The sequence below is a fragment of the Heterodontus francisci genome, chromosome 17 (assembly GCF_036365525.1).
Source record: "Heterodontus francisci isolate sHetFra1 chromosome 17, sHetFra1.hap1, whole genome shotgun sequence".
Classification (NCBI taxonomy): Eukaryota; Metazoa; Chordata; class Chondrichthyes; order Heterodontiformes; family Heterodontidae; genus Heterodontus; species Heterodontus francisci.
Genome location: NC_090387.1, coordinates 89,362,153 through 89,434,241, shown reverse-complemented (window position 1 = coordinate 89,434,241; position 72,089 = coordinate 89,362,153). Strand labels below are relative to the sequence as shown.

General features: G+C 44.7%; 2 protein-coding genes across 3 annotated transcripts in view; one reads left to right on the top strand and one right to left on the bottom strand.

The window, feature by feature from the left end:
• Nucleotides 1–17,985, top strand: part of LOC137379261 (tyrosine-protein phosphatase non-receptor type substrate 1-like) — an 18,027-nt gene extending 42 nt beyond the window's left edge. Inside the window, exons 1-7 of one of the 2 annotated variants that reach the window (XM_068049978.1) lie at nt 1–49; nt 211–531; nt 1,562–1,873; nt 3,574–3,684; nt 5,291–5,334; nt 12,118–12,225; nt 13,064–17,985. The exon at nt 1–49 is cut by the window's left edge and continues 42 nt beyond it. In XM_068049978.1, coding sequence (XP_067906079.1) covers nt 1–49; nt 211–531; nt 1,562–1,873; nt 3,574–3,684; nt 5,291–5,334; nt 12,118–12,225; nt 13,064–13,231 — 1,113 coding nt within the window. In that variant the 3' untranslated portion in view covers nt 13,232–17,985. Of the gene's footprint in view, nt 50–210; nt 532–1,561; nt 1,874–3,573; nt 3,685–5,290; nt 5,335–12,117; nt 12,232–13,063 lie in introns of both variants that reach the window. The other variant, XM_068049977.1, reaches the window with a different exon arrangement.
• An 18,193-nt stretch (nt 17,986–36,178) lies between these two features.
• LOC137379260 (tyrosine-protein phosphatase non-receptor type substrate 1-like) lies at nt 36,179–53,036 on the bottom strand. Its single transcript, XM_068049976.1, has 7 exons — nt 52,982–53,036; nt 52,174–52,494; nt 50,124–50,435; nt 47,979–48,089; nt 46,685–46,728; nt 40,889–41,002; nt 36,179–40,209 (listed from the first exon to the last, which is right to left on the bottom strand). The coding sequence occupies exons 1-7, from the start codon at nt 53,034–53,036 to the stop codon at nt 40,042–40,044; spliced, it is 1,125 nt and encodes a 374-aa protein (XP_067906077.1). The 3' UTR covers nt 36,179–40,041.
• Nucleotides 53,037–72,089: the final 19,053 nt, after the last annotated feature.

The following is a 72,089-nucleotide window of genomic DNA, read 5'->3' as shown; positions in this document are numbered from 1 at the left end:
GCGAGTGTTGTACTTCAGTGCCTCTCTGTTTTGGGGATCATATTTACAGGTAACAGTTCCCTCTATACCTTAATTTCTCGTTAAATCTGGCATTTATTTAGCCTTCCTTTGATATAAAATGTTTCATTTTCCTTTGTACATATTCCCTGATTCCCTTATTCTCGCGCTTTTCCTTCTGTAATACTATCTTATTATCATCTTTTCCGATAGCTTGCGGCGAAACTTCAGTCAAAGTGAATCAGTACCCTGAGAGTACGAGCACAAACCCGGGAAGAAATGTTTCCTTTCGCTGCACGCTTCCCATGTTTCAAGACGGCCCAGCTGTGAATGTCTACTGGTGGAAGGAGGGTGATAATCAATATCTAAGCACAGGACAGGATGACAGAAAATTAATTAGCGTTAAGACTGGATTCAAAGCCGTTCTTTGGATAATCAATGTGAGTGTACAAGACGCAGGAGCATACTATTGCACTGTCACTCATCGAGGCAAAATAGTTGGAAACGGAACGGGATCCAATTTAGTTGTAACGGGTAAGTATAAAAACAACGAATGAGATCCCTGTAACTGTAATATTTCACAATTCGGAACATTTATTGATTGTGCTTCGAAGGATTCACATCGCAAATTAAATTCCATTGTTTTAGCATGCATACATTCAAATTGCACCTGTGACGGCTGCAATTATTTTTTGATGTGCTTCAGAATATTTCAGCAATATTGATCAAGCCAAGCATTATCTCTTAGTTGCTTGATTCCCAAAATACACAGTAAACGGCATACAGAAAACTATTGAAGTTAAAATTGCAGTATCATTTACGGAGGTGTATATCTCTACAGTGTTAGATACAAGCGCGGATCTGCCGCTGTGAGCACAGATATTGCCCTATTTGAGATTTATTTTGTCTCCGTTACGCGAGACTGACTTTCTATCTGGATTCAGATTTCCCTAGCTCTAATTTAATAATCTATATGTCAGGATCTTTGAAAGGGCATATTACTAACAGTTAAATTTTACATTCTGTAGCTTCAGCCTCCCGTCCCATTTGTCTTCATGATTTTCACCTCCTGTAAATAAGGTATCATACTGGACCTTGGCACCAGTGTCCCTCTAGTTTGGTAAATTATATTTTCTCATCAGTTCTTATGTTCAACAGAGTTCGCAGCTGTACCGCGAAACAGGGCGAGCAACGCAAAATACATCCCGCTCAATTTTCTTTCCCATTAGAATAGAAAAATGGGAGAGCTGTAAAACGGGCGACCCACTCGCTATCATCCTTTTTTTGCCGGGCGGTAACATTGCAATTACCGCCGAAATAATGGTGACACTTGTGAAAATCCGTTTACGATGCAACTACTGACAGCGCAAAGTGAACATCCATGCAGTGTCACAAAGACTCATCCCCTCACCACACCCTCCACCCCCAGCCCCGACCCCCCTCCACCCACCGACCCACCCGAGACCTCCTCCAGTGTTAACTTTGAAATGGGCTGAAACAAAATGTCCGGTTGTTAACCCTGATTGATGTCCCATTTACGTTATTTTCCTTCATTTTTTTTTAGCTCCGCCAACTCCACTGAAAATTAAATCTCAGCAACCTGAGAAGGATTCATCTGTTTCTCTGACTGTTGTGTGCGTGACATCTCCCTTTTATCCAGAGAGTATCAGCTTCACTTGGTATAAGGATGGCAACAAAACTACAACAGGGATAAGTAACGTTGTTGAACCTAACACCGACGGACTATATGAAGCTTCCAGCCAGTTGCAAGAGACGCAGTTTGTCCTGTCCGGAACTGTTTATTCCTGCCTGGTCTCTCACAGTACCCTCCAAATATCAGCCATGGCCACTTACACTGTCACCTATCACAGCACAGGTGAGATTTCAGATAAAATCGTAGAATCGTACAATATCGAAAGAGGTCATTTGGCCTGGCGTGTCTGTGCGGCCTCTTTGAAAGAGCTGTCCAGTTTAATCCCCATAACTCTGCAGATTAAACCCCTTCAAGTAACATGTCCAATTGCCTTTTGAAAATCCATGTATAAATTGCTTCCAACAACCTTTCAGCTCGTGTATTCGACATCTCAACAACCCCCGTGAGAAACGAATTTCCCTCAAAACCCCTCTAGTCTTTTTGCCAGTAGTTTTAAACCTATGACTGCCGGCTATCGACCCATTTCTTCAGAGGAATGTTTCTTCCTACTTGATTCATTAAAACCCTTCATAATTTTGAATACTGCTCTTAGATATCCCCTTAATTTTCTGTGTTCTAATGAGAGCAATCCGAACTTCGCCAATCTCTAAACGTAGCTGAAGGCTCTCCTCCCTGTTAAAGCCGGTAAATCGCGCCTGTATTCTGTCCAAGACCTTGACATTCTTTTAAAATGCGGTGCCCAGCATTGTGCACAATAATCTAACTGAGAACTAACCAGAGATGTGTAAACTTTCGCATGGCTTCCATGTTTTTGTATCCAATACCTCTATTCACAAAACTAATTATCGCACAAGCTTTCCTTAACCCTACTTATTAACTTGCTCTGCCACCTTCAAACATGTGTAGATATGCACCCCTAGCTTCTCCTGATTTAGTATGCCTCTCAAAATCGCACCATTTCCATTATACTACCTCTCCATGTTGTTTCACCCAAAGTGCACACTTCAGACTTATCCACATTGAATTGCACTTACCATTCGTCTGCCCATTTCCTCACTGTATTTTCCCCTAATGTCTGCTCCTACCCTTCTCACCATTTACTACGTTACCAATTTTGCCTAATTAACAATTTTCAAATTGTACTCCCGATATCAAGTCCAGATCATTTATGCATATCAGGTAAATTATTAGTCCTGATACTGATCCCTGAGGGAATCCCACTGCATATTTCTCTCCTGTGAAAAAATCCACTCTCTGCCACCTATCACTTAGCAAATTGCATACCCAAGGTACCTCGGTGCATTAAATCCAATATGTCATAGCTCAACATTCTTTTGTTTAATGATATCGCACCTTAATACTAAATGATTAAAATAAATGCATTTATATAACGATTTTCACCACCACAGGATATCTCAAAGTGCTTTACAGCCAATGAAGTACTTCTGAAGTATTTTCACTGTTGTAATGTAGAATATGCGATAGCCAATTTGCACACAGCAAGTTCCTACAAACAGCAATGTGATAATGACCAGATAAGTTGTTTTGTGATTTTGATTGAGGGATAAATATTGGTTGGCACACCAAGGATAACTCCCCTGCTCTTCTTTGAAATAGTACCATGGGCGTTTTTATATCCACTTGAGAAGGCAATATCACGTCTGTAAATCAACACCTCCAATAGTGCAGCATTCCCTCAGTACTACATTGGAGTGTCAGCCTTAATTTGTGTGCTCAAGCCCTAAAGTAGAACTTGAACCCAGAACCTTATGACTCAGAGGCAAGAGTGAACTAAGCCATGGTTGATATCAACTGCGATAACTGACTGAAAATATTTCGAATTCTCTTTCTTTCAGGGTATTGTCATATTGAATTGAACAGCATACAGGTTCGGATTTATATATTTAATTTACATCTTTTAGGTGGAGAAAACAACCATTACTTGCTGATTTCTGCATCTGCAGGGGGCGTGGTGGTATTATTGGTGATCGGTCTCATTATTGCCAAGCGATGTGTGGCAAAGAAAAACAATGGTATGAAATAATTCAGTTTTATTTTACGAACGTTAGCACAAGTTTCAAAGCGACATTAGTTAGCCTGTCCCCACAGGAGCACAGGTGATTGCTGAACACAAACGTTTTCATGGTGTTTAAAATATATGGGACCCTACACGGGCACTCCAGGGTTCCAGTGTAGGGGTACATTCAAATTTCTGAAATGGAGTAGAGTTTTCGAAGGTCTTCAGTCACTGACAAGAGATTCGGGGTGGATTTCTAGGTGCCCCCTGGTGACTGGAACGGAGGCGGTGGCCATAAAATATCGAAGGAAGGCAGCGGGTGGACTGCCCTGCACCTTCCCGTTGCCGTGCGTTTTTTCTGGGACGCGAAAGGCCATCCTACCCAAAGGCTAATTGAGGCCATTAAGTGGCCAATTAATAGTCACTTAAGGGCCTCTTCCCATTGCCGCTGGTATTCGACTACAGGTCGGGTGTCTCGACGTGGGAAGATTCCAGTTAAACAAAGTGACTCCCTGCAGTCTTGGGACGGGAGAGGGGGGGGGCGGGGTCTCATTTGTGGGCGATCTGTGGCCCACAGAGGGCACCCGGTGGCAAAGGCCACCATGAACAACCCCATGAACAACCCCTCTCGTCCTCAATAACCGACATCCTCCCTCCCCCTCGGCAGGGCCTGCCGGACTATTCCTGGTGACTCCGCCACTTTTACGGGGGTGTGGGACTCCAGTGAACGTCCACTTGTCGTACAGCAATGGCCACCGCTCCCACTGAGCTGCTGGCCGTTTGATTGGCTGATAGTTCTTTGGGCTGGGATCCTCGTTCTGAAAAGGACCGGAACCACAGCCCAGGCAGTTACTTGCCCGACTGTCATTGACTGGAATCGGGAGGGGGTGGGGGGGGGGGGGGGGGTGGGGGTTGGTGACGGGGAGGGAAAGAGGTCCCCAAAGGTCTCAGGTAAGGTTCCCCTCCTGACCAGCATCAGGACCCCCGCCGTTTCCACGAAATTCAGGCCTCAGACTTATTTATTTAGAGATACAGCACTGAAACAGGCCCCACGGAATCTGTCCCGACCAACAACCACCCATTTATATTTCTTTCTTTTTCTTTCTTAGAACAACCACCTATTTATACTAACCCTACAGTAATCCCATATTCACTACCACCTACCTACACTAGGGTCAATTTACAATGGCTGCAAGTCTTTGGCTGTGGGAGGAAACCGGAGCACCCGGTCACAGGGAGAACATGCAAACTCCGCACAGGCAGTACCCAGAATTGAACCCGGGTTGTTGGAGCTGTGAGGCTGCGGTGCTAACCACTGCGCCACTGTGCCGCCCTTAATGGGTAGTCTATTGAAAAATCTCCTTTCATTGCCTGTGACTTAACGCCAGTGCGGTAATGAACATAAACATTTGTGTTGTGCCCATGCGATTTTTCAACCAGACTCACTACTTCACTGGCATTTGAATAATCTTGGTCCGATTGTCAAATGTGATCTGAAACCAAGCAATTCTGAACAACAAATGTGATATCTAGGTCATATAATTTACATTGAATCTATCAGAAGTGTCTTTCTAAGCCGAGTAAATATTAAAGATAAAGTCTTAAGCTTCATTCATTACCAGGAGTGAAGAACGATGGTGAAAGAGCCAACTCTCCTGAACAGCAGGTAGGTGTTCATAATTCGTACTAATGTATTTCAAATGTAAATATAAATGTAACAATGTTGTACTCTATTTAATGTAATAATCTGCGCGTTTAATTCCCTACTGCACAAATTCAGACAAAATGGCACAGGCTGAATTCAGTGCTGATGCAACAGACAAACTTCTGTAAGCACATAACCAGTAAAGGACTGGTAAAAAGGACGAGCGGGGCCGATCAGGGTCCTAAAAGGGAATTTACGCGTGGAAGCAGAGGTCATCCCTGAGGTACAAAATGTGTACTTTGCATAGGTCTTTAAGGTGGAAGAAGATGCTGCCAAAGTCATAGTGAAAGGGAGGTAGTTGAGACACTGGATGGGCTAAAATGGACAAAGAGGAAGTAATAGATCGATTGGCTGTACTTAAAGTTGATAAGTCATCAGGTCGGGATGAGATGCATCCAATGATATGTAAGGGTCGAAATTGCGGATGCATTGGCGATAATCTTCTAATCCTCCTTCGATATAGTTGTGGTGCCAGGGGACTGGAGAATAGGAAATGTTACACTATTGTTCAAAATGCATGTCAGGATAAGTCCAGCAACTGCAGGCCAGTTAGTTTAACTTCGGCAGCAGGAATGCTTTTAGAAACAATGATTCAAGGCAAAATTAATAGTGATTTGGTCAAATGTTGTGTAAGTAAGGAAAGGCAGCACGGATTTGTTAAGGAAAAATCGTGTATAACTAACTTGGCTGAGGTTTTGTTTTTGATAAGGTAACAGACAGGGTTGATGAGGGTAATGCCACTGACGTGTTGTACATGGACTTCCAAAAGATCATTGATATAGTGCCACATAACAGACTTGTCAACAAAGTTAGATCCATGGAATAAATGAGACAGTAGCAACATGGATATGAAATTAGCTGAGTGACAGACATCAGAGAATAGCGGTGAACAGTTTCTTTTGGACTGGAGAAAGACTGGATTCCCAGGGGTTGGTGTTGGGACCTCTGCTTTTCTTGACACATTTTACAGAGTTAGACCTGGTTGTACAAGGCACAATTTCAAAATTTTCGGTGACACAAAACATGGAAGCATTGTGAACTGTGAGGAGGATAGTGATAAACATCAAGAGGACACAGGCAAACTGATGGAATGGGAGGACAAATGGCAGATAAAATTTAATGCAGAAAGTGTGAAGTGATTTATTTTGGTAGGAAGAACGAGGGCAGACAATATAAATTAAATGTTACAATTCTAAAATGGGTGAAGGCTCGGAGGAACCTGGGGGTGCAAACACAAATCATGGAAGTTACAGGGCAGGTTGAGAAATAGGTTAATAAATCATATGAGATCCTGGGCTTCATAAATAGGGGCATAGAGTACAAACACAAGGAAGTTATGAAAAACCTGTCTAAAACACTGGTGCGGCATCAACTGAAGTATTGTGTCAAGTTCTGGGCATGACACATTCGGAAGGATATGAAGGCATTGGAGATGGTGCAGAAAAATCACGAGAATGGTTCCGGGGTGAGGAATTTCGGTTACGTAGATCAGATAGAGAAACTGGGACTGTTCTCTGGCAGAAGAGAAGACTAAGAGGAAATTTGATAGAGGAGTATAAAATCATGAGGCGTCTGGACAGAGTAGGTAAGGCGAAACTGTTCCCGTTGGCTGAGGATCGAGAACCAGAGGACACCGATTTAAGGCGATTGGCACAAAAAAAGCCGCAGTGACAGCGAGTGGTTCGGAGTTGGAATGTACTGCCCGGGGGTGTGGTGGTGGGAGATTCAGTTGAGGCCTTCAGAAGAAAGCTGCATAATTATCTGAAGAGAAACAAAGAAGTGCAGGGTTACATGGAAAAGGCAGGGAAGCAGGGCTAGGTGAGCTGCCCTTGCAGTGATGCGTCACAGACATGATGGGCCGAATGACCTACTCTGTGCTGTAGCCATTCTATGATTCCATGATTCTATGTGGAAACAATCTTTCTCAATAAATCCGAGGCACGTGAATTATAACTGTCTTTTGCTGACTGATCATCCACTGTAATGAATAGTAAAAAAAAACTGCTTTAACCTCCTGGAGACAACAAGATACAGGGGTGGCACCAGAGGATTCGATAGTGGCAAATGTGACAAGAAAGGGTGTAAGGACAGTCCCAGCAACTACAGGCCAGTTAATTTAACATCAGTGCTGGGTAAGGTTTGAAAAAGAATAATCAGGATAAATATCAACGGACACTTAGAGAGGTTCGAGTTACTGAAGGATAACTAGCATGGGAGATCATGCTTGACTAATCTAATTGTATTTTTTTATGAAATAACAGAGAAGGTTGATGAAGGGAACGTGATGGAAGTTATTTGTATGGATTTTAAGAAAGTACTTGATAAAGTCCACCATAAAAGGCTGGTTGAGGAGAGATTTAATAAAAGTGTACAAGATTATGACAGGCCTAAGATTAGTTATAGATAAGCACTTGAAACGCCATAGCATACAAAGCTACGGGGAAAATGGGATTAGAATGGTTAGGTGCTTGATGGCCGGCACGGACACCATGAGCCGAAGGGCATGTTTCTGTGCTGGATAACTCAGTGACTCTATGACTCTCTCAGTTAGACAAAATTGTTCCCATTACAAATGGTACAAGGACTAGGCGACACAGAGGGAATTTTATTTATTTAGAGATACAGCAATGAAACAGGCCCTTCGGCCCACCAAGTCTGTGCTGACCAACAACCACCCATTTATGCTAATCCTACATTAACCCCATATCCTCTACCACATCCGCACCATTCTCCTACCACCTACCGACACTAGAGGCAATTTACAATGGCCAATTTATCTATCAACCTGCAAGTTTTTGGAGGTGGGAGGAAACCAGAGCACGCGGTGGAAACCCACAGACACAGGGACAACTTGTAAACTCCGCACAGGCAGTACCGAGAATTGAACATAGGTCGCAGGAACTGTAAGGCTGTGGTGCTAACAACTGTGCCGCCCCGGGATATGAGGAAACAACTTATTTTTCTGCAGCGGGTGCTAAGGACTTGGAACTCGCTGCCCACAAGTGTGGTGGAAGTGGAGACAATCAATGACTTCAAGGGGAAGTTGGATGGCCACTTGAAGGAAATGGACTTGTAGGGTACTGAGATAGAGCCGGGGAGTAGGAGTGATGCATAGCTCCGTGGAGCGCCGGCATGGACTCTATGGACTGAATGGCCTCCTTTCGTGCCGTAAATGATTCAATGACTATGGCTGTCTAATGTCCATTTGCCAAATCCGGTAATTTGACATTTTCAATTCAGTTTTCAAAAATCTGTAAGCAAAATATGGTAATAGCCAAAGTGACCATGAATTTGTCGTGTTCCCCTGAAACCCCAACTGGTTTAATAATGTTCGTCATAGAAGGGCATCTGTCATCCTCAACCGCTCTGTCCGTGAATCCAGTCCACATCAACGTGGTTGGCTCTTAACTTTCATCTGAAATCTCCTGACAAGCCCACCATCACCTTTTAAGGGCAACCAGGGATAAACAATAAGTACCGGCCTTGCCAGCGATGCCCACAGCTGCAGAATTAATACAAACTCCTGCAGAATGTCACGAGCTGAAGATGCAAGTTTTACTATTTATTGTTCACGCGTGTGCACAGACCACGGAAGCGGAACTTCGGATGCATTTGCTGTAATGTGAAAAAAAAACACGAGGAGACAGGTGACAAGAAATCGGCATTCTTTTCAGTCGCCTCATTGGCATATCAGATTATCTTTGGGTGGAATTTGTTTCTTTGCTGCACAGGCTGCGAGGCCGAGCAAGCACTGAGAACCTTATCGGAACATAAGAACATAAGAAGTAGGAGCAGGAGTAGGCCGTCCGGCCCCTCGAGCCCGCTCCGCCATTCAATAAGATCATGGCTGATCTTTTCGTGGACTCAGATCCACTTACCCGCTCTCTCACCGTATCCCTTAATTCCTTTATTGTTCAAAAAGATATCTACCTTAGCTTTAAAAACGTTTACTGAAGTAGCGTCAACTACTTCACTCGGCAAGGAATTCCATAGATTAACAACCCTCTGGGTGAAGAAGTTCCTTCTTAATTCAGTCCTAAATCTGCTCCCTCTAATCTTGAGTCTATGCATTCTTGTCCTAGCTTCACCTGCCAGTGGAAACATCCTCTCTACTTGCATCTTATCTATTCCCTTCATAATTTTATATGTTTCTGTAAGATCCCCCCTCATTCTTCTGAATTCCAATGAATATAATCCCAATCTACTCAGTCTCTCCTCATAAGCCAACCCCCTCAACTCCGGAATCAACCTAGTGAACCTCCTCTGCACCCCCTCCAGTGCCAGGACATCCTTTCTCAAGTAAGGAGACCAAAACTCCACACAGTACTCCAGGTGCAGCCTCACCAGTACCTTGTACAGCTGCAACATAACCTCTCTGCTTTTAAACTCAATCCCTTTAGCAATGAAGGACAAAATTCCATTTGCCTTCCTAATTACTTGCTGTACCTGCAGACCAACCTTCTGCGATTCATGCACAAGGACACCCAGGTCCCTCTGCATAGCAGCATGCTGCAACTTTTTACCATTCAAGTAATAATCCTTTTTACTGTTACTCCTACCGAAATGAATGACTTCACATTTATTAACATTGTATTCCATGTGCCAGACCTTTGCCCACTCACTCAATGTATCTATGTTCCCCTGCAAAGTTTCACAGTCATCTGCACACTTTGCTCTGCCACTCATCTTAGTGTCATCTGCAAACTTTGACACCCTACACGTGGTCCCCAACTCCAAATCATCTATATTAAATTGTAAATAATTGCGGTCCCAACACCGATCCCTGAGGCACATCACTAGTGACTGATTGCCACCCAGAATAGCACTCATTTATCCCCACTCTCTGCTTCCTGTTAGTCAACCAATCCTCTATCCATGCTAATACTTTACCCCTAACGCCATGCATCCTTATCTTATGCAGCAGCCTCTTGTGCGGCACCTTGTCGAAGGCCTTTTGGAAATCTAGGTACACCACATCCACTGGGGCCCCATTGTCCACCTTGCTCGTAATGTCTTCATAGAATACCAAAAGATTTGTCAAGCATGACCTGCCCTTCATGAACCCATGCTGCGTCTGCCCAACGGGACAATTTCTATCGAGATGCCCTGCTATTTCTTCCTTGATAATAGACTCAAGCATCTTCCCCACTACAGAGGTTGAGCTAACCGGTCTATAATTCCCCATCTTTTGTCTACCTCCCTTTTTAAACAGTGGCATCACATCTGCTGTTTTCCAATCTGCTGGGACTACCCCAGAGTCCAGCGAATTTTGGAAAATTACCGCCAGTTCACCTGCTATTTCTCCCGCCATCTCTTTTAGTACCCTGGGATGCATTCCATCAGGGCCAGGAGACTTGGGTGCGTTATTGTCCTCCATTTCACATAGATTGAAATCAATGGACAGAAATGTGTTGGCATTAACTCGAGGTTTTCCTACATATACCGTCTGCTGCATGAAATTATGGATGCCGAGAAGCGAACAAAAACTCCAGCACATCAAGAGAGGCATTCCAACCATAGCTGAATCTTTCAGCAAATCTTTTCCCTTAGATATGTTTGACATTTGTTTTCTATTTGTATCCCGGGTTCTAATTCTTCTCCACATTTAAGTCGTCAAAGTCTACCTTACAGTGAAAGAAAGAGGTGGATATAGATATAGATGGAAAATATATAGAAAGATAATTGCATACATATTGTATAGATGTAGATATATATTTTATGGATGAATTAAAGACTGAACGTAGTATTCTAAGTGTAGCGCAGAGGTGACTGCCAACTTCAAGTAATCTCTTGTGTTCCACGTTCTAATAATTGTTTGCAGAATTCTATTCTCTATTTACTTGTTTGAACAATGAAAGTGACCTGACTACAGTTGTCCCAGACTCTCCTCTGTCACCCTGTGCTAATTCAATTCCATCCATTCTATAATTGCAACGCAGATTTTCCAATTCCGCTCAATTTCATAACAGGATCTAAATGGTTTTTCCTATTTTTGCTGCAACAAATGTGTAGCTTCCAGTATATAAACCTTGACAGCTGCAGGTTTTTTCAAGTAGTGAGTCAGGTCAATGGACTGCAGGGATGAACTTTGATCTTTCGTTTTTCTTAATATACTTCACCTGGAAATTTAACGGGATTTCCATAACCTCAGTGGAATATTCGCGAAACTTGCAGAGAACCGACTGAAAGAGCGTTTTCAGCCATTTCCCCCATTTCTCCGGGGTTTCTCGTAATCATGAAGTTAAGTAAGATCAGGAGACGGGTTGCAGCTCTGTCGAGTTTTGAAGACAGATTTTCGCAAAATACCGCTTGACGTGAAACAACAAATGCATGTGGGGAGCACACAAACATACATCTGGTTGGTAGAATCACACTTCCCAAGGAATTTTCTTTACATTCATTTCAATGGAGGGAAAAGACATCGGGTCCTGTTGCCAGCAGCGCCTTCCCCGGAGTTTCCATTCTGCGCTCAGCGCTAACGTTGCTTAAAGCCGAGTCGGTAAAGACCAGACCCCCTTTTCACTGTCCCACAAACTGCTTATTTTTGTAAATAAGACTCATTCCGCCTGCTGGGCACTGATGGCGCAGGCAGACACAGGGCAACAGTGACTGATATCGCATCCATTCAGTTAATGGATTGACTATGGAGTTGCAGTTTCCGTCCCTGCTCGCGTCGTTCTGCACACGGAGAGCCCAACCGAATTTATCTGACAACATAACAAGATATATATGTTTGTCCTTCAGACCATGCAGGGCACAGCCGATGTGATGGCGCCTTATGCTGAACTCGAGATAATGAATCCCTTGAAAACTCCAAGACCAAAGCATCAAGAAAGGACAGCGCATGTCCAGGTAGGGGTGAGTAGCCGAACAAAGAGACACGGAATGCCTGTAATTAACAAGTAAAACGGTGAAGTGTAAGAAATGCCTTAATAGTGCTTTTATAGTGCTGTTGTACTTAACATTAATTCTGCCAAGCTTTGGCAATGGTCGTTATGTCAGCTGTAGCTCAGTTGGTAGCAACCTGTCATCGAACTCACAAGGTTGTGGGTTCATCGTCGCACTCCAGAGAGTTGAGCACAAAATATACATTCCAGTGCAGTCCTGAGGGAAATCTGCTCTGTTGGGGGTGCCGTCTTTCGAATGAGACCTTGGACTGTGGCCTCGGTTTCTTTCTAAGGTGAATCCCGTGACATTATTACGAAGAAAAGCAGGGAGTTATCCCTAAAATAAAAGCAAAATACTGCGGATGCTGGAAATCTGAAATAAAAACAAGAAATGCTGGAACCACTCAGCAGGTCTGGCAGCATCTGTGAAAAGAGAAGCAGAGTTAACGTTTCGGGTCAGTGACCCTTCTTCGGATATTATTATTAGGGAGTTATCCCTAGTGTCCGAGTCAATCTTTATCCTTCAATCAACATCACGAAAACAGATTATCTGCTGACTAACATACTGTCCGCGGGAGCTTGCTGTGAGAAAATCGGCAGGCACGTTTCCTACAGTACAACAGTTACTGCACTTCAAAAACTATTTCTTTGGCTGTTAAAATGCTTTGGGATGTATTGAGGTCGCGAAAGGCGTTATATAAATGCAAGCTTTTTCATTGTTTTTCTATTTCAATTACAGCGCCTAACTTTACATTGCCGTTAACATATCGAACTAATTATATTCCCAAATATTGATTTCACAGACCAAGCAAAGGACACCTGATAATAAGCTGACTTACGCTGCTGTATCTATGGCAGGGTCAAAGAAAACATCAAAGCCTAATTATAAGGATAAGAGCACGGAGTATGCTCAGCTACGGATTGAAAAACAAAGAGCAGACGTGATTTCCACCGAACCGAAAGCCACGTGATATTTGTGTCCAATGCGGAACCCGTTTTTTATGTGTGTAGATCTAACTGCAGCAACATTATCCTAACAACAACATGAGAAATTAATAACAACGATTTGAGGGGAAGGGTGGAGATTGCCAGTTTAATAGCAGTCGATAATTAATAAGTATTTAGAAGCAGTGGCTCCTGTATGATTGTCTCCTTCACTTTAATTAAGACGTTGCGAATGACATAGATTGTAGAAATTCACTGACACGATGGTCAAATTCTGCTCCAACAGGTCCCAAACGTCCAAGGCCAGTGAACTGATTCGGCTTCACAGTTGTATTTAGTATTTACTGTCAATGGTGTTTCAATTTTACGCATCTTTTGAAAGGGTTGGGTTGACAGTTGTTTCCCGATTGACCAATACATCCTAAATCAGAGCACTGTGATCGGTCACGTACCAATAACCGAGTTATTTGAAAATTAATAGAAACGGGGATATAATTTTCCGGGGTATAAATTCGACTTGGACGGTAGTGCAAAACGGACGGTAGGGGATTGGCCACAGGTTCTGATTTCCGTTTGATTTTCTTTTATATTGAATCTTGGCTTTAGCGATTGCATTGGGGTGAAACAAAATTAGTAGCAATGAACAATGAATAAGCTATAAAGAAACAAATAATGAAACAACATTTATATTACAATTTCTGCGAATTCAGCTCCTCCGAAACCATTTCATAGTCACTGAAGGGCTTTTCAAGGGTAGTCACCATTATCAGGGAGGATAATTGGGACAGGCAGCAACAACACAGCATGTTCCCACAAACAATAATTAAAATGGATGATTAGATAACTGTTTTAGTGTTGATGGTTCAGGGATAACTATGGCCAGGACACCAGGAGAAATTTGCTGTTCTTCTGCAAATAGTACCATGGGTTCTTTTACCATGAGTGGCCAGACGGGAATTTGATTTAATGCCTCCTCCCTAAGACAGTGCAACATCCCACAGTGCTGCATCAACATGTCAGAGTAGATTATGAGCTCAAGTCTTCAAAGCACTAACCTTACGATTCAGAGAAGAGAGTGGTACTGCTGAGCCAAGAGGGCCACTGATGGAGAAGGTCAAGCCCAGCTACACAAGTGGAAAGTCGTTAATTTATGAACTTACTGTGATCTATAAAAGATTGTACAGTACTGATAAGATGAATACGGAATTTAAAGTAAATCCAGAAAGTAGTACTGGAGAACAAACTATTTTACTTGCTTAGTTCTGTTTTCTCCAGTCGTACTACTTCCTGGATTTGCTCTTCAAATCTGCATTCAGCTGAACAGTGCTACTTAATATTCTGCAAATAGGTGAACGCAGAATTGAAAAGTAAATCCATAAAATAGTACCAGAGGACAAAAAAATCACTATAGAAGGAAAGCTAGTTCCCTTAAAAAACAGGTATTTTAAAGTTGTTTGTTGCTACTCAGAAGTTGCAATAATTCTTCAAAAGAGACTTCAGAATCTAAACTGTTTGGTGCATTGTAAATGTGTCAGGATTCTTGAATGGGAGATTGTGGTATTGGGATGAAGAGCTTCAGTGGGCAATTGCTTTTTTTTAACCAGTCCTTGACTTTTGCAACGTTGTTATCATCCAGCTAGCTGTAACCTAATTTCAGTGTATTACTTTTATTCGAGTGTTAATGTCCAGGTTTGAAAAAAAAACAATAACACGATTGAATGTGGTTATAGACTGTTGTCTTTCTTATTTCCTTCCTTTTCCCTTTCCTTCCTTTTGGCCTCCTTGTCTCGGCAGACAATGGGTAAGCGCCTAGAGGTGGCCAGTGGTTTCTGGAGCAGCGCCTGGAGTGGCTATAATGGCCAATTCTAGAGTGACAGACTCTTCCACAGGCGCTGCAGGCAAAGTTGGTTGTCGGGGCTGTTACACAGTTGGCTCTCTCCTTACACTGATGTCTCTTTTCCTGCCAACTGCTGAGTCTCTTTGACCCGCCTCTTTTTAGCCCCGCCTTGATAGCTGTCCGCCAGCTCTGGCGATTGCTGGCAACTGGCTCCCACGACTTGTGGTCAATGTCACAAGAAATAATGGATGGCCAGTGGGACTGATACCAGTGACGAGCTCGCTGTACAATACGTCCTTGGGGATCCTGTCATCTTCCATGTGGCTCAGATGGCCAAGCCATCTCAAAGCGCCATTGGTTCAGTAGGGCATACATGCTGGGGAAGTTGGCTGCCTCGAGGAATTCTGCGTTGGAGATACAGCCCTGCCACCAAGTTCCAAGGATTCTTCGGAGACAGTGAAGATGGAATGCGTTGAGACGTCGCTCTTGGCTGGCATACGTTGTCCAGGCCTTGCTGCCATAGAGCAAGGTATTGAGGACACAGGCTTGAAACACTTGGACTTTTGTGTTCTGTGTCAGTGCGCCCTTTTCCTACACCCTCTTGGCCAGTCTGGACATAGCAACAGACACGTTTCCCACACGCTTGTTGATTTCTGCATCGAGAGACAGGTTGCTGGTAATGGTTGAGCCCAGGTAGGTGAACTCCAGAACCACTTCCAGAGTGTGGTCACCGATATTGGTGGAGGGAGCATTTTTGACATCCTGTTCCATGATGTTCGTTTTCTTGAAACTGATGGTTAGGCCAAATTCATTGCGGCAGCCGCAAGCCTGTCGATGAGTCTCTGCAGACATCCTTCCATGTGAGATGATAATGCAGCATCTTCAGCAAAGAGGAGATCCCTGATGAGGACTTTCCGTACTTTGGTCTTTGCTCTAATATGGGCAACTTGGAACAACCTGATATCTGATCTTGTGTGGAGGAAAATTCCTTCTTCTGAAGACTTAAACGCAGGAGCGAGCAGCAGTGAGAAGAAGTTCCCAAACAACGTGAGTGCGAGCACACAACCCTGCTTCACGCCACTCAGGGTGGGAAAGGAGTCTGATGATGCACATTTATGCTGAATTATACCTTTCATATTGTCATGGAATGAGGTGATGATGCTTAGTAACTTTGGTGGACATCCCAAAGAGACCACGTCTGCTGACGAGGTCAAAGGTTTTGGTGAGATCTCTGAAGGCAGCATAAAGTGGCATCCGTTGATTGCAGCATTTCCCCTGTAGCTGGCGAAGGGAGAAAAGCATATCAATAGTGGATCTCTCTGCTCGAAAGCCGCACTGAGCCTCAGGGTAGACACGCTCAGCCAGCTTCTGGAGCCTGTTTAAAATGACTCAAGCGAAGGCTTTCCCCACTATGTTGAGCCGGGAGATTCCATGGTAGTTGCTGCAGTCACCGCGATCAACCTTGTTTTACAGAGGGTGATGATATTGGCATCATGCATGTCCTGTGGTACTGCTCTCTCATCCCAGCACAGGAAAAGCAGTTCATGGAGTGCTGAGAGTATAGCAGGCTTGGCACACTTGATTATCTCAGGGGTATTGCCATCCTTTTCAGGTGCTTTTATGCTGGTTGAGAATCAATGGCATTACTGACCTTCGATTTTGTGGCTGTTCGTCCAGCTCGTCCATGACTGGCAGAGACTGGGCTGCATTGAGGGTGGTATCAATGGCATCATTGTCTCTGGAGTACAATTCTAGGCAGTGCTCCACGAGTGGTCCATTTGCTTGCTTGGGTCAGTGATCGTTTTCCTTGACTTAGACTTGAGGGGGCAATCTTCTTGACGGTTGGCCCAAAGGCTCTGTTAACGCCGTCATACATTCCTCTGATGTTTCCGGTGTCGGAGGCCGGCTGAATACGACTGCATAGGTGTTGCCAGCAGTCATTTGAACAGCGCCTGGCTGTTCTTTGCGTGGTGCTTCTCCCGGCTTTAAGTGCTAAGAATGTTAACTCATTGGGGGCTTTCTTGTAGTTCAGCAGTGCAGTGCGCTTGGTGACTATGACTGGTTCCATCTCTGCAAAGTGAGATTGAAACCAGTCTGTATTCTGCTTCTCACGTTTGCCAAAGGTGGTTATTACTGAGTCATAGATGGCGTCTCTGATGTGGGCCCACTTGGTCTCTGCATCCCTTGAAGTAGTGTTTTGAAGGGCTTTTTCAAGCAAATTGAGAAACTTTTGTGACAGCTGTGGGTAAGAAATTCTGTTAGTGTTGATGCGCGGGCGGCCATTCTGCTTGGAGTGATGCAACTTCTTTGGTTTGAGTTTAACTTTGCTGCACACCAGGGAGTGGTCGGTGTTGCAGTCCACACTGTGGACGCTACGTGTGATTTGAACACTGTTTATGGAGGCTCGCCTTGTGACGATGAGGTCCAGCTGGTGCCAATGACGTGATCTTGGGTGTCTCCATGAAAGCTGGTGACAGGGTTTAGTTTGAAAGAACGAGTTGGTGATGCAGAGGTTGTGGTAGGTACACAATTCCAGCAGTCTCTGTCTATTGTCATTCATCCTTCCAATGCAATAGTGCCTGAGGCAGGAGAGGCATGAGTTGAGTCAGCCCCGATTCTGCCGTTAAAGTCCCCCAGCAGGATCAAATGTTTGGTATGAGGAATGCTACTAATGATATTATGGAGTTCCTTGTAGAACTGGTCTTTAACTTCAGGGGGGGAGAAAAGTGTGGAGCATAGATGCTGCGTAGGTCTACTGGACCAGAGGCGGTGAGCAGTTGGATGGACAGTATGCATTCCGTGCCTGTTGTAGGTGACTCTATCATGCTGAGCAAAGAGTTTCTGATGGCAAAGTCCACTCCATGCTGTCTTGGTTCTTCTGGGTCCCTACCCTGTGGTTATAGACTGTTGTCTTTCGTATTTTATTCACTTGTATTATATAATAAATCCAATTGTAAGATTATGTGCTGGTAAAATAAATGCATATCAGATTCCTTCCTGTTACATCTTCATATTGCAGCTATTGTAAGCTTAAAGTTCCAGATTTTTATAAACATAAACATATACAAAGTATGTTTGGTGAGCATGAGAACGTAAGAAATATACGTAGAAATAGGTCTTTTGGTTCCTCAAACCTGCTTTCACATTCAATTAAGTCCAGGCTGATCCAATTGTGGCCTTAACTCCCTGCCTGGCCCCTATTCACTTGTAGATCAAATACCTATAAAGCTCAGCCTTGAACATATTCAATGACCCAACCTCCACTGCTCCCTGGGGGAGAGAATTCCAAAGAAAATGACCCTCTGAGAGAGGAAATTCCTCCTTATCTCTGCCTTAAATGGGAGACCCCTTATTTTGAAGCTATGTCCACCAGTTCCAAATTCCGTCATGAGGGGAAACATTCTCTCAGCATCTACCTGATCAGGCCCCCTCAGAATCCGATATGTCGCAATAATAGCCCCACTCCTTCTTCTAAATTGCAATGAGTATAAGCTCTACCTGATCAAGATTTCCTCATAAGGCAACCCCTTCATCACAGAAATCAGCCGAGTGGACCTTCTCTGAACTGCCTCCAATGCAAGCATATCCCTCCTTAAATAAGGGGACCAAAACTGTTCACAGTACTCTAGGCGCAGTCTCAAAAAATGCCCTGTACAGATGTAACAAGACCTCCCTACTTATATACTCCAGCCTTCTTGAAATTAAGGCCAACATTCCATTTATTTTCCTAATTAATGCTATACCTGCATGCTAGCTTTGTGTGATTCATGTATGAGAACAACCATTCTGACATCTCTCAATTTAAATAATATTCTGCTTTTTCTATTCTTCCTGCCAAAGCGGACACCGTCACATTATCCAAAGTTATATTCCATCTTCAATCTTTTGCCCACATATCCTATCTAAATTCCTTTGCAGCCACCCTGTGTCCTCACCACAGCTTCCTTTCCTACCTATCTTTGTACTGTCAGCAAATTTGGCTGCAATACACTCGGTACCTACATCCAAGTCATTAAAATGGATTGGAAGTTGTTGAGGCTCTCGCAAAGATCCCTGTGGCACCCTACAGGTTACAGTTTACTAGCCTAAAAATGACCCATTTGTCCCAATCTCTGTTTCCTGTTACCCAATCCTCATTCCATGCCACTGTTATCCCCAACGCCATGAGCTCTTATTTTGGTTACCTTTTATGTACTTTGTTTACGTGGTATACTTGGATTTTGAGAAGGCTTCTGATAAAGTCTCCCACAGGAGGTTGGTTAGCAATATTAATGCACATGGGATAGGAGGTAATATACTGGCATGGATTAAGGATTGGTTAAAAGGAAGAAAGCAAAAAGTAAGAATAAATGGGTCATTATCGCATTGGCAGGCTGTGACTAGTGGGGTACCGTGAAGACCCGTGCTTTGGCCCCAGCTGTTTACAATATAGATCAATGATTTGGATGTGGGGACCAAATGTAGCATTTCCCAGTACTTGGATGATACACAACTAGGTGGGAATGTGTGCTGTGAGAAAGAATAAAAGCAGCTTCAGGGGATTTGGAGCGACTCAGTGAGTGGGCAAAAACATGGCAGATGGAATATAATGTGGAAAAATGTGATGCTTTCCAATTTGGTGGGAGGTACAGATGTGCAGATAAGAGATTATAAAGTACAGATGTGCAAAGGGACCTGGGTGTCCTTGTCAATAAGTCACTGAAAGCTAACATGCAGGTGCAACAAGCAACTAATAAGGCTAATTGTATGTTAGCCTTTATCACAAGAGGATCTGAGTACAGGAGTAGTGAAGTCTTGTCTCAATTGGATAGAACCTTGGCTAGACCGCACATGGAGTACTGGGTGCAGTTTTGGTCCCATTGTCAGAGGAAGGACATTATTGCCATAGACAGAGTGCAACAAAGGTTCACCAGACTTGTCCCTGTGATGGCGGAACTGTCCTATGAAGAGAGATTGCGGAACCTGGGCCTGTATTCTCTAGACTTTGGAAGAATGAAAGGTGATCTCATTGAAACCAACAACGTACTTTAATCGATAGACAGGGTAGATGCAGCAAAGATGTTTACCCTGGTTGGGGAGTGACGAACCAGGGGACACAATTTCAAAATAAGGTGGAAACCACTTCAGACAGAGATGAGGAGAAATTTATTTACTCAGACGGTTGTGAATCTTTGGAATTCTCTACCGCAGAGGGCTTTGGAAGCTCAGTCATTGAGTATATTTAAAGCAGAGATTGACAGATTTCTAAATACAAATGACGTATGGGGATATGAGGATAGTGTGGGAAAAAGGCATTGAAGTGGATGATCAGCCATGGTCATATTGAATGGACAGCCAGGCTCGATAGGCTGAATGGCCTTCCCCTGCCCCTATGTTCCAATTATCAAATGCTTTCTGTAAATCCAAACACAGTACTGGTTCCCCTTTATTCATTAGGTAGTGCTGTTATTCGGATGTGAAATGCATTGCATGGCACAAGCTGTTGTTTGATGAGTTGCACTGTGAAAAGTGAGCAATATTATGTACATAAAAATTAGGAGCAGGAGTAGACTACTGGGCCCCTGGAGCCTGCTCCACCAATTTTCTTATTCGTTCATGGAATGTGGGCATCACTGGCTAAGCTGGCACATATTGCCCATCCCTAATTGCCCTTGACAAGTCGATGGTGAGCTGCCTTCCTGAACTCCTGCAGACAATGTGAGGAAGGTACACCCACAGTGCGGTTAGGAAGGGAGTTCCAGGATTTTGACCCAGTGACAGTGAAGGAACGGCGATATAGTTCCAAGTCAGGATGGTGTGTGGCTTGGAATGGAAATTGCAGGTGGTGATGTTCCCATGCATCTGCTGCCTTTGTCCTTCGAGGTGATAGAGGTCGCTGGTTTGGAAGGCGCTGTCTAAGAAGCCTTGGTGCGATGCTGCACTGCATCTTGTAGTACACACTGCTGCCACTGTGCGTCTGTGGTAGAGGGAGTGAATATTGATGGGGTGCCAATCAAGCAGGCTGCTTTGTCCCGGATGGTGTCGAGCTTATTGAATGTTGTTGGAGCTGCACCCAACCAGGCAACTGGAGAGTATTCCATCACACTCCTGACATGTGCCTTATGGATGGTGGACAGGCTTTGGGGAGTCAGGAGGTGAGTTATTCGCTACAGGATTCCGAGCTTCTGACCTGCTCTTGTAGCCATGATATTTATATGGCTACTCCAGTTCAGTTACGGTCAATGGTAGCTCCCAGCATGTTGAAAGTGGCTGTTTCAGCTATCATAATGCCATTGAATGTCAAGGGGTGATGGTTAGATTCTCTCTTGTTGGAGATGGTCATTGCCTGGCACTTGTGTGGCACGAATGTTACTTGCCACATATCAGCAAAAGCCTGGATATTGTCCAGGTCTTGCTGCATTTCTAAACAGATTGCTTCAATAACTGAGGAGTCATGAATGGTACTGAGCTTTGTTCAATCATCAGGTAACATCCCCACTTGTGACCGCATGATTGAAGAAAGGTCAATGATGAAGCAGCTGAAGTTGGTTGGGCCTAGGACACTACCCAGAGGAATGCCTGCAGTGATTTCCTGGAGCTGAGATGATTGACCTCCAACAACCACAACCATCTTCATTTGTGCTAGATATGACTCCAACCAGCAGAGTGATTTCCCCCTGATTCCCATTGACTCCAGTTTTGCTAGTGTTTCTTGATACCATATTCAGTCAAATGCTGCCTTCATATCAAGGACAGTTACTCTCAGCTCACCTCTTGAGTTCAGCTCTTTTGTCCATGAACCAAGGCTGTAATGAGGTCAAGGGTTGAGTGGCCCCGGCAGAACACAAACTGAACATCACTGAGCAGGTTGTTGCTAAGCAGCTGCCGCTTAATAGCACTGTTGACGACACCTTCCATCACTTTACTGATGATAAAGAGTGGACTGATGGGAAGCAATTAGCCGGGTTGTATTTGTTCTGCTTTTCATGTACAGGATATGCCTGGGCAATTTTCCACATTGTTGGGTAGATACCAATGTTGCAGCTTTACTGGCTAAGAATGCAGCAAGCTCTGGAGTTCAGTACTATTGCCAGACTATTGTCTGGCCCCATAGCCTTTGCAGTATCCACTGCCTTCAGTCATTTCTTGATATCATGTGGAGCGAATTGAATTGGCTAAAGACTGACATCTGTGATGCTGGTGTCTTCAAGAGGAGCCGAGATGCATCACCCATTCAGCACTTTTAGCTGAAGATTGTTGCAAATGCTTCAGTGGCCTTTCTATCTACTCCTCCATTTTCACTAAAATATCAGAGTGCTCGTCCGACATCCAGTACCACATGAGCAGAAATTTCCTTGAATTAAATATTTGGTGGAGCAAAGCCATTGTTTTCGGTTCCTGTTGTAAACTGCATTCTCTAGTTGGCAACTTCATCACTCTCCCTGGTAAATCTCTGAGGCTGAGCCAGATGGCTCACAAACGTGGTGTTAGATTCAACCCTGAGAGGAGCATTTGACCAGATATCTGCGGCATCACTAAGACTGCTTATTCCCATAACATTGCCATCTCTGTCCCTATCTCAGTTCAGCTGCTGCTGAAACCCTCAGAAGTGCCTTTGTTCCCTCTAGACCAGTAGTTTGCAAACTTGGTCATCCATATACCACTTATGCAGGGAAAAAGATCCTATCCCACCTGCTTTTGCTTGCCACTCAAAAAATATCATCAGAATTAAGGAAAGCATGGCCCTGCATTTGCTAATACACCAATGAGGTGACATCTGATTCCAAACTGGAGAGGTTTCAGTCTCATGTCAGGCTTCACGTTCAGCCCTTTCCTTTTCTTTGTTTGCAGCCCCACAAGTTTTGAAAATCTGCTATGACAGTTGTATGTTGCAACGGTAGCATAAATCTGGCTTATAAAACTATATTGTTGTTGCTCGCACTTGTGACAATACGTGCAGGGCACAGGAAAGCCAGTCTTGTTTGTGCAATGTCAAGCAGGTTGTGGGGATGATGGTTCTGGCCTGTTCTCGCCTATGGCCTCAGCTGTGGCATTGTACATCATTGACTTATATTATGGCCTATCCACCTGACCACCTGGAGAACCCTTGTGGACCTCTTTAGAACACTGCTCTAGATTTGACAATTACAATGTGCTTCTGGCTAGTCTACCACATTCCACTCTCTGTAAACTTGAGGTCATCCAGAACTCCTCTGCCTGTGCCATTACTCATACCACATCCAATTCATCCATCACCATTGTGCTGTCTGACCCACATTGCTTCCTGGTAAAGCAATGCCTAAGTTTTAAAATTCTCATCCTTATTTTCAAACACCGTTAAGGCCACGCCCTTCCCCATCTCTGTAATCTTCTGCAGACCCACAACCCTTCGAGATACCTACACTTTTCTAATTCTGGCCTCTTATTGATTCTCCATCATTGGTGGCCTTAAGCTGCCTAGCCCCTAAGCACGAGAATTTCCTCCCTTAACATCTCCGCCTCTCGACCTCTCTTTCCTCATTTGAGACGCTTCTTAAAATTTATCTCTTTGATTATGTTTTTTGCCACCTGCCCTAATTTCGCCTGATGTGGCTCAGTGTCAAATTTTGTTTGATACATTTCTTGTGATGTTTCTCGGAACATTTATTACGTTAAAGGTGCTATATAATTAAGGGCGAGGCGCTGGCGTATTGGTATTGTCACTGGACCAGAGACCCAGGGTCTCTCTGGAGACATGGATTCGAATCCCACCGCAGCAGAAGGTGGAATTTGAATTCAATTAATAAATCTGGAATTAAAAACTAATTTAGTGATGGTCATGAAACCATAGTCGATTGTTGTAAAAACCCGTCTGGTTCATAAATATCCTTTAGGAAAGGAAACCTGCTGTCCTTATCTGGTCGGGCTCACATGTGGCTCCAGACCCAAAACAATGTAGTTGATTCTTACATGCCCTCCGAAATGGCTGAACGAGCCACTCAGTTGTATCTAACCTCTGGTAAGACAATAAAAAAGGATGAAACCAGTTGAACAACTGGGCATCGACCCAGGCACCAGAAACAACAATGGCAAACCGAGCCCTGTCGACCCTGCAAAGTCCTCCCATACTAACATCTGGGAGCTTGTGGCAAAGTTAGGAGAGCTTTCCCACAGACTGGTCATGCAACAGTCTGACGTAGTCACACTCACGGAATCATACCTTCCAGACAATGTCCCAGACACTGCCATAATCATCCCTGGGTATCTCCTGTCCCACCAGCAGGACAGACCCAGCTGAGGTGACAGCACAGTGATATACAGTCGAAAGGGAGTTGCCGTGGTAGTCCTCAACATCGACACCAGACCCCCTGAAGTCACGTGGCATCAGGTCAAACATGGGCAAGGAAACCTCCTGCTGATTATTACCTACCAGCCTTCCTCAGCTGATGAGTCAGTACTCCTCCATGTTGAACACCAATTGGGGGAAGCATGGGCTCAGAATGTAGTCTGGGTTGGGGACTTCAAAGTCCATTACCAAGCATGGCTCGGTAGCACCACTACTGACCAAACTGGCCGATTCCTAAAGGACATCGCTGCTAGAAAGGGTATGCGGCAGGTGGTGAGGAAAGAAACAAGAGGAGAAAATATACTTGACCTCATCCTCACCAATCTGCCTGCCGCAGATGCATCTGTCCATGACAGTATTGGTAGGAGTGACCACTGCACAGTTTTTGTGGAGACGAAGTCCTCCCCTTCACTTTAAGGATACCCTCCATCGTGTTGTGTGGCACTATCACTGTGCTAAATGGGATAGATTTCGAACACATCTAGCAATGCAAAACTGGGCATCCACGAGGCGCTGTGGATCATCATCATCAGCAGAATTGTACTCAACCACAATCTGTAACCTCACGGCTCGGCATATCCCCAACTCCACCATTACCATCATGTCAGGACACCGACCCTGGTTCAATGAGGAGTGCAGGAGGACATGCCAGGCGCAGCACAAGGCATACCTCAAAATGAGGTGTCAACCTGGTGAAGCTACAAGCCAGGACTACATGAGTACAAAACTACATAAGCAGCATACGATCAACAGAGCTAAGCTATCCCATAACCAAAGATCAGATCTAAGCTCGGCAGTCCTGCCACATCCAGTCATGAATTGTGATGGACAATTAAACAACTAACTGGAGGAGCTGGCTCCATAAATATCCCCATCCTCAATGATGGGGGAGTCCAGCACATCAGTGTGAAAGATAAGGCTGAAGCATTTGCTATAATCTTTAGCCAGAAGTGTCGAGTTGATGCTCCATCTCGGCCTCCTCCTGAAGACACCAGCATCACAGATGCCAGTCATCAGCCAATTCAATTCACTCCACATGATATCAAGAAATGACTGAAGGCAGTGGATACTGCAAAGGCTATGGGGACAGACAATATTCTGGCAATAGTACTGAAATCCAGAACTTGCCGCATCCTTCGTCAAGCTGTTCCAGTAAACCGACAACATTGGCATCTACCCAGCAATGCAGAATATTGTCCAGGCATATCATGTACATGAAAAGCAGAACAAATACAACCCGGCTAATTACTTCCATTAAGTTCACTCTCTATCATCAGTAAAGTGATGGAAGGTGTCATCGACAGTGCTATTAAGTGGTAGTTGCTTAGCAAAACCTGCTCACTGATGTTCAGTTTGCATTCTGCCAGGCCACTCAGCTCCCGAACTCATTGCAGCCTTGGTTCATGGACAAAAGAGCTGAACTCAAGAGATGAGCTGAGAGTAACTGTCCTTGATATGAAGGCAGCATTTTACCGGGATTGGCATCAAGAAGCACGAGCAAAACCGGAGACAATGGGAATCAGGGGGGAAAACACTGTGCTGGTTGGAATCATACCTAGCAGAAATGAAGATGGTTGTGGTTGTTGGAGGTCAATCACCTCAGCTCCAAGAAATCACTGCAGGAGTTCCTCTGGGTAGTGTCCCAGGCCCAAGCATCTTCAGCTGCTTCATCACTGACCTTTCTTCAATCATACGGTCACAAGTGGGGATGTTACCTGATGATTGAACAAAGTTCAGCACCATTCATGACTCCTCAGATATTGAAGCAATCTGTCTAGAAATGCAGCAAGACCTGGGCAATATCAAGGCTTTTGTTTAGAAGTGGCAAGTAATAATCACGCCAACAAAAGTGCCAGGCAATGATGATCTCCAACAAGAGAGAATCTAACCATCACCCCTTGACATTCAATGACGTAATGATAGCTGAAACAGCCACTTTCAACATGCTGGGAGCTAACATTGACCAGTAACTGAACTAGAGTTTTTTTTAAATTCATTCATGGGAAGTGGGCGACGCTGGCCAGGCCAGCATTTATTGCCCATCCCTAATTGCCCTTGACAAGGTGGTGGTGAGCTGCCTTCTTGAACCGCTGCAGTCCATTTGGGGTACATATACCCACAGTGCTGTTAGGAAGGGAGTTCCAGGATTTTGACCCAGCGACAGTGAAGGAACGGCGATATAGTTCCAAGTCAGGATGGTGTGTGACTTGGAGGGGAACTAGCAGGCAGTGCTGTTCCCATGCATTTGCTGCCCTTGTCCTCCTAGTTAGTAGAGGTCACGGGTTTGGAAGGAGCTGTGTAAGGAGTCTTGGTGCATTGCTGCAGTGCATCCTGCAGATGGTACACACTGCTGCCACTGTGCGTCGGTGGTGGAGGGAGTGAATGTTTGTAGATGGGGTACCCATAAAGCGGGCTGCTTTATCCTGGATGGTGTCGAGCTTCTTGAGTGTTGTTGGAGCTGCACCCATCCAGGCAAGTGGAGAGTATTCCATCGCACTCCCGACTTGTGCCTGCAGATAGTGGACAGGCTTTGGGGAGTCAGGAGGCGAGTTACTCGCCTCAGGATTTAGAATTAGAATTAGAGCATTACAGCGCAGTACAGGCCCTTCGGCCCTCGATGTTGCGCCGACCTGTGAAACCATCTGACCTACACTATTCCATTTTCATCCATATGTCTATCCAATGACTACTTAAATGCCCTTAAAGTTGGCAAGTCTACTACTGTTGCAGGCAGGGCGTTCCACGCCCCTACTACTCGCTGAGTAAAGAAACTACCTCTGACATCTGTCCTATATCTATCACCCCTCAACTTAAAGCTATGTCCCCTCCTGTTTGCCATCACTATCCGAGGAAAAAGACTCTCACTATCCACCCTATCTAATCCTCTGATTATCTTATATGTCTCTATTAAGTCACCTCTTCTCCTCCTTCTCTCCAATGAAAACAACCTCAAGTCCCTCAGCCTTTCCTCGTAAGACCTTCCCTCCATACCAGGCAACATCCTAGTAAATTTCCTCTGCACCCTTTCCATAGCTTCCACATCCTTCCTATAATGCGGTGACCAGAACTGCACGCAATACTCCAGGTGCGGTCTCACCAGAGTTTTGTCCAGCTGCAGCATGACCTCGTGGCTCCGAAACTCGATCCCCCTACTAATAAAAGCTAACACACCCTTCTTAACAGCTCTATTAACCTGGGCAGTAACCTTCAGGGATTTATGCACCTGGACACCAAGATCTCTCTGTTCATCTACACTACCAAGAATCTTCCCATTAGCCCAGTACTCTGCATTCCTGTTACTACTTCCAAAGTGAATCACCTCCCTCTTTTCCGCATTAAACTCCATTTGCCATCTCTCAGCCCAGCTCTGCAGCCTATCTATGTCCCTCTGTACACTCTGTAAATTTACTAACCCACCCTTCTACACCCTCTTCCAGGTCATTTATAAAAATGACAAACAGCAGTGGCCCCAAAACAGATCCTTGCGGTACACCACTAGTTTCTAAACTCCAGGATGAACATTTGCCATCAACCACCACCCTCTGTCTTCTTTCAGCTAGCCAATTTCTGATCCAAAGCTCTAAATCACCTTCAACCCCATACTTCCGTATTTTCTGCAATCGCCTACCGTGGGGAACCTTATCAAATGCCTTACTGAAATCCATATACACCACATCCACTACTTTACCCTCATCCGCCTGTTTGGTCACCTTCTCGAAAAACTCAATAAGGTTTGTGAGGCACGACCTACCCGTCACAAAACCGTGCTGACTATCGCTAATGAACTTATTCTTTTCAAGATGATTATAAATCCTGTCTCTTATAACCTTTTCCAACATTTTACCCACAACCGAAGTAAGGCTCACAGGTCTATAATTACCAGGGCTGTCTCTACTCCCCTCCTTGAACAAGGGGACAACATTTGCTATCCTCCAGTCTTCCGGCACTATTCCTGTGGACAATGACGACATAAAGATCAAGGACAAAGGCTCTGCAATCTCCTCCCTGGCTTCCCAGAGAATCCTAGGATAAATCCCATCTGGTCCAGGGAACTTATCTATTTTCACACTTTCCAAAATTGATAACACCTCCTCCTTGTGAACCTCAATCCCATCTAGCCTAGTAGCCTGAATCTCAGTATTCTCCTCGACAACATTTTCTTTCTCTACTGTAAATACTGATGCAAAATATTCATTTAACACTTCCCCTACCTCCTCTGATTCCACACACAACTTCCCACTACTATCCTTGATTGGCCCTAATCTAACTCTAGTCATTCTTTTATTCCTGATATACCTATAGAAAGTCTTAGGGTTTTCCCTGATCCTATCCGCCAATGACTTCTTGTGTCCTCTCCTTGCTCTTCTTAGCTCTCCCTTTCGATCCTTCCTGGCTAGCTTGCAACTCTCAAGCGCCCGAACTGAGCCTTCACGTCTCATCCTAACATAAGCCTTCTTCTTCCTCTTGACAAGCGCTTCAACTTCTTTAGTAAACCACGGCTCCCTCGCTCGACAACTTCCTCCCTGCCTCACAGGAACATACTTATCAAGGACACGCAGTAGCTGCTCCTTGAATAAGCTCCACATTTCGATTGTTTCCATCCCCTGCAGTTTCCTTCCCCATCCTACGCATCCTAAATCTTGCCTAATCGCATCATAATTTCCTTTCCCCCAGCTATAATTTTTGCCCTGCGGTATATACCTGTCCCTGCCCATCGCTAAGGTAAACCTAACCGAATTGTGATCACTATCACCAAAGTGCTCAGCTACATCTAAATCTAACACCTGGCCGGGTTCATTACCCAGTACCAAATCCAATGTGGCATCGCCTCTGGTTGGCCTGTCTACATACTGTGTCAGAAAACCCTCCTGCACACTCTGGACAAAAACTGACCCATCTAAAGTACTCGAACTATAGTATTTCCAGTCGATATTTGGAAAGTTAAAGTCCCCCATAACAACTACCCTGTTACTCTCGCCCCTGTCGAGAATCATCTTCGCTATCCTTTCCTCTACATCTCTGGAACAATTTGAAGGTCTATAAAAGACTCCCAACAGGGTGACCTCACCTCTCCTGTTTCTAACCTCGGCCCATACTACCTCCGTAGACGAGTCCTCAAACGTCCTTTCTGTCGCTGTAATACTCTCCTTGATTAACAATGCCACCCCCCCCCCCCTCTTTTACCATCTTCTCTGTTCTTACTGAAACATCTAAATCCCGGAACCTACAACATCCATTCCTGCCCCTGCTCTACCCATGTCTCCGAAATGGCCACTACATCGAGATCCCAGGTACCAACCCATGCTGCAAGCTCACCCACCTTATTCCGTATGCTCCTGGCGTTGAAGTAGCCTCTGACCTACTTTTGTAGCCACGTTATTTATATGGCTACTCCAGTTCAGTTTCTGGTCAATGGTAGCCCCGAGGAAGTTGATAGTGGGGGAATCAGCGATGGTAATGCCGTTGAATGTCAAGGGGAGATGGTTTGATTCCCTCTTCTTGGAGATGGTCATTGCCTGGCACTTGTGTGGCACGAATGTTACTTGCCACCTCTCAGCCCAAGCTTGGATATTGTCCAGGTCTTGCTGCATTTCTACACGGACTGCTTTACTATCTGAGGAGTCACGAATAGTGCTGAATTTTGTGCAATCATCGGTGAACATCCCCACTTCTGACCTTATGATTAAGGAATGTCATTGATGAAGCAGCTGAAGACGGTTGGGCCGAGGACACTACCCTGAGGAACTCCTGCAGTGATGTCCTGGAGCTCAGATGATTAACCTCCAACAACCACAACCATCTTCCTTTGCGCTAGGTATGACTCCAGCCAGCAGAGGGTTTTTCCCCAATTCCCATTGACCTCGGTTTTGCTGGGGCTCCTTGATGCCACACTCGGTCAAATGCTGCTTTGATGTCAAGGGCAGTTACTCTCACCCCACCTCTTGAGTTCAGCTCTTTTGAACCAAGGCTGTAATGAGGCCAGGAGCTGAGTGGCTTTGGCGGAACCCAAACTGAGCGTCAATGAGCAGGTTATTGCTAAGCAAGTGCCGCTTGATGACACTGTCAATGACACCTTCCACCACTTTACTGATGATCGAGAGTAGACTGATGGAGCGATAATTGGCCTGGTTGGACTTGTCCTGCAGTTTGTGTACAGGACATTCTTGGGCAACTTTCCACATTGCCACCTAGATGTCAGTATTGTAGCTATACTGGAACAGCTTGGCGAAGGGCGTGGCAGGTTCTGGAACACAGGCCTGCAGTACTATTGCCGGAATATTGTCAGGGCCCATAGCCTTTGCAGTATCGATTGCCTTCAGTCATTTCTTGATATCGTGCGGAGTGAATTGAATTGGCTGATGTCTAGCATCTGTGATGCTGGTGTCTTCAGGAGGAGGCCGAGATGGATCATAAACTCGGCACGTCTGGCTAAAGATTGTTGCAAATGCTTCAGCCTTATCTTTCAGACTGATGTGCTGGACTCCCCCATCATTGAGGATGGGGATATTTGTGGAGCCAGCTCCTCTGGTTAGTTGTTTAATTGTCCACCACAATTCACAGCTGGATGTGGCATGACTGCCGAGCTTAGATTTGATCCATTGGTTATGGGATTGCTTAGCTATGTCTATCGCATGCTGCTTATGCAGTTTGGCAGGCAGATAGTCCTGTGTTGTAGCTTCACCAGGTTGACACCTCATTTTGAGGTATGCCTGGTACTGCTCCTGGCATGCCCTCCTGCAATCTTCATTGAAACAGGGTTGGTCTTCTGGCTTGATGGAAATGGTAGAGTGGGGGATATGCAGGCCATGAGGTTACAGATTGTGGTTGTGTACAATTCGGCTGCTCCTGATGGCCCACAGCGCCTCATGGATGCCCAGTTTTGCATTGCTAGATTTGATCGAAATCTATCCTATTTAGCACCATGGTAGTGCCACACAACACGATGGAGGGTATCCTCAAAGTGAAGGCGGGACTTCGTCTCCACAACGACTGTGCGGTGGTCACCCCTACCAATACTCTCATGGACAGATGCATCTGCGGCAGGCAGATTGGTGAGGACGAGATCAAATATGTTTTCCCCTCTTGTTGGTTCCCTCTTCACCTGCCGAGTACCCAGTCTAGCAGATATGTCCTTTCGGGCTCGGCCAGTTCGGTCAGTAGTGGTGCTACCGAGCCACTCTTGGTGATGGACATTGAAGTCCCCCACCCAGAGTACATTTTGTGCCCTCGCCACCCTCAATGCTTCCTCCAAGTGCTGTTCAACATGGAGGAGTAGTGAATCATCAGCTGAGGGAGGGCAGTAAATGGTAATCAGCAGGATGTTTCCTTGTCCATGTTTGATCTAATGCCATGAGACTTCATGGGGTCCAGAGTCGATGTTGAGGACTCCCAAGGCTACTCCCTTCCTATTGTATACCACTGTGCCACCACCTCTGGTGGGTCTGTCCTGTCGGTGGGATAGGGCATACCCAAGGATTGTGATGGCAGTTTCTGGGACATTGTCTGTAAGGTATGATTCCGTGAGTATGACTATGTCAGGCTGTTGCTTGACTAGAAGCAGCGTTAACGTTTCAGGTCAGTGACCCTTACTCAGAACCCAGAACTTCAGTTTCTCTCTCCACAGATCCTGCCAGAGCTGCTGAGCATTTCCAGCATTTCTTGTTTTTCTTACCATCCAGGACAAAGTAGCCTGCTTGATTTGCACACCATCCACAAACATTCAGTCCCTCTACCAAAGACGTACAGTGGCAGCAGTGTGTACCATCTATAAGATGCACCGCAGCAACGCACCAAGTATTCTTAGACAGCACCTTCACAACCTGCGACCTCTATCACCTCGAAGGACAAAGGCAGAAGATACATGGGAACATCACCACCTGCAAATTCCACTTCAAGTCACATACCATCCTGACTTGTACTGTATCGCCATTCCTTCCCTGTCATTGGGTCAAAATCCTGGAACTCCCTTCCTAAGAGCACTGTGGGTGTACCTACCTCACATAGACTGCAGGAGTTCAGGAAGGCAGCTCACCATCACCTTGTCAAGGGCAATTATAGATGGGCAAAATATGCTGGCCTAGCCAGTGATGCCCACATCCCATGAACGAATGAAAAAAAATAATGGTGGAGTAGGCTCGATTGGCCAAATAGTCTACTCCTGCTCTTAATTCATATGGACATAATATTGCTCACTTTTCAAAGTGCAACTCATCAAACAACAGCTTGTGCCATGCAATGCATTTCACATCCGATTAACAGCACTACCTAATGGATAAAGGGGAACCAGTACTGTGTTTGGATTTACAGAAAGCATTCGATAATAGGGACATAGGTGCAGGGGCAGGCCATTCAGCCTATCGAGCCTGCCTCCCCATTTAATATGACCATGGCTGATCATCCACTTCAATGCCTTTTTCCTACACTATCTTCATCTCCCCATATGACATTTGTGCTTAGAAATCTGTCGATCTCTGCTTTAGACATACTCAATGACTAAGCTTCAATAGCCCTCTGGGGTAGAGAATTCCAAAGATTCACAACCGTCTGAGTAAATAAATTTCTCCTCATCTCTGTCTGAAGTGGTTTCCACCTTATTTTGAAATTGTGTCCCCTGGTTCTACACCCCCCAACCAGGGGATACATCTTAGCTGCATCTACCCTGTCTATCCCTTAAAGTAATTTGTCGGTTTCAATGAGATCACCTTTCATTCTTCCAAAGTCTAGAGAATACAGGCCCAGTTTCCGCAATCTCTCTTCATAGGACAGTTCCGCCATCACAGGGACAAGTCTGGTGAACCTTTGTTGCACTCTTTCTAAGGCAATAATATCTTTCCTCTGCTAAGGGGTCCAAAACTGTACCCAGTACTCCATGTGCGGTCTAGCCAAGGTTCTATCCAATTGAGACAAGACTTCACTACTCCTGTACTCAAATCCTCTTGTGATAAAGGCTAACATACAATTAGCCTCGTTAATTGCTTGCTGCACCTGCATGTTAGCTTTCAGTGACTTATTGACAAGGACACCCAGGTCCCTTTGCACATCAGCACTTTTTAATTTCTTACCTGCACATCTGTTCCTCCCACCCAATTGGAAAGCATCGCATTTTTCCACATTATATTCCATCTGTCATGTTCTTGCCCACTCACTGAGTCTCTCCAAATCGCCTGAAGCTGCTTTTATTCTTTCTCACAACACACATTCCCTCATAGTTTTATGTCATCTGAGTACTGGGAAATGCCACATTTGGTCCCCACATCCAAATCATTGTTATATATTGGAAACAGCTGGGGCCAAAGCACTGGTCCCTGCCGTACCCCACTAGTCACAGCCTGCCAACGTGAGAATGGCCTGTTTATTCCTACTTTCTGCTTTCTTCCTTTTAACCAATCCTTAATCCAAGCCAATATATTACCTCCTGTCCGAATCCTTTAATAATTCTAACCAACCTTCTGTGGGGGACTTTATCAGAAGCCTTCTCAAAATCCAAGTATACCGCATAAACAAAGTACATAAAAGGTAACCAAAATAAGAGCTCATGGCGTTGGGACAGACCGTGGATAGAGGATTGGGTAACTAAGGATAATTTGGGATAAATGGGTCATTTTTAGGCTAGTGAACTGTAACCTGTAGGGTTCTACAGGGATCATTGCTGGAGCCTCAACAGCTTCCAATCTATTTTATTGACTTGAATGTAGGGAGCGAGTGTATTGGAGCCACATTTGGTGACAATACAAAGATAGATAGGAAAGAAAGTTGTGGTGAGGACTCGGGGTCTCTGCAAATGAATGTGGATAGGGTGTGTGGACAAAAGATTGCAGATGGAAAATAACGTTGGATAATGTGATGTTGTCCACTTTGGCAGGAAAAATAGAAAAGCAGAATATTATTTAAATTGAGAAAGACTTCAGAATGCTGCAGTACGGAGGGATCTGGTTGTTCTCATACATGAATCACAAAAAGCTACCATGCAGGTATAGCGTTAATTAGGAAAATAAATGGAATGTTGGCCTTAATTGCAAGGAGGTTGGAGTATATAAGTACGGAGGTCTTGCTACATCTGCACAGGGCATTGGTGAGATGGCACCTAGAGTACAGTGAACAGTTCTGGCCCCTTTAGTTAATGAGGGACATGCTTGCATTGTAGGCAGTTCAGAGAAGGTCCACTGGGCTGATTTCTGGGATGAAGGCGTTGCCTTATGAGGAAAGCTTGAGCAGGTAGTGCTAATACTTATTGCAGTTTTAAAGAAGGAGTGGGGATATTATTGCAACATATCGGATTCTGAGGGGGCTTGATCGGGTAGATTCAGAGAGAATGTTTCCCCTCATGGCGGAATTTGGAATTGGTGGACATAGCTTCAAAATAAGGGGTCTCCCATTTAAGACAGAGATGAGGAGGAATTTCCTCTCTCAGAGGATCATTCTCTTTGGCATTCTCTCCCCCAGGGATCAGTGGAGGTTGGGTCATTGAATATGTTCAAGGCTGAGCTTTATAGATATTTAATTTACAAGTGAATAGGGGCCAGATAGGGAGTTAAGGCCACAATTGGATCAGCCTGGATTTAATTGAATGTGAACGCAGGTTTGAGGGACCAAAAGACCTATTTCTACGTATATTCCCTACGGCTTATGCTCAACAAGCGTACTTTGTATCTGTTTATGCTCATAAAAATCTGGAACTTTAAGCTTACAACAGCTGCAACATGAAGAGGTAACAGGAAGGAATCTGATATGCATTTATTTTACCAGCACATAATCTTACAATTGGATTTATTATATAATACAAATGAATAAAATATGAAAGACAACAGTCTATAACCACAGGGTAGGGACCCAGAAGAACCAAGACAGCATGGAGTGGGATTTTCCATCAGAAACTCTTTGTTCAGCATGATAGAGTCACCTACAAAAGGCTCGGAATGCATCCTGTCCACTGGACTGCTCACCGACTTTGGCCCAGTACTCAGCATCTATGCTCCAACACTTTGCTCCCCACCTGATGTTAAAGGCCAGTTCTACAAGGACCTCCAAAATGTCATTAGTAGCATCCATAATAACTAACATTTGATCCTGCTGGGGGACTTTAATGCCAGAATTGGGGCCGACTCAACTCATGCCCCTCCTGCCTCGGGCGCTATGGTATTGGAAGGATGAATGAGAATGGACAGAGACTGCTGGAACTGTGTACTGACAACAACCGCTGCATCACCAACTCGTTCTGTCACCAGCTTTCATGGCACATCCAAGGTCATGTCGTTGGCACCAGCTGGATCTCATCGTCACAAGGCGAGCCTCCATAAACAGTGTTCAAATCACACGCAGCTTCCACAGTGTGGACTGCAACACCGACCACTCCCTGGTGTGCAGCAAAGTTAAACTCAAACCAAAGAAGTTACATCACTCCAAGCAGAATGGCCGCCCGCGCATCAATACTAACAGAATTTCTTACCCACAGCTGTCACAAAAGTTTCTCAATTTGCTTGAAAAAGCCCTTCAAAACACTACTTCAGGGGATGCAGACACCAAGTGGGCCCACATCAGAGACGCCATCTATGACTCAGCAATGGGCACTTTTGACAAGCGTGAGAAGCAGAATACAGACTGGTTTCAATCTCACTTTGCAGAGATGTAACCAGTCATAGCCACCAAGAGCACTGCACTGCTGAACCACAAGAAAGGCCCCAATGAGTTAACTTTCTTTGTACTTAAAGCCGGGAGAAACACCACGCAAAGAACAGCCAGGCGCTGTGCAAATGACTACTGGCAACACCTATGCAGTCATATTCAGCTGGCCTTTGACACCGGAAACATTGGAGGAATGTATGACGGCATTAAGAGAGCTTTGGGCCAACCATAAAGAAGATCGCCCCCCCCCCCCCTCAAGTCTAAGTCAAGTGAAACGATCACTGACCCAAGCAAGCAAATGGACCACTCGGGGAGCACTACCTAGAACTGAACTCCATGGAAAATGATGTCACTGATATCGCCCTCAATGCAGCCCAGTCTCTGCCAGTCATGGACGAGCTGGACGAACAGCCACAAAATCAAAGCTCAGCAATGCCATCGATTCTCTAGCCAGCGGAAAAGCCCCTGAAAAGGACAGCATTACCCCTGAAATAATCAAGTGTGCCAAGCCTGCTATACTCTCAGCACTCCATGAACTGCTTTTTCTGTGCTTGGATGAGGGAGCAGTACCACAGGACATGCACAATGCCAATATCGTCACCCTCTATAAGAACATGGGTGATCGTGGTGAATGCAACAACTACCGTGGAATCTTCCTGTTCAGCACAATGGTGAAAGCCTTCGCTCGAGTCAATTTAAACAGACTCCAGAAGCTGGCTGAGCGTGTCGACTCTGAGGCTCAGTGTGGCTTTCGACCAGAGAGATCCACTATTGCTATGCTTTTCTCCCTTCGCTAGCTACAGGAGAAATGTTGTGAACAATGGATGCCCCTCGATGTTGCCTTCATAGATCTCTCCAAAACCTTTGATCTTGTCAGCAGACGTTGTCTCTTCAGACTACTAGGATGTCCACCAAAGCTATGAAGCATCATCAACTCGTTCCATGACAATATGAAAGGCATAATTCAGCATAACAGTGCACGATCAGACTCCTTTCCCACCCTGAGTGGTGTGAAGCAGGGCTGTGCTCGCACACCCAAATTGTTTGGGAACTTCTTCTCATTGCTGCCCACTCATGTGTTTAAGTCTTCAGAGGAAGGAATTTTCCTCCACACAAGATCAGATGGCGGGTTGTTCAACCTTGCCCATGTTAGGGCGAAGACCAAAGTATGGAATGTCATCATCAGGGAACTCCTCTTTGCTGACGATGCTGCATTAACATACCACATGGAAGAGTGTCTGCAGAGATTCATCGACGTGCTTGCGGTTGCCTGCAGCGAATTTGGCCTAATCATCAGTTTCAAGAAAACGAACATCATGGGACAGGACGTCAGAAATGCTCCATCCATCAGTATCGGTGACCACGCTCTGGAAGTGGTTCAGGATTTCACCTACCTAGGCTCAACCATTAGCAGCAGTCTGTCTCTCAATGCAGAAATCAACAAGCGTGTGGAAAACATGTCTGTTGCTATGTCTAGACTGGCCAAGAGGGTGTAGGAAAAGGGCGCACTAACACGGAACAGAAAAGACCGAATGTTTCAAGCCTGTGTCCTCAATACCTTGCTCTATGGCAGCGAGGCCTGGACAATGTATCTCAGCGACGTCTCAACGCATTCCATATTCACCGACTCCGCAGAATCCTTGACATCATGTGGCAGGACCGTATCTCCAACGTAGAAGTCCTCGAGGCAGCCAACTTCCCCAACATGTATGCACTACTGAGCCAGTGGTGCTTGAGATGGCTTGGCCATGTGAGCCGCATGGAGGATGGCAGGATCCCCAAGGATGCAATGTACAGCGAGCTCGTCACTGCTATCAGACCCACCAGCCATCCATGTCTCTGCTTTAAAGATCTTTGGAAACACTTCATGAAGTCTTGTGTCATTGACCACAAGTCGTCGGAGCCAGTTGCCAGTGGTCGCCAGAGCTGGCGGACAGCTGTAAAGGCAGGGTTCAAGAGTGGTGAGTCAAAGAGACTCAGCAGTTGGCAGGAAAAGAGACATCAGTGTAAGGAGAGAGCCAACTGTGTAACAGCCCCGACAGCCAACTTTACCTGCAACGCCTGTGGAAGAGTCTGTCACTCTAGAATTGGCCATTAGAGCTACTCCAGGCGCTGCTCCAGAAACCACTGACCACCTCTAGGTGCTTACCCATTGTCTGTCGAGACAAGGAGGCCAAAAGGAAGGAAAGGAAAAAGGAAGGAAAATAAGAAAGACAACAGTCTATAACCACATTCAATCATGTTATTTTTTTTTCAAACCTGGACATTAACACTGGAATGAAAATAATACACGGAAATTAGGTTACAGCTCGATGTTTGGCAGCAACAGTGGCGTAGTGGTTAGCACCGCTGCCTCACAGTTCGAGGAACCCAGGTTCAATTCTGGGTAGTGCCTGTGCGGAGTTTGCAAGTTCCTCCTGTGGCCGCGTGGGTTTTCGCTAGGTGTACCGGTTTCCTCCCACAGCCAAAGACTGACAGGTGATCGATAAATTGGCTTTTATAAATTGTCCCCAGTGGAGGTAGGTGGTCGGGAATATGGGATCACTGTCGGGTCAGTGTGAAATGGGTGGTTGTTGGTCAGCAAAGACTCGGTGGGCCGAAGGGCCTGTTTCAGTGGTGCATCTCAAAATATCAAAGTCAAGGACTGGCAAAAAAAAAATTGCCCACTGAAGCTCTTCATCCCAATACCACAATTCTCCCATTCAAGAATCAGGAGTGGCGCAGTGGTTAGCACCGCTGCCTCACAGTTCTAGGAACCCAGGTTCAATTCTGGGTACTGCTAGTGGTCGCCAGTTTCTCTAAAAAAAAAATCCTGACACATTTACAATGTACTAAACAGTTTAGATTCTGCAGGCTCTTTTGAAGAATTATTGCAACTTCTGAGTAACAACAAACAACTTTAAAATACCTGTTTTTAAGGGAACTAGCTTTTCTTCTATTGTGATGTTTTGCCCTCTGGCACTATTTCCTGGATTTACTTTTCAATTCTGCGTTCACCTATATGCAGAATATTAAATAGCACTGTTCAAATGAATGCGAAATTGAAGAGCAAATCCAGAAATCCAGGACGTGTTGATGCAGCACTGTGGGATGCTGCACTGTCAACATCTGTACCCTCTTTGGGAAGAGGCATTAAATCAAATTCCCGTCTGGCCACTCATGGTAAAAGAACCCATGGTACTATTTGCAGAAGAAAAGCAAATTTCTCCTAGTGTCCTGGCCATAGTTATCCCTGAACCACCAACACTGAAACAGTTATCTAATCATCCATTTTAATTATTGTATGTGGGAACATGCTGTGTTGTTGCTGCCTGTCCCAATTGTCCTCCCTGATAATGGTGATTACCCTTGAAAAGCACTTCAGTGACCATGAAGTGGTTTCGGAGGAGCTGAATTCGCAGAAATTGTAATATAAATGTTGTTTCATTATTTGTTTCTTTATAGCTTATTCATTGTTCATTGCGACTAATTTTGTTTCACCCCAATGCAATCGCTAAAGCCAAAATTCAATATAAAAGATAATCAAACGGAACGCAAAACCTGTGACCTATCCCTTACCGTCCGTTTTGCACTACCGTCCAAGTCGAATTTATACCCCGGAAAATTATATCCCCGTTTCTATTAATTTTCAAATAACTCGGTTATTGGTACCTGACCGATCACAGTGCTCTGATTTAGGGTTTATTTGTCAATCGGGAAACAACTGTAAACCCAACCCTTTCAAAAGATGCGTAAAATTCAAACACCATTGACAGTAAATACTAAATACAACTGTGAAGCCGAATCAGTTCACTGGCCTTGGACGTTTGGGACCTGTTGGAGCATAATTTGACCATCGTGTCAGTGAATTTCTACAATCTATTTCATTCGCAACGTCTTAATTAAAGTGAAGGAGACAATCATACAGGAGCGACTGCTTCTAAATACTTATTAATTATCGACTGCTATTAAACTGGCAATCTCCACCCTTCCCCTCAAATCGTTGTTATTAATTTCTCATGTTGTTGTTCGGATAATGTTGCTGCAGTTAGATCTACACACATAAAAAACGGATTCCGCATTGGACGCAAATATCACGTGGCTTTCGGTTCGGTGTAAATCACGTCTGCTCTTTGTTTTTCAATCCGTAGCTGAGCATACTCCGTGCTCTTATCCTTATAATTAGGCTTTGCTGTTTTCTTTGACCCTGCCATAGATACAGCAGCGTAAGTCAGCTTATTATCAGGTGTCCTTTGCTTGGTCTGTGAAATCAATATTTGGGAATATAATTAGTTCGATATGTTAACGGCAATGTAAAGTTAGGCTCTGGAATTCAAATTGAAAAACAATGAAAAAACTTGCATTTATATAACGCCTTTCGCGACCTCAAGACACCCCCAAAGCATTTTAACAGCCAAAGAAATAGTTTTTGAAGTGCAGTAACTGTTGTACTGTAGGAAACATGGCTGCCGATTTTCTCACAGCAAGCTCCCGCGGACAGTATGTTAGTCAGCAGATAATCTGTTCTGGTGATGTTGATTGAAGAATAATTATTGACTCGGACACTAGGGATAACTCCCTGCTTTTCTTCGAAATAGTGTCAAGGGATTCGCCTAACAAAGAAACCGAGGCCTCAGTCCAAGGTCTCATTCGACAGACGGCACCCCCAACAAAGTAGATTTCCCTCAGTACTGCACAGGAATGTCAACGAATATTTTGTGCTCAACTCTCCAGGATGCGACGATGAACCCACAACCTTGTGAATTAGATGTCAAGTTGCGACCAGCTGAGCTATAGCTGACATAACGACCATTGCCAAAGCTTGGCAGAATTAATGTTAAGTACAACAGCACTATAAAAGCACTATTAAAGCATTTCTTACGCTTCACCGTTTTACTTCTTAATTACAGGCATTCCGTGTCTCTTTGTTCGGCTACTCACCCCTACCTGGACATGCGCTGTCCTTTCTTGATGCTTTGGTCTTGGAGTTTTCAAGGGATTCATTATCTCGAGTTCAGCATAAGGCGCCATCACATCGGCTGTGCCCTGCATGGTCTGAAGGACAAACATATATATCTTGTTATGTTGTCAGATAAATTCGGTTGGGCTCTCCGTGTGCAGAACGACGCGAGCAGGGACGGAAACTGCAACTCCATAGTCAATCCATTAACTGAATGGATGCGATATCAGTCACTGTTGCCCTGTGTCTGCCTGCGCCATCAGTGCCCAGCAGGCGGAATGAGTCTTATTTACAAAAATAAGCAGTTTGTGGGACAGTGAAAAGGGGGTCTGGTCTTTACCGACTCGGCTTTAAGCAACGTTAGCGCTGAGCGCAGAATGGAAACTCCGGGGAAGGCGCTGCTGGCAACAGGACCCGATGTCTTTTCCCTCCATTGAAATGAATGTAAAGAAAATTCCTTGGGAAGTGTGATTCTACCAACCAGATGTATGTTTGTGTGCTCCCCACATGCATTTGTTGTTTCACGTCAAGCGGTATTTTGCCAAAATCTGTCTTCAAAACTCGACAGAGCTACAACCCGTCTCCTGATCTTACTTGGCTTCGTGATTACGAGAAACCCCGGAGAAATGGGGGAAATGGCTGAAAACGCTCTTTAAGTCGGTTCTCTGAGATTTCCGCGAATATTCCACTGAGGTTATGGAAATCCCATGAAATATCCAGGTGAAGAATATTAAGAAAAACGAAAGCTCAAAGTTCATCCCTGCAGTCCATTGACCTGACTCACTGCTTGAAATAACCTGCAGCTGTCAAGGTTTATATACTGGAAGCTACACATTTGTTGCAACAAAAATAGGAAAAATCATTTAGATCCTGTTATGAAATTGAGCGGAATTGGAAAATCTGTGTTGCAGTTAGAGAATGGATGGAATTGAATTAGCACAGGGTGATAGAGGGGAGTCTGGGACAACTGTAGTCAGGTCACTTTCATTGTTCAAACAAGTAAATAGAGAATAGAATTCTGCAAACAATTATTAGAACGTGGAACACAGGAGATTATTTGAAGTTGGCAGTCACCTCTGCGCTACACTTAGAATACTACGTTCAGTCTTTAATTCATCCAGAATATCAAAAAAAATTATATCTATACAATATGTATGCAATTATATATCTATATATTTTCCATCTATATCTATATCCACCTCTTTCTTTCAGTGTCAGGTAGACTTTGACGACTTAAATGTGGAGAAGAATTAGAACTCGTAATACAAATGGAAAATAAATAACAGACATATCTAAGGGAAAAGATTTGCTGAAAGATTCAGCTATGGTTGGAATGCCTCTCTTGATGTGTTGGAGCTTTTGTTCGCTTCTCGGCATCCATAATTTCATGCAGCAGACGGTATATGTGGGAAAACCTCGAGTAAATGCCAACACATTTCTGTCCATTGATTTCAATCTACGGGAAATGGAGGACAATAACGCACAATTTTCCGAGAAGGTTCTCAGTGCGTGCTCGTCCTCGCAGCCTGTGCAGCGAAGAAACAAATTCCACCCAATGATAATCTGATATGCCAATGAGGCCACTGAAAAGAATGCTGATTTCTTGTCACCTGTCTCCTCTTTTTTTTTCACATTACAGCAAATGCATCCGAAGTTCCGCTTCCGTGGTCTGTGCACACGCATGAACAATAAATAGCAAAACTTGTATCTTCAGCTCGTGACATTCTGCAGGATTTTGTATTAATTCTAGAGCTGTGGGCATCGCTGGCAAGGCCGGCACTTATTGTTTATCCCTGCCTGCCCTTAAAAGGTGATGGTGGGCATGTCAGGAGACTTCAGATGAAGGTTAAGAGTCAACCACGTTGATGTGGACTGGAGTAACGGACAGAGCGGTTAAGGATGACAGATGCCCTTCTCTGACAGATATTATTGAACCAGTTGGGGTTTCAGGGGAACACGACAAATTCATGGTCACTTTGGCTGTTACCACATTTTGCTTGTAGATTTTTGAAAACTGAATTGAAAATATCAAATTACTATGGCAGGATTTGAACTCTTATGTACTGGATTTAGTCAGATTTGGCAAATGGACATTGGATAGCCATCGAGTCATCGAGTCATTTACGGCACAGAAGGAGGCCATTCGGTCCATAGAGTCCATGCCGGCGCTCAACGGAGCTATGCATCAGTCCCACTGCAGGGGGCTCGATCTCAGTACCCTACAAGTCCATTTCCTTCTAGTGGCCATCCAACTTCCTCTTGAAGTCATTGATTGTCTCCACTTCCACCTCTCTTGTGGGCAGCGAGTTCCCGGTCCTCAGCACCCGCTGCATAAAAAAGTTGTTTCCTCATATTCTCCCTGCATCTCTTGCCCAATATTTTCAATTTGTTTCTCCTAGTCCTTGTACCATTTGTAATGGGAACAATATTTTCCTTGTCTAACTGAGAGAGTCATATAGTCACAGAGTTATACAGCACAGAAACCGGCCCTTCGGCCATGGTGTCCGTGCCAGCCATCAAGCACCTAACCATTCTACTCCCATTTTCCCCGTAGCCTTGTATGCTGTGGCGTTTTAAGTGCTCATCTAGAACTTATATAAGGCTTGTGATAATCCTGTACACTTTTATTAAATCTCTCCTCAATCTCCTTTGTTCTAAGGGGTTCAAATCCAGATTTTCCAAACCTATCCTTGTAATTAAAATCTCCCATCCCTGGAACCATTCCGGTAGATCTCCTCTGCACCATCTCAAGAACTTTCACGTCCTTACTGAAGTGTGGTAACCAGAACTGGACACAGCACTGCAGTTGGGCCTAACCAGAGCTTGAGAAAGGTTCCACATAATATCTCTGCTTTTGCACTCAATGCCTCTATTTATGAACTCCCAAAATTCAATATGCTTTACCAACCACTCTCTCAACATGTCCTGCCACCTTCATAGATCCATGCACATGCACCCCCAGTTCCTCAGTTCCTGCACACTCTTTAGAACTGTGCTGTTAAGCATATATTACCTTTCCCTATTCCTTCTGCCAAAATGCATCACCTCTTGCTTGGCAGTATTAAGTTCCATCTGACACCTTTCTGCCTACTTCTCTAGTCCATCTACATCCGGTTGTAGGTGATTCATGTCATGCTCACTGTTTGCTGCTTCTCCACGTTTGGTGCCATCAGCAATTTTGAGATTCTACTCTGTATTCCAAGATCCAAGTCATTTCTATATAGCAATAAACAGTGGTCCCATCACAGGACCTTGGGGAACATCACTGTCTAGCATCTCCCAGTACGAAAAGCAACTATTTAATACAACTCACCGTTTTTGCCTTTAAGCTAATTTCTATTATCCAATTGTACACTGAACCTCCTATTCCACGAGCCTCAATTTTGTTTACCAGCCTTTTATGTGGCACTTTATCACGTACTTTCTTAAAATCCATATAAATAACTTCCATCCCATTCCCTTCATCAACCTTCTCTGTTTTTTCATCAAAAAATACAACTGGAATAGTCAAGCATGATCTCCCTTTTACAAATCCATGCTGGCTATCCTTAAGTAATTCGAACCTCTCTAAGTGTCCGTTGATATTTTTCTAAAACTTTAACCAGCACTGATGTTAAATTAACTGGCCTGTAGTTGCTAGGACTGTCCTTCCACCTTTCTTGAATAAGAATGTCACATTTGCCACTATCGAATCCTCTGGTACCTCCCCTGTATCTTATTGTATCCAGGAGGTTAAAGCAATGTTTTGCGACTATTCATTACAGTGGATGATAAGTCAGCAAATGACAGTTATAATTCACGTGCCTCGAATCTATTGAGAAAGATTGTTTCCATATCGAATCGTGGAATCATAGAATGGCTACAGCACAGAGTAGGTCATTCGGCCCATCGTGTCCGTGACGGATCTCTGCAAGGGCAGCTCACCTATCCCTGCTTCCCTGCCTTTTCCATGTAACCCTGCACTTCTTGTTTCTCTTCAGATGGTTATGCAGCTTTCTTCTGAAGGCCTCAACTGAATCAGCCACCACCACACCCCCGGGCAGTACATTCCAACTCCGAACCACTCGCTGTCACTTTTGCGTTTTTTTCTGCCAATCGCCTTAAATCGGTGTCCTCTGATTCTTGATCTTCAGCCAACGGGAACAGTTTCTCCTTATCTATTCTGTCCAGACGCCTCATGAGTTTAAACTCCTATATCAAATTTCCTCTTCGTCTTCTCTTCTCCCAGAGAACAGACCCAGCTTCTTTATCTGATCTACGTAACTGAAGTTCCTCACCCCGGAACCATTCTCGTGATTTTTCTGCACCATCTCCAATGCCTTCATATCCTTCCGAAAGTGTCGTGCCCAGAACTTGACACTTTACTTCAGTTGATGCCGCACCAGTGTTTTATACAGGTTTATCATAACTTCCTTGTGTTTGTACTCTATGCCCCTATTTATGAAGCCCAGGATCTCATATGATTTATTAACCGATTTCTCAACCTGCCCTGCAACTTCCATGATTTGTGCTTGCACCCCCAGGTTCCTCTGAGCCTGCACCCATTTTAGAATTGTAACATTTAATTTATATTGTCTTCCCTCGTTCTTCCTACCAAAACAAATCACTTCACAATTTCTGCATTTAATTTTATCTGCCACTTGTCCACCCATTCCATCAGTTTGCCTGTGTCCTCTTGAAGTTTATCACTATCCTCCTCACAGTTCACAATGCTTCCATGTTTTGTGACACCGAAAATTTTGAAATTGTGTCTTGTACAACCAGGTCTAACTCTGTAATATGTGTCAAGAAAAGCAGAGGTCCCAACACCAACCCCTGGGAATCCAGTCTTTCTCCAGTCCAAAAAAAACTGTTCACCGCTATTCTCTGCTTTCTGTCACTCAGCTATTTTCGTATCCATGTTGCTACTGTCCCATTTATTCCATGGATCTAACTTTCTTGACAAGCCTGTTATGTGGCACTATATCAAAGGCCTTTTGGAAGTCCATGTACAGCACGTCAGTGGCATTACCCTCATCAACCTTGCCTGTTACCTTATCAAAAACAAAACCTCAGCCAAGTTAGCTATACACGCTTTGCCCTTAACAAATCCGTGCTGACTTTCCTTACTTACTCCACATTTGTCTAAGTCACTATTAATTTTGCCCTGAATCATCGTTTCTAAAAGCATTCCTGCTGCCGAAGTTGCACTGGCCTGCAGTTGCTGGACTTGTCCTGACATACATTTTTGAACGATAGTGTAACATTTCCTATTCTCCAGTCCCCTGGCACCACAACTATATCGAAGGAGGATTAGAAGATTATAGCCAATGCATCTGCAATTTCTATCCTTACATATCATTGGATGCATCTCATCCCGACCTGATGACTTATCAACTTTAATTACAGCCAATTGATCTATACTTCCTCTTTGTCCATTTTAGCCCATCCAGTGTCTCAACTACCTCCCTTTCACTCTGACTTTGGCAGCATCTTCTTCCTCGCTAAAGACCGATGCAAAGTACACATTTCGTACCTCAGGGATGCCCTCTGCTTCCATGCGTAAATTCCCTTTTAGGACCCTAATCGACCCCACTCGTCCTTTTTACCAGTCCTTTACTGGTTATGTGCTTATAGGAGATTGTCTGTTGCATAAGCACTGAATTCAACCTGTGCTATTTTGTCTGAATTTGTACAGTAGGAAATGAAACGCGCAAATTATTGCATTAAATACAGTACAACATTGTTACATTTATATTTACATTTGAAATACATTAGTACGAATTATGAAAACCTACCTGCTGTTCGGGAGAGTTGGATCTTTCACCATCGTTCTTCCCTCCTGGTAATGAATGAAGTTTAAGACTTTATCTTTAACATTTACTCGGCTTAGAAAGATACATCTGGTAGATTCAATGTAAATTATATGACCTAGATATCACATTTGTTGTTCAGAATTGCTTGGTTTCTGATCACATTTGACAATAGGAGCAAGATTGTTCAAATACCAGTGAAATAGTGAGAGTCTGATTGAAAAATCGCATGGACACAGCATAAATTTTTATGTTCATTACCAGAATGGCGTTAAATCACAGAGGAGATTTTTCAATAAAGCACCCAAAAGTCTGAGCGCTGAATTTCGTGGAAACGGCAACGGTCCTGACGCTGGGCCTAAGAGGGGAACCTCGGTTTAGACCTTTGAGGACCCTCTCCCCCAACACCCCCCCACCCCCCTCACCCGTCTCTATTTGATGACAGTCGGGCAAGTAACTGCCTGGGCTTTGGTTTCGGTCATTTTCATTTGGGATCCCACCCCAAAGAACTATCAGCCAATCAAACGGCTAGCGGATCAGTGGCCACTGGGAGCGGTGACCATTGCTGGTACTACAAGTGGACGTTCACTGGGGCCCCATACCCTCGTAAAAGTGGCGGGGTCACCAGGTCTAGTCCGGCAGGCCCTGCCGAGGGGGAGGGAGGACGTAGGTCATTGAGGATGAGAGGGGCTGTTCATGGAGGGGTGGCCTTTGCCATCGGGGTCCCTCTGTGGGTCACAGATCGCCCACAGAGGAGTCCCCATCCCCGCCCCAAGACTGCTGGGCATCACCTTGTTGAACTTGGATCTTCCCACGTCGAGACACCCCACCTCTCGTCGAATGCCAGCGGCGATGGGAAGAGGCCCTTAATTGGCTATTACTTCGCCACTTAATGGCCTCAATTAGCCTTTGGGTGAGAAAGCCTTTCGCATCCCGGAACAAACGCATGGCGACGAGAAGGTGCAGGGCAGTCCATCCGCGGCCTTCCTTTGATATTTTATGGCCTACCTTCTCCGTTCCGGTCACTAGCGAGCACATAGAAATCCACCCCGAATCTCTTGTCAGTGACTGAAGACCTTCGAAAATTCGACTCCATTTCAGAAATGTGAATGTACCCCTATACTGGTACCCTGGAGTGCCTGGGTAGGGTCCCATATATTTTAAACCCCAGGAGAACGTTTGTGTTCAGCAATCACCTGTGTTCCTGTGGGACAGGCTAACTAATGTCGCTTTGAAACTTGTGCTAACTTTAATAAAAGAAAACTGAATTATTTCTTACCATTGTTTTTCTTTGCCACACATCGCTTGGCAATAATGAGACCTATCACCAATAATACCACCACGCCCCCTGCAGATGCAGAAACCAGCAAGTAACAGTTGTTTTCTCCACCTGAAAGATGTACATTAAATATATAAATCCGAACCTGTATGCTGTTCAATTCAATATGACAATACCCTGAAAGATAGAGAATTCGAAATCTTTTCAGTCAGTTATTGCAGTTGACATCAGCCATGGATTAATTGGTAGCACTCTTGCCTCTGAGTCATAAGGTTCTGGGTCCAAGTTCTACTTTAGGGCTTGAGCACAAAAGTTAAGGCTGACACTCCAACGTAGTACTGAGGGAATGCTGCACTGCTGCACTGTTGGAGGTGCTGATTTACAGATGTGATATTAAATCAAGCCCCTATCTGCCTTCTCAAGGGGATATAAAAATGGCCATTGTACTATTTCAAAGAAGAGCAGGGCAGTTATCCTTGGTGTGCTCGCCAATATGTATCCCTCAATCAAAATCACAAAACCAATTATCTGGTCATTATCACATTGCTGTTTGTAGGAACTTGCTGTATGCAAATTGGCTATCGCGTTTTCTACATTACAACAGTGAAAATACTTCAGAAGTACTTCATTGGCTGTAAAGCACTTTGAGATGTCCAGTGGTCGTGAAAATCGTTACATAAATGCAAATCTTTTTGTTTTAATCATTTAGTATTAAGGTGCGATATTATTAAACAAACGAATGTTGAGCTATGACATATTGGATTTAATGCACCATGGTACCTTGGGTATGCAATTTGCTAAGTGATAGGTGACAGAGAGTGGATTTTTGACAGGAGAGAAATATGCAGTGGGATTCCCTCAGGGATCAGTATCAGGACTAATACTTTACCTGATATGCATAAATGGCTGGGACGTGATATAGGGAGTACAATTTGAAGGTTGTTAATGAGGCAAAATTGGTAACGTAGTAAATGGTGAGAAAGGAAGTAGCAGACATTGGAAGAAAATACAGTGAGGAAATGGGCAGACGAATTTTAGTTTAGTTTAGAGATACAGCACTGAAACAGGCCCTTCGGCCCACCGAGTCTGTGCTGACCATCAACCACCCATTTATACTAATCCTACACTAATCCCATATTCCTACCACATCCCCACCTGTACCTATCAACCTGCAAGTCTTTGGCATGTGGGAGGAAACTGGAGAAAACCCACGCAGACACAGGGAGAACTTGCAAACTCCACACAGGCAGTACCCGGAATTGAACTCGGGTCGCTGGAGCTGTGAGGTTGCGGTGCTAACCACTGCGCCACTGTGCGTTGCTTTCCCTGTTGCGCGAATGGTAGGTGCAATTCAATGTGGATAAGTCTGAAGTGTGCACTTTGGGTGAAATAATGAGAGGTAGTAAAATGGAAATGGTGCGATTTTGAGGGGTATACTAAATCAGGAGAAGATAGGGGTGCATATTTACACATCTTTGAAGGTAGCACAGCAAGTTAATAAGTCGGTTAAGGAAGCTTGTGCGGTAATTAGTTTTGTGAATCGAGGCATTGGATACAAAAACATGGAAGCCATGCTAAAGTTTACACATCTTTGGTTAGTTCTCAGTTAGATTATTGTGCACAATGCTGGGCACCGCATTTTCAAAGAATGTCAAGGTCTTGCAGAGAATTCAGGCGAGATTTACCGGCTCGAACAGGGAGGAGGGCCTTCAGCTACTTGGAGATATTGGCGAAGCTAGGATTGCTCTCATTAAAACACAGAAAATTAAAGGGATATCTAAGAGAAATATTCAAAATTATGAAGGCTTTTAGTGAATCAAGTAGAAAGAAACATTCTTCTGAAGAAATGGGTCGATAGCCGGCAGTCATAGGTTTAAATCTATTGGCAAAAAGACTAGAGAGGTTTTGAGGGGAATTCTTTTCTCATGGGGGTTGTTGAGATGCAGAATACACGAGCTGAAAGATTGTTGGAAGCAATTTAGACAGGAATTTTCAAAAGACAATTGGACATGTTGCTTAAAGTTGTCTAATTTGCAGTTATGGGGACTAAACTGGACAGCTCTTTCAAAGAGGCCGCACAGACACGCTGGGCCAAATGACCTCTTTCGATGCCGACGATTCTCCGAATTTTATCTGAAATCTCACCTGTGCTGTGATAGGTGACAATGTAAGTGGCAATGGCTGCATTTTGGAGGCTACTGTGAGAGACCAGGCAGATATAAACAGTTCCGGGCGGGACAAACTGCGTCTCTTGCAAGCGGCTGGAGGCTTCATATAGTCCGTCGGTGTTGGGTTCAATATCGTTACTTATCCCTGTTGTAGTTTTGTTGCCATCCTTATACCAAGTGAAGCTGATACTCTCTGGATAAAAGGGAGATGTCACGCACACAACAGTCAGAGAAACAGATGAATCCTTCTCAGGTTGCTGAGAGTTAATTTTCAGTGGAGTTGGTGGAGCTAAAAAATAATGAAGGAAAATATCGTTAATGGGACATTAATCAAGGTTAACAACCCGACGTTTTGTTTCAGCCCATTTCGAACTTTACACTGGAGGATGTCGCGGGGGGTGGGGGGTGGTGGGTGGGGTGGCAGTGGAGGGTGCGGTGAGGGGATGAGTCTTTGTGGCACTGCATGGATGTTCACTTTGCGCTGTCAGTAGTAGAAATGGATTTTCACAAGTATCGCCATTATTTCGGCAGTAGTTGCAATGTTACCGCCGGGCAAAAAAAAAAACGGATGAAAGCGAGTGGGTCGTCCGTTTTCCAGCCCTCCCAATTTTCTATTCAAATGGGAAAGAAAATTGAGCGTGATGTAATTTGCGTTGCATTCCCTGTTTCGCGGCACCGCTGCCGACCCGGTTGAACATAAGAACTGATGAGAAAATATAATTTACCAAACTAGAGGGACATTGGCACCAAGGTCCAGGATGATACATTATTTACAGGAGGTGAAAATCATTAAGAAAAATTGGACCGGAGGCTCAATCTACAGAATGTGAAATTTAGCTGTTAGTAATATGCCCTTTCAAAGATACTTTTTAAAATTCATTCATGCGACGTGGGAGTCGCTGGCCAGGCCAGCATTTATTGCCCATCCCTAATTGCCCTTGCGAAGTTGGTGGTGAGCTGCCTTCTTGAACCGCTGCAGTCCATTTGGGGTAGGTATACCCACTGTGCTGTTAGGAAGGGAATTCCAGGATTTTGACTCAGCGACAGTGAAGGAACAGCGATATAGTCCCAAATCAGGATTATGTGTGACTTGGAGGGGAACTTGCAGGTGATGGTGTTCCCATGCATTTGCTGCCCTTGTCCTTCTAGATGGTAGAGGTCACGGGTTTGGAAGGTGCTGTCAAAGGAGCCTTGGTGCACTACTGCAGTGCATCTTGTAGATGGTACACACTGCTGCCACTGTGCGTCAGTGGTGGAGGGAATGAATGTTTGTAGATGGGGTGCCAATCAAGCGGGCTGCTTTGTCCTGGATGGTGTCGAGCTTCTTGAGTGTTGTCGGAACTGCACCCGTCCAGGCAAGTGTAGAGCATTCCATCACACTCCTGACTTGTGCCCTGTCAATGGTGCACAGGCTTTGGGGAGCGTGGAGGTGAGTTACTCACCTCAGGATTCTTAGCCTCTGACCTGCTCTTGCAGCCACGGTATTTATATGGCTACTCCAGTTCAGTTTCTGGTCAATGGTTTCCCCTAGGATGTTGATAGTGGGGATTCAGCGATGGTAATGCCTTTGAATGACAATCCTGACATATAGATGATTAAATTAGAGCTACGGAAATCTGAATCCAGATAGAAACAGTCAGTCCCTCGTAACGGAGACAATATATATCTCAAATAGGGCAATATCTGTGCTCAGAGCGGCAGATCGCGCTGGCATCTCACACTGTCGAGATACACAACTCCGTAAATGATACTGCAGTTTTAACTTCAATCATTTTCTGTATAACGTTTCCTGTGTATTTTGGAAACCAAGCAACTAAGAGATAATGCTTGTCTTGATCAATATTGCTGAAATGTTGTGAAGCATATCAACAATAATTGCAGCCGTGACACGTGCAATTTGAATGTATGCATGCTAAAATAATGGAATTTAATTTGCGATGTGAATCCTTCGAAGTACGGTCAAGAAATGTTCCGAATTGTGAAATATTACAGTTACAGGGATGTCAGTCGTTTTTTTTCATACGTACCCGTTACAACTAAATTGGATCCCGTTCCGTTTCCAACTATTTTGCCTCGATGAGCGACAGTGCAATAGTATGCTCCTGCGTCTTGTACACTCACATTGATTATCCAAAGAACGCCGCTGATTCCAGTCTTAAAGCTAATTAATTTTCTGTCATCCTGTCCTGTGATTAGATATTGATTATCACCCTCCTTCCACCAGTAGACATTCACAGGTGGGCCGTCTTCAAAGATGGGAAGCGTGCAGCGAAAGGAAACATTTCTTCCCAGGTTTATGCTCGTACTCTCAGGGTACTGATTCACTTTGACTGACGTTTCGCCGCAAGCTATCGGAAAATATGCTAATAAAATAGTATTACAGAAGAAAAAGCGCGAGGGAATCAGGGAATATGTACAAAGGAAAATGAAACATGTTATATCAAAGGAAAGCTAAATAACTACCAGATTCAATGGGAAAGCACAGTGGCGCAGTGGTTAGCACCGCAGCCTCACAGCTCCAGCGACCCGGGTTCGATTCCGGGTACTGTGTGGAGTTTGTAAGTTCTCCCTGTGTTTTCGTGGGTTTCCTCCGGGTGCTCCGGTTTCCTCCCACATGCCAAAGACTTGCAGGTTGATAGGTAAATTGGCCATTATAGATTGCCCCTAGTATAGGTAGGTGGTAGGGAAATATCGCGACAGGTGGGGATGTGGCAGGAATATGGGATTAGTGGAGGATTAGTATAAATGGGTGGTTGATGGTCGGCACAGTGGGCCGAAGGGCCGGTTTCAGTGTTGTATCACTAAACTAAACTATGGTATGGAGGGAACTGTTACCTGTGAATACGATCCCCAAAACGGAGAGGCACTGAAGTACAACACTCGCGAACATTCTGGATCACTCAAAGGACAGATCATGAAGTGGCTGATGGTTTGTAAGAACGCCGAAGGGTCGGAGTGCGACAAACGCCTCAAAGAAGCGTAACATCCTGTGTATGGGTTCAGAAAATATTTGGGTTGTCCCTTTGCTAAAACAGTTGTCAATCCGCCAGAAGAGGGCGCCGCTCGCAATATTTTTTATTCGTTCATGGGATGTGGGCATTGTTGGGAAGGTCAGCATTCATTACCATCCCTAATTGCCATTGAGAAGGTGGTGGTGGCATGTTCTTGAACCGCTGCTCTCCATCGTGCACGGGTACACCCACAGTTATATTAGGAAGGGAATTTAAGGGTTTTCATCCAGTAGCAGTGAAGGAACGATATCGTTCCAAGTCAGGATGGTGTGTGGTTTGGAGGGGAACGTGCAGGTGGTGGTGCTCCCATGCAACTGCTTCCCCTGTCTTTCTAAGTGGAAGAGGTCACTGATTTAAAAGGTGCTGTGGAAGGAGCCTTGGTGTGTTGCTGCAGTACATCTTGTATATATTACATACTGCTGCCACTGTGCATCAGTGCTGAAGGGAGTGAATGTTCAAGGTGGGATGCTGGTCGAGTGGGCAAATGTGTCCTGAATGGTTTCGAGCTTTTTGAATGTTGGAGGATCCGCACACATCCGGAAAAGTTTACAGTATTCCATCACACTTGGGCTTTGCAAATGGCGGACAGGCTTTTAGGAGTCAGCAGGTGAGTTACGCACCGCAGAATTTCCAGTCTCTGACCTGCTCTTGTAGCCATAGTATTTATATGGCTGTTCGAGTCCAGTTTCTGGTCAATGGTAACCCCCCAGGATGTTGATAATGGATGATTCAGCAATGATAATGCCGTTGAATGTGAAGGGGAGATGGTTAGATTCTCTCTTGTTGGACATGATCATTGTCTGTCACTAGTGTGATGTGAATGTTACTTGCCGCTTATCAGCCGAAGCCTGAATGTCATCCAGGTCTCACTGTGTATGGACATGGGCTGCTTTAGTATCTGAGGAGTCGTGAATGGTGCTGAACATTGTGCAACCATCAGCGAACATCCCCACTTCTTATGATTGAAGGAAGGGCATTGATGAAGCAGCTGAAGATGGTTGAGCCTAGGACACTACCTTGAGGAACTCCTGCAGTGATGTCCTGGAGCTGAGATGATTGGCCTCCAACAACCACAACCATCTTCCTTTGTGACAGGAGTAACTCCAACCAGTGGAGAGTTTTCCCCTTGATTCCCATTTACTTCAATTTTGTGCGGGATCGTTGATGCCATACTCAGTCAAATACTGCCTTAATGTCAAAGGCAGTCACTTTCACCTCCACCTTGAGATCGTTTGTTCATGTTTGGACCAGGGCTGTAACGAGGTCAGGAGCCGAGTAGCCCTGGTAGAACCCAATCTGAGCGTCAGTGAGTAAGTTATTGCTGTGTAAGTGCTGTTTGATAGCACTGTCAATGACACCTCGCATGACATTGCTGATGATCGAGAACAGGTTCGTGTGGCCGTAATTGCCTGTATTGGGTTTCTTCTGTTTTTTTGTGGATAGGACATACCTGGGCAATTTTCCACATTGTCGGGTAGATGCCACTTTTGTAGCTGTACTGGAAAATCTTGGCTACGGGCATGGCTAGCTCTGGAGCACAAGGCTTCAGTACTTTTGCCGGGATGTTGTCAGGAACCAAGTCTTTGCAGCATCCAGTGCCTTCAGCTGTTTTGTGATATCACGTAGAGTATCTGTGATGTTGGGAACCTCAGCAGGAGGCCGAGATGGATCATCGACTTGGCACTTCTGGCTGAACGGGGATGCAAATGTTTCGACCTTGTGTTTTGCACTGATGTTCTATGCTCCTCCATCATTGAGTATGGGGATATTTGTGGAGCCTCCTCTTCCTGTTAGCTGCTTAAGTGTCCATTCACTACAATTCACAACTAGATGTGGCAGGACTGCAGATCTTTGACTTCATTGGTTGGTTGTGGGATCGCTGAACCCAGTCTATTGCATACTGCTTCAGCTGTTTGGTATGCAAGTAACCCCGTGCTGTAGCTTCACCAGGTTGACACCTCATTTTTAGGTATGCCTGGCTCTGATGCCGACATACCCCTCTAAACTCTTCAACGAACTAGTGTTGATCCTTTGACTTGATCATAATGGCAGAATGAGGGATATGCCGGGCCATGAGGTTCCAGATTGTAGTTGAATACAATTCTTCTGCTGCTGATGGTCCTCAGCGCCTCTTGGATGCCCAGTTTGGAGCTGCTAGATCTGTTCTGAATCTATCCCATTTAGTATGGTTGTAGTGCCAGACAACACGATAGATGATATCCCCTGTGTGCAGACAGGACTTCGTCTTCACAAGGACTTTGTGGTGGTCAATCTTACCTATACAGTAATGGATGCATCTGCGACTGGTGGATTGATGAGGACATACTGTAGCAGATTCTTCTCCCTTTTTGGTTTCCAAACCACCTTCCACAGGCCTAGTCTGGCAGATATGTCCTTCAGGACTCGGCAGGCTCAGTCAGTCGTGGTGCTACCGAAGTACTCTTGATGATGGACCCTCAGTGCTTCTGCCAGGTGATAATTAGCAGGTTTCCATGCCCATGTTTGACCTGATGCCATGAGACTTCATGCAGTCCAGATTCAATGTGAAGGATTACTCCCAGGTCACTTCTCCCGAATATATACCACTGAGCTGCCACCGTTGCAGGGCCTGTCCTGCCGGTGGGACAGGACATGCCCCGGGGTGGTGATGGTGGTGCCCAGGCTGTAAGATATGATTCTGACAGTATGACTATGCCAGGCAGTTGCTTGACGAGTCTGTGGGACAGCTCTCCCAATTGCGGCACAAGCCTCCAGATGTTAGCAAGGAGAATTCTGCAGGGTTTGGCGTGCCGTTGCCATTTCTGGTGACTAGACTGATGCCAGGTGGTCCGCCCGCTTTCATTACACACAGCAGCTGGACCGGCCTCAGGACCTCCTACATTAAGGAAAGCTGTAATGAAAAGGGCATGGACTGGTCCGGAGAGGGTGGATTTCAGGGCAGTGAGCATAAAATGTTCACGGAGTTCTCTGACAGGAAACAGGCAGACTCCCAGGAAAATGGCAAGAATGGTTAAATCCAGCCGTTACTTGTTCGTGCAGCGTTTGCGTTAATCGTCCGGAGAAGATACGGCGGGACATTGCGAGAGCTGCGGCAACATTCTCCCACAATGATCTACGTCATTTCAACCAAGACAGCAGAGATGTTTCGAACCGCAGTGCAGGAAATTGTGAAATATTTAAAGCTCTACGGCCCATAAATTTACTGATAACACTTTAGGTCTCCCGCGGCAACTTCAGTGACTGCTGAAAACCCAACATAAACTAGGTGCAGTGTGCAGCACGGCCGCTTATGTTGTTTTCTGTGCCACCTTTTATTTGATAATTGGTAAAAGTAGCCAGGTAAACTACGAATAACTATCCAATTAATGATCTCTGAAGGCAAAAGGGCAGGTTAATAGGGTGGTGAAAAAGGCATATGGGACACTTTCCTTTATCAATCGAGGCATAGATTACAAAAGCAGGGAGGTCATGTTGGAGTTGTACAGAACTTTGGTAAGGCCACAGCTGGAGTACTGTGTGCAATTCTGGTCGCCACATTATAGGAAGAATGTGATTGCACTGGAGGGGGTGCAGAGGTGATTCACTAGGATGTTGCCTGGGATGGAACATTTAAGCTATGAAGAGAGTTTGGATAGGCTTGGGTTGTTTTCGTTGGAGCAGAGAAGATGATCGAGGTGTACAAGATTATGAGGGGCATGGACAGGGTGGATAGGGAGCAACTGTTCCCCTTAGTTGAAGGGTCAGTTATGAGGGGTCACAAATTTAAGGTGAGGGGTGGGAGGTTTAAGGGGGATTTGAGGAAGAACTTTTTTACCCAGAGGGTGGTGACGGTCTGGAATGCCCTGCCTGGGAGGGTGGTAGAGGCGGGTTGCCTCACATCCTTGAAAACGTACCTGGATGAGCACTTGGCACGTCATAACATTCAAGGCTATGGGCCAAGTGCTGGCAAATGGGATTAGGTAGACAGGTCAGGTGTCTTTAATGCATCGGTGCAGACACGATGGGCGGAAGGGCCTCCTTTGCACTGTATTATTCTGTGATTCTGTGACTCAATGCTCGGAGACTCTTACTATAAAAATATCATCAGCAATGCAGATCTTTCTCATGTTTCATCCAAACTCGGATGTGACTCAATACACAAAGTCGATAACGGGTTGTGAGAAGGGTGAGCTCGTCTGTCATAGCATTTAATGGCTTACAGATGCTTCAAACGCAGGGGCACAGACATAAATATTACTGTTTACCTACAAAAAAAAAGGTTTGTCGAAAAATAATCTCGGAACACGTGTACAGGGGACATAGGAACACGTGTACAGGGGACATAGTGACCCGTAGATTCCTTGATGCATCTATTGATCATGGACAGATGCAGGGAGGGAAGAACGTTTGGCACAGGTCTGAAAGAGAGGGACAGGGATAATGGAAAGATAGTCACCAGGTTGTCAGTGTATAATGCATCAATCCATCCCCACAGTGAAGTGTATGAAGACTTTGTCCCCCAATTTTGCAGTCACGAACAAAAGAGCGGCTCTCGCTGTTCATTCCGTTGACAACTGTCCACAGAGGTTTCGTGAACTTTTGAGCAGCAACTTCGGCTTTCACGCGATGCTTTACAGTATGCTGCCATCTACAGGGGATCTGTGGTGTGTGTGAGCGCAGTGTGCCTCTTCAACCAATGGCTGAGCCGTGCTGGGCGAGAAATTGGGCTCAATAACGCCCGCTTTTTGGCCGCTCGGTGCAAAATGGCGTCTGGACACGCGTGCACACTTGTGATGCAAAGTATGTCAAAAACCATCTTGGTGCAGCTGTTAATTTGTACGCAGTGGAAGTATGCAGGCCAGGTAGATGCATCTGCGACTGGTGGATTGATAAAGTAGTGTTTATTTCCCCCCCTCTTATCTGTTCTCACACGACCTTCCGCAGGCTGCCACCTATCCCAGCACAAGTAAGATTTCCGACAGAATCGGACAGTCTTACAGTATCGAAAGAAGCCATTTGGCCCAGCGTGCCTAAGCAGCCTCTTCGAAGAGCTGTCCAATTTAGTCCCCATAACTCTGCATATTGGAGCTCAACGGTCCAACCAATGCCCGCTTTTAGGCATCACACAACTAAACAGTCTTTAAGCAGGAGGAAAGCACCATCCACCAGTACTTTTACATGGATCATGAACTACTTACAAATTAGTTGCTTCTTGATTTCTTCTGGTTGTTCTGCAACTCGAAACCTTCCCCATTTTGTCCATAATTGTTTCAAGCTTCAAGAGTCTGCAGGGAGTGATGTGGCATGTGCTAAAGTACTTAGTGCTGAACTTCAAGACTCCTGTACAAACCAGTTGCTTTCAGGCATGGGTGAACTAGTAGGCCTTCCTTTGCAGTAGAGCATGACGGAACAAATGAGATGAGACCATGCAGAGCTGGGCAGGCTGCTGGAAAAGAGAGGAAGAGGAGAGTGTGGGAGAAAGGGTTTCAGCAGAAGGCCATACCTGCCCAGAGTGTTCAGAGAGCAATTGTCCTACCTGAACCTCAATCAAAAACAGTGCAAGAGCAGTCTAAGGAGGTCCACATTGAAATACACCAAGTGCTGTAGCCACATTGGCAACAGCTGTGAAGCTGACTATGGCAATCAACTGTTGTACATCTGGCTCTTTCCAGGCTGGAGCTGGAGATCTTAGTAAAATGCAATCCACTATTGCATAAGCAAGGTCACCTACTATTCAAAAATAATTAATTTCATTTCAGAGGCAAGCTGGCAGATTGAGAACGAGGCTTTCCAAGAATTACAGGCTTCCCCATGGTGCAGGCAGCCAGCGACTGCAGGCACAATGCTTTGGGATTCTAGTCCCTCAATGTTCACCTGAAGTGTGATCATATAAGTCAATGCCCGGGATCCTAGCAGCAGCAATAATGTCTTCATTCGATGTCAATCGATTGTGTCAGGTATATTTCATTCATCAGGAGAAATCAAAGTACGGCTATTGGGTGAGCAGAAGTATCTGCTGACAACATGGCTCCTGACTCCGGTTCACAATACATGCACACTTATGCAGTGTGTATACAAACAGAAACCTGCTGCTACAAGAAATCTAATAGACCTTTGATGTACTGAAACAACGATTCCACTGCCTGGACAGATTTAGAGTAGTATTTGGCTAAGCCGGCTTCCAGATTCATGGTGGTGTGTTGCATACTGCATATCGTGAGATGGCAGCTCTTGCCACCAGCGATGACATGAGTAGCTGAGCAGAAGAATCACGTAGAAAAGGAGGGGCGGGAAAAGTGTGAGAAGAGAAAGGGAGGCAGCAACCTATGCAGTGACATTCTGCACAGGTTTAACGTGGACAACTCGGATATTGATAGCTGTGATATCTGCGTGTTACCTGTAATTGCAACCCCAATTCCCCATCCACCACAGTCCCACATTCCATACCCTCAATCCCTCACCGACTGTCACATCATCCTATTGGCCACAACACAAAAATAAAACCATCAGAAAATGAATATTTCTGACCAAATGTATAAATGAAGTCATGTAATATTGCACAGAGACTTAAGCTAATCACTCTTGTGCCTTCCCTTAATACTTGTCTTGCAGGTATCTGCACTTGTGCTAGTTATCCTACGCAGTGCTTTCCCAAAGGCTGTTCACCTTGTATTCAAAAGGCAGCAATGGCGTTGGAGGACGACCTCGAGCAGCTGTGAGCCTTGAAGGTGGTACTTCAGATGGTACCAAATCGGCTTGGGTGGCGGAAGCCTGGGCTGTCTGGCAGACAGGCAACAACAAGGGCACTGGTGGACTGGAAGGACGAACGACGTCATCCCGAGGGAGAGCAGCATTTCTTGTTCCCTGGAGCCATCGCTTTTCCCTTGGGGTGGTCTCAGCATTCCTAGTAATCTGTTTGAGGAAAGATTGCTGGAATGCTCTGATAGCCTGCAAGAACCTTTGAACATTGATGGCAGCAGTCTGAGTCTGAGTCTGAGCTTGCACGGTAGCAAGCTGAAATTGCATGACATCAGTCTGAGCTTCCACTGCAGCATTCATACTTTTGGTGGAGGCTGAACGTTCTGCAATGGATACTGAAACACGGGCTGCATTAGACGCTGCATTATTGTTGACTCCAGAGTATGCTGATGAAATTGGCACTATTTCTATGCTGGAAAGTATTGAATCCAAGCTCTGCTCATAGCCCTGTGCAAAGTTGGTGCTGGACTCCTCCATGTTCATTGATATTGAATGCAGGCTTTCTGCTAGGCACCTTGGTGCAGCAAACATTCGTTGTGTGTAACTACCAACCTCCCTCTATCCTCTCCCATCAAAATCTTCATTTGACTGCTTTGTAGCAAATCTCGTACGTGACTTCACCCTCCAGTGAGCTGGCACGTGTGCTATCCTTTTTGCCTGCCATTGCTGAAGTCCACTTGTGCCCAGTGTCTCCCCATGTGCAGATTTCACTTCTAATTTATCCCCTAGGACTCATGCAATGTCAATATCTAAGCAAGTGACTGTGAATGTGAAATCTAGTGACCGTACTGTGTCTTCATAATTGCTGTTTTCTAGGTCTTCCAACACTACGTTTTACCTCCTGGACACCTGAAAGGAAAATGGCACAAATGTAAGGCTGTGGTGTAGGGAGGGAGGGGAAACACAGAGATGCATGGTTACACTATCTGCAAACTTGTAAGTCAGGACACTATGTTTAATGAGGAGGAAGTAGGATGTGAGGAATATTAAGTATGAGGTATCATCATCTCCATTAGTTTCTGCCCTGCTTCTGTCCACGGCCACAGCTAGGGCTGTTCCGATAATAACTTGCACCATCTTCCCCACGGGGTTTAGACATAGGTGCACCATTCCTTCTCCAGATAGTTTCTGCTGCCTTCGGTTTCTGACAACCGAAAACTGTGCCAGTAAATATCGTGCAATATGTTTAGGTGATGTGGAGCAGACCTGAAAATGACAATTCATTCTGTTTCTCCAGGATGTCCACCGAAATTCCACCAACATTGCGGAAGAAGATTCGAAACCCATCGAAATTCAGGACCTCTATCATGAAACGCTTGTCACTCCTTGGCGCGAGACTGGCATGTTAGCTCTGCTCCTCCACAGGCTAGTCTAAAATTTCTTCCGCTTTTCCCCCTGTGTTAGGGCCTATTGAGGATGGACTTGGCCAAAGAAAATTTGGCCCTGCCAGCAGTTCTATGAATGCATATATTCTCAGCCTTTCAGACACTAAACAAGAGGTGTGCACCATGGCGGAATTAGAGCAGAATCTTCACGGCCCCAAGGAGACCGGGGCGGATATCTGCGAAAGACGCGCGTCGGGTCAGTGGCCTCACGCGTTTCCACCTCTGGGCGACCTTCCCGGAGGTGGTTCAGCACCTGCAGATGCAACTCGCCTGGTCGAGGCGGATAACAAATCTGCGTAATTAAATGCTCATTTGGCGCCGCCGACGGGATCTTGTTTTTTGTTCTTCTATTAACAGCCGCCCCCCTTTCCCCTTTTACTTGCTCAAACCCTATTACATTTCTAACTTTTGCCAGTTCTGCTGAAAAGTCACAGAGACCTGAAAAGTTCTAGCAGAATCTGTAATCTGCGGTATTGCTTAACCAGGAGGCAGTGCAGGTCAGTGAGCAGTTGAATTGGAACTGATGCGAGTCGGGAGACAGGAAGCAGAGATTTGGATGAACTTTAGCTTATACAGGATGGAAAATGGAAAGCTGGCCAGAAAGTGTAGGAATGATCAAGTATAATGACAACAACAATAAGAAAATAAAAGAAAATTTTGCTTCAATGCTGATAAAGAAGCAAAAAGGCTGTGCCTTCTACTACACCATGCCGACTCAAACCACTTTGCAATCAATAGAATACTTTGAAATGTAGAGAAATGCAGCAGCTAATTTAAGCAAAAGAAAGTCTTATAAACAACTAAAATAAAAGCAAAATACTGCAGATGCTGGAAATCTGGAACAAAAAAAAAATGCTGGAATTACTCAGCAGGACTGCCAGCATCTCTGGAGAGAGAAGCAAAATTAACGTTTCAGGTCAGTGAGCTTTCATCAGAACTGACAGTTCTATCATAATGTCTCTCATTGCTGCTTGTGGATCCTTGCTATGCGAAAAGTAGCTGTTCTGTTTCCCTATATTTCAAAGTCATTCGTTGTGTTTAATGGGAACTCTCTATATATTTTAAGGGGCAATTAGGTTTACGTAAGGAAGAAAGGATTGCTGATAGTGTGAGGTGAAGTACGGTGGGAAGAGGTTCCGGTAGAGGATAAAGGCATACATAGACGCACTGGACTGAATGGACTGCTTTTATGCCTTAATTTCTATGTAATTATATGTAACTCATATACTGAAATGATCTATTATCCTCTCCGGAAATATAGCAGTGTGCTTTTAAGGCAACAAAAGATGAGGACTTCTTTAAGGCAGCCAGATTCAGAAGTTACCATGTGAAAGTGTATCTTGGTTGCCTGAATACAGTCAGACAGAGAGGAAGAGCAGAACATCCAATGTTCCTGTTGACTTTGAAACTGGCTGGCAAAAAAACTGTTTTGTTCAGAGACTGTTAACACAGCTGTGTGCCAGCAACTGAAGGGAGAAGGGAGATCACCCATCCATTTAAATTGATGGAAGAGATGTTCGTTTACTTATTTATCTCTCAAAGTTCGAAAAATTTCAAGCCAGATTAGTTCCTTAAAAAAAAAGTAATAAATTATTGCTGATCTGCAGTGTTTATCGCTGGAGAACGAAGAGTAACACTTCAACTGCTGAACTGGACTCTTTGAGCTGAAATCTTTGAAGGCGATAGCAGAATCTGATGATGCTATTAAAAACAACGGTAGACCAAGGAACCATTTAGACATAGATAAAGCGAATATAGAAAGACTGGTAGTAATTAAATTGAATAACTCACCAGGTCCAGAATGGATGCATGCGAGATTGCTGAGGGAAGTAAAGGTACAAATTGAGGAGTAGCTGGCCACTTTCAATTTTTCCGAGAGAGAGGGGTTGTGTCAGCCGATGGACGATTCCGAATACTTCACCCTGCTCAAAAAGGGGGAGAACGATCAACCTGCCAATTACAGACAAGTTCAGTTTAACGGTGATGGTGTGAATGCTTTTAACATCAATGATCCAGGATAAAATTAATGGTCACTTGGATAAACCTGGATCAATAACAGAGAGCTAACATAGATTGTTAAGGTTTTATTATCTTGATTGAGTTTTTTGATCAGGTAACACAAAAATTGTATAAGTAGAGTGCAGTTGATATCATGTACATAAACTTTCAAAAGACGTTTAATAAAGCACCACATAACAGATTGCATCTCCAACGGGTCGATGTGATATGCCTAGTATGTGCCTGAGGAGACTTAGTGTGCTTCCCGCTTGTGGGTTAGTGCGCTTCTCATTTTCACCCTGCACCGCCGGCGAGCACCAATACAAGTAGGAAAGGCAATACGCATGTCTCTTCCTCTCAGTGCACTGCCTCTCCATTGACAAGTCCTCTGCTCTGTCTCCACATTGCGACATACCAAAACTGGGTCCCTTGCAGCAGTAGGCTAAAACTTCATAGGAATTCTGAGAAGGTTTGTGCCCCAGACATTCAGTGTGCAGACCCACTGGCATGTGGACACGCCCCAGCACTCATGAACCAAACTCTCAGATGTGGACAAATAGTCCCACTAAGTTCTGGATACCTCAGGAGAGATGAAGGCTAAGGGAGTAAACCTTGACAAAAAAAAATCTGGAGTGCAACACAAAGCCAGACTGAGCCTTAAATATGTCATCTTTTCAACAATTTATGCAAACAATCTGGTGCCAAACATAGTGGTGTGTATTTTTTGTACCCAAATTGGGAGGTTGAAGTGGGAACCTGACGTTTGAGCAGCCCAGAGTATCCATAACTTTTGCCCAGTCTTGTGCCCTGGAGCGGACACTCTTGTCCTACCGCAAAGCATGAACACAACGCGGGAGACAACAGGTACAAGTGATAAACACAACTTGATTGGATTTGAGAAACAGGTTCGTTGTGGTCTATCTCTGAGGTACCATCGCATCCCACTAGTTAGCTCATGCCCACCTCAAGTCTGGCAGCCCCTGACTAGTAAGGTGCTCACCTGCTACATTTTACAAGGTTCAATGGGTGCTCAAAGCTTAGGGTCTCTGATCAACAAGTAGACCGAATCTATCGCATCAGGAGAACAGAGTTGACCACAAAGGTGCAAAAAATCATCTCACGAGAGGATAGGCTGCCAGAGACATAATAAAGCTTGTTAGCAAAAGTGGGATAAAAGGGACAGGAGCAACATAAATACAAAAACGACTGAGAGATAGAAAACAGAGTAGTGAGGAATGATTATTCTTTGGACAGGATGGATATACACAATTGTGTTCCCCAGTGTTCAGTACTGGGGCTACGACTGTCTTTGATGAATATTAATGACTTGGACATGAGGATACAGGGCATATTTTTGAAATTTGCCAAGGACACGAAATTTGGAAGTGTCGTTATCAGTGAGGAAGGTAGAAATGGACTTGGTGGAATGAATGGAAATGCAACAGGTTAAACTCGTTAGTTCAAAGATGGGCAAAAGAACTGAACTCAAGAGTTGAGATGGGAGAGGCTGCCCTTGACATCAAGGCAGTGTTTGACCGAGCATGGCATCAAGGAGCCCTAGCAAAACTGAAGTCAATGAGAATCGGGGGAAAACTCTCAGCTGGTTGGAGTCGCACTAGCACAAAGAAAGATGATTGTGTTTGTTGGAGGTCAATCATCTCAGCTCCAGGACATCACTGCAGAAGTTTCTCAGGGTAGTATCCTAGGCCCAAACATCTTCAGCTGCTTCATCAATAACCTTCTTTCAATCATATGTTCAGGAGTGCGGATATACGCTGATGATTGCACAATGTTCAGCACCATATGAGACACCTCAGATACTGAAGTAGTCCGTGCAGAAATTCAACAAGACCTGTACAATATCTAGGCTTGCTCTGATGAATGGCAAGTAGCAGTCACGCCACACAAGTGCCAGGCAATAACCATCTCCAACAAGAGAAAAGATAACCATCTCCCCATCACATTCAATGGCATTATGATTGCTGAATCGCCACTATCAACATTCTGGGGGTTACCACTGTCCAGAAACTGAACTGAAGCAGCCATATAAACACGGTGCCTGCAAGAGCAGGTCAGAGAATAGGAACACTGCGGTGGTAACTCACCTCCTTACTCCCCAAAACCTGTCCACCATCTACAAGGCAAATGGAACATGCCCCACTTGCATGGCTGGGTGTAGCTCCAACAGTCAACAAGCTCGACACCATCCAGGACAAAGCAGCCTTCTTGGTTGGCACACCATGCACAAACATTCACTCCTTCCACCACCGACACGCAGTGGCAGCAGTGTGTACCATCTACAAGTTGCACTGCAACACCGACCAAGGCTCGTTCAGCACCTTCCAAACCCGCAACCTCTACCACCTAGAAGGACAAAGGCAACAGATGCATGGGAACACCACCACCTACAACTTCCCCTCCAAGCCACGTACCATCCTGACTTGGAACTAAAGCGCCGTTCCTTCACTGCCGCTGGGATATGTTCCTGGACCTCCCTTCCTAACAGCACTGCGGGTTTACTTAGCCCACATGCACTGCACCGGTTCAAAAATGCAGCTCAGCATCACCTTCTCAAAGTAAATAAGTAAATAAGCAATAAATGCTGGCCTCAGGAAAGCGCGATGTGGCATGCTTTGGTAGGAAGAATTGGCGAGGCAATATAAGCTGGTGCAATGTTAAACAGAGTGCGAGAGCAAGGAGACCTAAGTGTTTTGTGCACAAATATTTGAGGGTGGCAAGGACATGTTAACAAAGTAGTTAATAAAGCCTCGGGGATCTTGATGCATAAAGTCCTGATACATATGTACATAAAGTACAAAAGTTATGTTAAACCTTTATAAAACACTAGTTTGGTCCCGGATGGAATATTGCGTTCAATTCTGGGCAACACTCAACAAGAATGTGAAGACTTTGGAGAGATTGCAACAGAGATTCACCAGAATGGGTCTAGGGTTAAGGTTCTAGTGTTACATGGATAGACTGCACAAGATACTGTTTTTCTACTTCGAGCAGAGAAGGCTGAGGAGTAATTGATAAAACTGTTTGAAGTCATGAACAGTTTGGATAGAGTAAATAAAGAGAAACTGTTTTCAGTGCCTAATGGGGCAATAACCAGAGAGAACATATATAATGTGATTGGAAAAAGAACCAGACACACTGTGGGAAAATACATTTTGCACAACTAGTGGTTAGGATTTGGAATGCACTGTCTGGAACCTTGAAAGCTGTCATTTTCAAAAGGAAACTGGACTTGAACTTGAAGGAACAAAACTTGCCATGCTGTAGAAAAAGAGTGGGGGAGGAGCATGGGACGACATGCATTTCTCTTCAAGAAAAAGACAATGCCGGCGCGGCAAGCCAAATGGCCTCCTTATGTGCTATATTATTCTATCTCTATAATTCTGTGAAAAGCTGATGGGATTTTTTTGCTTCATAAAAGTGGCATAGGGCTGGATTGTGTGGAGAACCAGGCTGAATATAGAAGGTTCAGAGTCGAAGTGAAAAAGCAAATAAGAGAAAATAGAGGCATGTTGTCGAAGTTTTTCATCTTGCACTTATCAGGACATATTGCAAGAATGCCAATATAAGGGAACGCAACAACTTTATACTGTATGAGAATAGAGTGATGATTCGTTGTCAAATGGACAATGCACCAGTTTATGGTAACTGACAGTTAACTGTCAAGCTTTGTTTGAAATTTAAACCAGGCAGTTTGACTCTGATTGATCAAGGCATTGCCCTGATGGATGAACCAGCAAATGGCTGTCAATTATTTTATGAGCTGAAGCAGGCACAATGTGTGTACATGTTCTTTCACTCTGCAAAGAACAGGCCCTGTGTATTAATATATGTAGCTTCCAGTACACACAAATGTGCAACGCTGTCATAACCGCAGAAGAGAGGCAGCAGTCATCCGAAATGACCACCTGATGCCTGGACCTGTTAATGCCCCTTGGCTGTGCCCAAGAGCAATCCCACCAGGGATTGTCTGATCTGTCGGCTCCCCTCCATACTGGATGGCTAAAGATCAGGAGTGTGGGTCTGAAGTGGTGCATGAAATTGAAGGGCAGCTCCTTCAAATACAGGAAGAGGGATTACAGCCTCTCACATTCAATATAGACATGACACACTGACTCCTCTGGCCACAGAAATTACAGGTGGCCTGGAAATCTGTGAATCAACTTAAACATTTATTACACGGAATTGCCCCATGCAAAACCTTTGATGCCAAATCCCCTATGGATGAGGGCAGACTCTCACATAGAGAACCCCCTTCTAGGGTCCCGCACCTCCTCCGGATGACAGTATGGAATGCTACAGCATGTCCAGAGGAAGTGGAGGGTGTGCAAGAAATCACTCCATGCGTATGGAATAGGCAGGACAATGGACTTCCAACTGTCTGAACAGCTCACAAGACCACTGAACAGTAGCTCTATAATCATAACTAATAAGCAGGGGTCTAATTATGCAATACTCACTTTCTCCGTGCACAGTTTTCTCCTGTGCTCAATCTGTTATCTGTGTTTTGATGTTGTAGCTTGTTCCCAAACAAAACTTGCAAGTTTAGCGAGCAGGTCAACTACAAGCACATCACAGGGACATTTTAACTTGTAGTACACAGGCTGGGTCTAATGGAAGAATGGTCAACTGGCAATGGTCAATATTCCATCACACACCACACCCGATTCCTTCCATTTTTAGAAAGACAATTGGATCGAATGTACAACAGATAACAAATCTGTTAAGCCCGTAATACGCCATTGGCAAGCATTAAAAAAAATACTTGTTGAATTCACTGCTCTTCACAATAACCGGTGGCCTCCATTTTTGTCTGGCCTCAGACAATATTGCCTTCATCTTTAAATAAAAGTCTAGTTGTTCTGTCTCTGTATCGCACCAGGATGCTCTCACTTCATTTCTAAAGTTCCTATTAAATCTATGCTTTAAGTTCGAGTTTACCTTTATTCATCTACAAATCCAATGTTGATGATGAGCACCAGAAATGCCAATTCGGCCTCGCACATCGCGAACCACAGAATCAAAAGTGGGTGGCCCATTGCTCTAGAAGTGTGATTCCTGCTTTGGGGTTGGCTGTTAAAATTTGCAGGAGGTCCTGGGTTCAAATCATGCCATGCCTTCATTTAATGTCAGCCATGACTCATTTGATATATACTTCACCTCTGAGTCACGTGTCTCACTCCAGGCCTTGAGCGGCGAAATCCAGACTGGCACCCAAGTGGAGTACGGAGGGAGTGTTGTACATCAGAGGTGCTATCATTTAAGATCAGGAATGATTGTATTGATTGGTGGAGCAGGCTCGACAGGCTGTATGGTAAACTGCCGCTCTTATTTTTATGCTCTTAGACAGGCCTATCAGCATCATCAAACAGACCGATAGGAACAGAGACAGTGAATTGTAAGTTCGCCGAAATTCCAACCTCAGATAACTTGACCAAGTTTACAGTGTAATAACTTTATAGTTATCGTTCATAATTATAGTTGATAATTTATTCCTATTTATAGCAACTCCTTAGTATCGCACGAGAATATAGATATTTGAAAACAAGTATCTACTGTTTTCAATCTTCTTTATATCAGCTTCAGGATGCCTCTACTTTTCTTTATTTTTTTTTAGAAAAGTAGGGGGTATTTTGGAGAAAGGATTAAAACAAATATTAAATGGGTGATGTGGTTATAAGAAACATCTGTTTAAAAGTCTGGTCTTTTAGCCAAAATTTCTGAGGCTAATTGCTGATTTCCATGATTTAAATATGCCTGGTGGTGCTAAATCTGCACGTTTAGCACTCAAGTGCGAATTGCGAATAAATTTGGTGAAGTGGTATAAGTAGCCTCGAGCAGACACATCGAGAGACCAAGGTCTGGCCAAGGTGGCTGCTAACAGGTCTGGATAGCGGTCTGTCGAAGGAAACAACCGGCAGGACTGTCTGCCTCTCTTTCACGGTTAGGTTGCACCTAGGTTTCCTTGGAGAGGAAGCACACGGTATCCACCAGTCTACTGGAGTTCTTGCCTAACCGGTGGACATCGAAAGGATTGAAGAGCATCATCACCCCTAAGAATGACATTTTAGTTTGATTTAGCTGAGCTTCCTTTAACGTTTTGTGTTACTGTCTATTACTGTATTTATTCCCTCCTTTTAAGTTAGTATTGGTCTCAAAAGAGATATATTCTCCCAGGCTCACAGAAAGCGCCATGTATTAGGATGGCTCACAGGATCTCAGATGCACTCCTGGAGGTCCTGGTGAAGGAGGTCCGGAGGAGGAGGGACGATCTGTACCCAAAGGAGGAATAGAGCTACAGAGAAAACTAATGCAGCAGATGTGAGAGGAGCTTGGCGAGGAAGCGACAGCGAGGAGCACTGCCTTGAGGACTTGCCTCCAGTTCCACAAAATATTGATAATAATAAAAACAATAAAAGCAAAATACTGCAGATGTTGGAAATCCTAAACAAAAACAATAAATGCTGGAAATACTCAGCAGGTCTGGCGGCATCTGTGGAAACAGAAGCAGAGTTAACATTTCAGGTCAATGACCCTTCATCAAAACTGGCAAATGTTAGAAATGTAATAGGGTTCAAGCGAATAAAGTGGGGATGGGTCAGAGATAACAACAGGGAAGGTGTTGATAGGACAGAGGGTCACAGAGAATAACTGACCAGAAGATCATGGAGCAAAGGCAAACGGTATGTTACTGGTGTGCTGCAAGACAATGTGCAGAGAGGGTGTTAATTGACAGAAAAATAAATAGCCCTGGCCCAAAACACAAACATGAAAAAATACGCAGGTAGGCACTTGGTGAAAATAAAAAGAATTAGGAAACAAACTAAAATAAAATAAACAAATAAAAAATAATTTAAAAACTAAAACTAAAAATGGGTATGTCATGCTCTGATTATTGAACTCACTGTTCAGTGCCGCAGGCTGTATTGTGCCTAATCGGTAAATGAGATGTGTCCATCGAGCTTGCATTAATGTTCAGTGGAACACTGCAGCAAGTCCAGGACAGATATGTGAGCATGACAGCAGGGGTGTGTGTTGAAATGGCAAGCAACAGGAAGCTTGGTGTCATGCTTTCAGACTGAGCAGAGGTGTTCCGCAAAGCAGTCACACATTCTGCGTTTGGTCTCCCCAATGTAAAGGAGACCACATTGTGAGCAGTGAATACAGTATACTAAATTGAAAGGAGCACAAGTAAATCGCTGTTTCACCTGAAAGGAGTGTTTGGTGCCTTGGATAGTGAGGAGAGAGGAGGTGAAAGGGCAGATATAACACTTCCTGCGATTACATGGGACCGTGGGAAGGGGACGAGGTGTTGCGGGTATTGGAAGAGTGGACCAGGAAGTCGCAGAGGGAATGATGCCTTCGTAACGCTGACAGGGGAGGAGAGGGGAAGATGAGTTTGGTAGTGGCATCAGGCTGGACGTGGCAAAAATGGCGGAGGATGATCTTTGAATGTGGAGCCTAATGGGGTGGAAAATAATGATAATAATACCTTTTACTTGAAGGAAGTGAGAGGAGCTGAAGGAGAAGTTGTTCAGTGTGAGAACAAGTTCAGCCAGGCGGAGGAGGGTAGTGGTGGATGGGGACAAGTAGGGTCTCTGTTCAAGAAAGAAGTGGAGAGCCCTCAAACCGCCCTCTTGGGGGATGGAAGTGTAGAGAGATTGGACGTCCACAGTGAAGAGGAGGCAGTTGGGGCCAGGAAACTGGAAGTTGTCAAAATGACGTAGGGTTTCAGAAGAGTCACGGACGTAGTTGGAAAGAGACTGGAGCAGGAAAGAAAAGATTGAGTCGATAGGAAGAAATACGTTCAATGTGGCAGTAACAGGCTAAAACTATGGGTCTGCCAGGACTGTCCTGTTTGTAGATATTAGGAAGGTGGTAGAAGTGGGCCGTCTGGGGTTCTGGGACTAAGAGATTGGAAGCTGTAGAAGGACGTTCTCGATAGGAGATGAGGTCAGTGAAATTCCTGTGGACAGTAGCTTGATGTTTAGTGGTGGCGTCATAGTCCAGGGGAAGTAGGAAGAAAAGCCTGAGAGTTGGCATGAGAGCATACGGGGGAGGTGTTTAAATGGGAAGCAACCGGAAGCTCGGGGTCATGCTTTCGGACTGAGCCGAGGTGTTCCGCAAAGTCACCCAATCTGCGTTTGGTCTCCTCAGTGTAGAACAGACCACATTGTGAACAGCAAATACAGTGTACTACATTGAAATAAGTACAAGCAAATCGGTACTTCACCTGAAAGAAGTGTTTGGTGCCTTGGATAGTGAGGAGAGAGGAGGTAAAGGGGCAGATATAACACTTCCTGCGATTACATGGGACCGTGGGAAGGGGACGAGGTGTTGCGGGTATTGGAAGAGTGGACCAGGATGTCGCAGAGGGAATGATGCCTTCGTAACGCTGACAGGGGAGGAGAGGGGAAGATGAGCTTGGTAGTGGCATCAGGCTGGACGTGGCAAAAATGGCAGAGGATGATCCTTTGAATGTGGAGGCTAATGGGGTGGAAAATAATGATTTGATGAAATGATTTGACAAAATAATGATTTGACACTGCACCACCAGTATTACAACATTAACGTATTTTGCCCACCATCTAACTACGCTAACATTTGTGCAATATTGAATCCTTCAGAGGCACTACTGTACACTTCAGAAACATGGTATAGGTCTTCATCCATGTGAGGCATCATACACACATAACAATGCATTCATTTACAATCATAACTCTTTCTCTTCCAGGACAAGATATCAAATAAGATCGGTATCAGTGCCTGCGACGGGAAAGACACTCTGTAAGA

Coding starts and splice junctions, on each gene's coding strand:
- LOC137379260 (XM_068049976.1), bottom strand. CDS start 53,036: ATGTTCGCGAGTGTTGTACTTCAGTGCCTCTCCGTTTTGGGGATCGTA. Junction 41,003..46,684: donor CCAACTCTCCCGAACAGCAG/GTAGGTTTTCAT, acceptor TTTGTCCTTCAG/ACCATGCAGGGCACAGCCGA. Junction 40,210..40,888: donor CAGCGCATGTCCAGGTAGGG/GTGAGTAGCCGA, acceptor TTGATTTCACAG/ACCAAGCAAAGGACACCTGA.